Source organism: Mustela erminea, chromosome 5 (genome assembly GCF_009829155.1).
Source record: "Mustela erminea isolate mMusErm1 chromosome 5, mMusErm1.Pri, whole genome shotgun sequence".
NCBI lineage: Eukaryota > Metazoa > Chordata > Mammalia > Carnivora > Mustelidae > Mustela > Mustela erminea.
The window spans coordinates 98,966,016-99,023,001 of NC_045618.1; the positions used below are offsets into that span (position 1 = coordinate 98,966,016).

The 56,986-nt window shown below is 48.3% G+C and overlaps 2 long non-coding RNA genes and 1 pseudogene across 2 annotated transcripts; 1 reads left to right on the top strand and 2 right to left on the bottom strand.

Moving 5' to 3' along the window:
* Nucleotides 1-5,531: 5,531 nt before the first annotated feature.
* Nucleotides 5,532-9,423, bottom strand: LOC116590213 (annotated as a pseudogene).
* Nucleotides 9,424-19,806: 10,383 nt separating this feature from the next.
* Nucleotides 19,807-22,453, top strand: LOC116591357. The gene is made up of 3 exons (XR_004285972.1): nt 19,807-20,276; nt 20,393-20,502; nt 22,321-22,453. It is a non-coding gene; the product is annotated as an uncharacterized LOC116591357 (long non-coding RNA).
* A 3,520-nt stretch (nt 22,454-25,973) lies between these two features.
* On the bottom strand, nt 25,974-29,339 carry LOC116591356. Its single transcript, XR_004285971.1, has 2 exons — nt 28,852-29,339; nt 25,974-27,249 (listed from the first exon to the last, which is right to left on the bottom strand). It is a non-coding gene; the product is annotated as an uncharacterized LOC116591356 (long non-coding RNA).
* Between the last annotated feature and the right edge of the window lie 27,647 nt (nt 29,340-56,986).

Sequence of the window (56,986 nt, forward strand, 5' to 3'; positions counted from 1 at the left end):
TAGACCCCCAGGAATGCTTGCACACATAGTGGGTTGCCTTACAGAAGAGGAGCCCCCAGGGACCCCAAATCTTATATAATAGCAGTAGGCAGTCCTGTTCTTTACTCTGGAGTGAAACATTATTTCTGTCTTCCAGGTTCCAAACAAGCCTTCTCTTTATCCCGGAGAGACAGTATGTCTGTTTTCCAAGGTTGTAAGCCTTTCAGACATGTTTGAGAAGATATCTGAAAAGAAAAGACCGTCAGGGCCCCAGCTTGAAAGGTAAACAGAAATCTGAGACCATGGAGAATCTTCTCCCAACAATAGCCTCCTCGGGAGCTTCTGCCTATATGTTCCTGGCTGGAACTGTGTCGTATGGCCACCTCTACCTTCAAGGGAGGCTCTGAAATTGAGTCTTTGGGGTTGGGCACATTACCGCTCTAAATAAACTTGTGGTTCTGTCAGTAAGAAAAGGCAGGCGAGGGATGGAGCTTCACAAGAGCAAGGCAAAAACTGTGTCCAGGTGTTTTCCTCTGCATGGCCAATGTCTTTCCCCCGTTGCTTAACAGACCTTTTGACACTATGTTTATTGATCCTGCCAGAAATAATTTATACAACTGAGACATAAGAAACCCCCCTGGTCAACTACCATTTTACAAATCTCAAATAAGTTATCAGTCGTTTAGTGCAGAATTTTAATGTCACAATTGTGTAATATCTAAGTGTACAAGCCCATAATTCCTTAGAATTCTTCCCATTAAAAAAAAATCCTTATTAGTTATTTTGACAAGCCATTTTGTGGAGGGGGTGAATAAAAGAATTAAGTTTCAACTTAAGAAAATGTTTGTGTCATGAAATTTCCCCCATCTTTGAGTATCTATTGCTTAAAGAACACATCTTACTTTGTGAACAGATAGGTGTTTGGAAGAGGTTTATAAATATACTTTTTCTGGTTTCATTTATTTTAAGAGGCTTTTTTCACCTCATGACAGTCATTTGGGGCTGACAATGTTGCCATGGTAACCATGCTCCGAAATGCTGGTTGCCAGTGAATATTGATCCTTAGCACCTCAGCACCTTTTGCGACAGTGCTCGCTCCCTTATGCGAAGGAGGCTTCGCTCAGAGCGCATGTAGATCAAGGAATCTACACTCAGTGGTGGTTAGGTACTACCCCAGAAATCTACTGGATTTTTCTCCCAGGAACCAGTCTAAGGATACCAGTAAGAATCCAGGCCTGCCCCACATCACTGGGGCTTGTATTTTCACTCTAACAGATGGAGGGTGAAACTTCTTTGTTTCCTCTTCGGTTGTGTTGTTCCTGAGTTTAGCTCAGTCAGTGCAGCACAGGAGGCATTTGAGGGAAAATTTTGGATGTGAATGGACATGCCTTCCCCAGAGGCAAAGAAGTTTGTAAACTACTTTTCCAAAGCTCATACTATATGCTTTTCAAATAAAAATGCTTCTCTTCGGAAAGGGAGGGTGATGTTTTGACCTGGGCAGCATACCTAGGGCTTCAAGATTGAGCCAAATCTGAGTTCAGGGGCGTCGTGGAGGTGCAGGGATCTCAGGGCCGCGACAGGGCAAATTGCAGATGGAGTTTGCCCTTCTTCTCCATGAATGGGGGGCAGCCTCCCTTCAGCAAGGCTTCGTGCTTGAGAAAGGGGAGGCTTGTTAGAAAAGGGCAGCTTTGAAACTTAATTCTCTTTGCCAAGAGCTAATGGACTGTCTTCAACGTGCATGAAAATATTTTCAGCGTGGTGACCAGAGAAGCCAAAATGAGGCCTCCACAGACCTAATTTGGCATCAGTTTATCTCCACGTGAGAAGATCTGGATGCGCTTATTTTCCTCTTTGCTATAACTGAGAGAAAACCAAACAGAAACCCTGCAAAGGTTCACTGAGACAGGAGTCAGTCACAAAAAAGGAATTTGAACCAAGATAACGTGAGTTACATTTTATCCACATGTTCCTGAAGCCTGGGCCCTACCAGTCCAACAGACCTGATTCTGCCTTTCGCCATTGCCGTAAAACTTTACCACGTGGGCAGAGACTTTGTGTAACTCAGAGACCCTCACACACAGAGGCACACACACACGCAAACCTCCTTTGATACCTCGGGGATACCACCAGAATGGACAGATTCCAAGACCAGGTGAGACCTTTCACTTTCTGACCATCTTTGCTCAGTTTGGAGAGGCCACTGTCTGTTTTATTGAAGTAGAAATCCAGGAAGGAGACACAATGGAAGAGATTGCTCCCCTGCTTCTTGTAGCTATGGCTAGCCTGCATGGAGCTCTGATGGGGAACCAGGGAACGTTCTTTGAGAGGATTTCGGTGACTGCTTGCTAATAGTCTTAGCAGGTCAATGTGATTATAATATGCATTTTTACAGTTGTGGCAGCCGAGGCACAGAGAATTTAAGTGACTTATCCAACATCACACATTATATTGCTTGTGTCAAATTATAGACGCCTCCCCCCGCCCCCCGCCCAGCTTCCTGGCTCAGGGTCCTCTAAGCAAAATGCTATAGCAGGAAGGGAGAAGAGATCAGGCGGTGGGATAGCTGAGGAGAAAACAAAGGGAGGCTCTTAAAGTCAAGGCAAGCGTGGTGTCTCCAGGGACAGTGCCATTTCTCCCCGGTGAAGTACCAGTCAAGCTCCTCAGCCTCAGAGCCTCAGGGCTCCTCGCTGCCAGGGTCACATTGCTCAACTGCCTGTAGGGGTGCTGCAGTCCTGGAAGGAAGCCCAGGCTGCAGGGCTGCCAGGCCCCGCCAATCTTCTACTCAAAGACAGAGGTGAATGTCATCCCGGGGTAAACTCTCCTTCCAATGACCTTTCCAAGGTAAGCCTTGTCTGTTTCAGTGTCTGCCCTCCTTCGTGTATCTCGTCGGACTCCAAAAAGACATGTCCTCTGATAAACACATCAGGGGAACTGGTGGGCTGAGTACTGGTGGGTCATGTGGGGGTCCAGGTGGGGGACCAGGTAGGGGACCAGGTAGGGGGGTGGTAGGTTCATTCCCACTCTCTCGTTTTTCTGCAGTGATCCTGTCTTCACTACAGTCCGTGATGCCCAGGACTGGATGACTTATCAGCCAAAGGCACCTCTTTTTAGTTTATGCTGCCTGTTTTCCCTGAAGAATGAAGCTCTGTCTGACCCAAATAATATAGGGGAAATGTTTGTAACTATGAGGTCACTGTCTTTTGTTGGAAATTAAAAAGCAGAGAGGACATATGCCAATGCCCGCCTCTGGGATTTCTTCCCTTGTCTCTCAATAGAGTAGTAGAGCCTCTTAGACCTCAGACCATTCACCGGAATCATTGGTTGTCAAGACGATGAACACTTCTAGCCCTAAATCATGTACTATCACAGTCATTTGGTTTAAAAATATATGGACAGTTTCAATAAAAGGGATGACTAGATTAACTTAACTTTTTTTTTTAAAGGATTTATTTATTTGAGAGAGAGTGTGTGAGCAAGGGAGAGACAAAGGGAGAGGGAGAAAAGCAGACTCCCTGCTGAGTGCAGAGCCTGACCTGGGGCTCGACCTGGGGTTGGGGGGGAGCTTGACCCCATTATCCTGAGATCATAACCCCTAGATCATGACCTGAGCTGAAATCAAGAGTCCGGCACTCAACTGAACCACTCAGGTGCCCAGTTGACAAAGTTTCTGAATCCAGAGTCGAGCCTCCTTGGTGAAACCTGTAATATAATAAACTTCTAAGGTGTCAGGTTGGCTTGTTGGGTTTTTTTGGTTTGTTTTCTTCCCCAACAGGAAAATTCCTTTACAATGGTGAATTTGATAACAAACAGTGCTAGACTTCAGCCTCAGTCCCTGGTCCACAGGAGGCAGGAACAGAGCAATGAGAAGAACCAACACATTTCAAGGCTCACACTGACTGCCACACTAGGAATGACCGCTGCACATCTCCCTGGAACTCCGCCCACCTGCTAGTGCGGTAGAGAACTATGTTGCTTTTGATTTGTTGTTTTCACTCATTGAAGATAAAATCCACCACAGTGACAGGATTTCAGCACAACAGTCTCTTCTAGTCATGCTAGATATAGACATCCCAGCTCTTGAGAAACAAAAGCTCATTTGATGTCTCTTGCAAGGACCAGAGAGTTACAAATTTTTCTTAATGATCTGTTGAAATATTTGTATATACTTAAAAAAATAAAAAGAAAACTAACGGTCCATTCTGTGCTCTGTTTCCCTGGAAGATTTCTCATGATCTGGGAACCAAGAATTAACTCACTTCAAAATAAGCAATAACAGTTATAATACCATACTCCTAAGCAGATGGTGGGCTTGCCAGGGTTGGAGGGGGAGAAAAGCAGGTGCTCTGCTTGGGGGTAAGATGTGATCTTTGGGACCACTGAGTGGACAGGCAAACAGAAGCATCCACAAGCAGGACACACTACCAGTAAGGGCCTGTTTCCTTCCATGTTCTCCCTAGGTGCGGAGGCAGCAGTCACCTGCGTGATGACTTCTCAGGACTGAGGACCCTATCCCTCAATCTCCATCCACTCCAGTGACCTCCGTGGTACATTGGGTGGTCTCTTAATGAAACAGGCTGAAGCCAGGAATTGGGCTCTAACTCTGGAGGACGGCCGTAGGTTTCCTTCAGGCTATTCCAAGCAGGAAGTGCCTGGGACGCTCACTTCCCCCCAAGTAACTGTGAGGCATGAAGGGAGAAAGCAAGGAAAAGAGAGGTTTAGAAGACAGAAGTGACTAGAACCATGGTGGTTCTAGACGTGGCTCAGCTTTGTGGGTCAGACTTGCTGGCACAGCCACCTTATCCTTGTGCTGGGGACGGACTGGGAGAAGTCTTCACAGACAGTAGCTTCTGTCTGTGATACCAGTATAGATTATTTTTACTGGTTATAAATGCAACAGATTCAGGTTCATTCCCCTTTGCTAGAACTGTTCACTTCCCTGAGGAATTCATGGCTTCAAGTCTACCACTACACTAGGTGCACCCTGGCTTGTCATCTGTTCCCCCCACCCCCACCATGGGAAAGTGGCCCCAGGATGAGCAGAGAGGACACACAGCACAAGAGGTGACTAGAAGGAGGGCCTACCTCAATGAGAATTCTAACTCTGAGAACCTAAGTAATTGTGAAGGACTCAAAGAGGGAGCTGAGCTTCAAGGTCACTCACTGGGTTTTTGTTGTTGTTGTTGTTGTTGTTGTTATTTTAAAGATTTTATTTATTTATTTGAGAGAGACAGAGTCAGAGAGAAAGATCATGAGCAGGGGAGAAGGGTAGAGGGAAAAACAGGCTTCCCAGGGAGTCTGAGCAGAGAGCTTGACACAGGGCTTGATCCTAGGACCCATGATCATGACCTGAGTCTAAGGCAGATGCTTAGCTGATTGAGTCACCCAGGCGCCCTCAAGTCAGTGGGGTGGTTTTTTTTTTTTTTTTTAAGATTTTATTTAGTTTGACAAAGAGAGATCACAAGTAGGCAGAGAGGCAGGCAGAGAAAGAAGGAGAAGCAGGCTCCCCACTGAGCAAAGAGCCCGATAAGGGGCTTGAACCCAGGACCCTGAGACCATGACCTGAGCTGGGGGCAGAGGTTTAACCCACTGAGCCACCCAGGCGCCCCAAGTCAGTGGGTTTTAACTGAAGTTGAAACAGACTCAGAGGGGATGATTTTGTCTCCAGAAGAGACAGACTGGAGGTCACGAGAGAACTTGTCACAGAAGCTTTGTCCGCAGGAAAGCTTGCCCCTGAACTTCCAGCAGCAGAGTCTGTGCTGGAGCTCCTGCTCAGTGCCCAGCCAGGCCAGCTGGGCTGCATCCTTCACCAAACCTGGTGGTACATCTATGGTGGTCACCACAGCCCCCATCATATTCTGCATATCCTTGCCCATCTCTTGAGGGTCCTGCCCTCACTGTCCACCTGTGCCTCCAGAACATCTTAGTGGCTTCAAAGCCATTGTCACACACCGTCTCAGGCACTGACTGGGTCTTGAATGAATAGCTGTCATAGAAGCCCTCCCATGGCCCCTCTACGGTGCTGGGGGCATGATCTCTGAAGAATGGCTCTCCCTTGGAGCCATAGGCAGCGGTGAAGAGGCAGGGGCGAGCTGGTCCATCAGCCAGAAAGTCACAGCACCGGGGGGACCGTGGCTAAGCTTGGACACCATGAGCCATGAAGTTCATTCCACCCAAGAGGTGCTCGGAAGCACTGTTGCTGACCTTTAGAAACCCATTAGTTGCAGGCCACGCAGGCACAGTTTGTCTGCATGCAGGTTTGCCTGGAATGGGTTCCCAAACTAGGGTTGCTGGCTACGATAGACCACATCATGGTTAGGACATTCCATCACATACCCAGACCAGGCACATTTTTTTTTGAGACCCATCCGGGAAAATGGGTGAAAGCAGATGTCCTGGGCACTCAGCTGGCTTCCTTGCCCTTCTCACGGTGGGCCTCAAGGGTACGAACTCAGTAGTCAGGCGGGGCAGGGAGTATCTGCAATGGCCTTGACTTCACGAAGTACTCCTTTCCCATGATTCATGCAGTCCTTACTCTGCCCAGGGAGGAGGCTCCCAGGGGCTGGGGAGAATGAGGGCAGGTACAGAGCCTGCTGAAGCCCGGAAAAGTCTGTGGGAGGGGAACCGAAGGCTTCAGAGAAGCCACCCAGCTTCCAGAATGGGTCCTGGATGAGCTTTTCTGGCACCTTGAGGGCTGTTGAGCCCAGCAGATGAATGTGCTCAGTGTACTGGAAAATGATGACAGCAGAGCCTCGCGTGGACAAGGGGACACCCAGACCACAGCAGGCAAGGTAGCCGGGAGCTCTTTGGGGAAGTGCTTCAGATAAGCTTCAGAGGCACCCCCAGGCACTTACTTCAAGGGCTCTTGATGTAGCCCTTCCTCACAAGTTACAAGGATGGCGGGTCTGAGGTGGCCAGGCCCTTCAGCAGCCCCTGTGTTGTCTGGCGGGGACTCACCATAGCCCCTAGGAGCCGCTTGATATCTGCCACTCCTGCTCTGTGGCCTGGGACAGGCACTGCCCACACTCCCATGGTGCAGGGCTCCTGGGCAGGGAAGGTTTGGAAGGCCTCACAGCCGTAAAAGAAAGTATGGTTGAGGTGCGAGACTTTCCATCAGCAGTGTTTCCCAAAATGGAAACCATCTTCCAAGGGCGGACTAGGTTTGCGGTCCAGTTTTCTAATAGTTTCCTTTTCACTCCTTCACCAGAATGTGTCTTTGTTTCTCTTGGCTTGGAGGAAACACAACTTTCTTCCTCCGGGTCTCATCCTGCTCTTCTTCCTTCAGTAACCCCTGGACCTTAGGGATGTGGTACATAGCAACGGGGTGTCTCCCTTTGCTGCCCACCCCCCAAGGTGAGTCCTCTCTAGAGCCTTGGGCACAAGCTGATTTTACAAGTCTGGCTCTTCCCAACACCCTCTGCCTCACACCTGGCCCTGGCGAATGCCCCTCAGGGCCCTTGCTGGGGCAGCTCAGGGGTGTGGCCTTTTAGGAGTCCTATTGGCTCAGGGCTTCTCAAGTGCTCCTTCTCACAGAGGAAACACTGCAGACAGAGAATTCACCACACCAAAGAGCTTGGTCAGCCCCAGCCCACCCAACTTTCCTGGCACATCGGCCAGGAGTTCAGGCCCTTCTCTGCTGGGGGCCTCTGGGCTCTCATACCCAGAAGGGCAAGGAAATCACGCACCATACATCCATCTCTGGGCTTTCCCTAGGACTGAGGACAAAGGCTTGGAGTCTGAAGGCTGCATGGGATTGCCACAGGGTTCCAAACAACAAGGATTCCAAACAAGGGTTTAAAACAAAACCCTTTGTGATCTTATTAGAATACTCACAGATGTTCAAATTTTAGATTTTCTGCCTCCAGGACTCTTATATCAGCAGCAATGTTGATTTGGTTTGTTTTCTTCCTCCATAAGGTGTAGGCAAATAGGTGGTCAAAATGAACAAAATGGAAGGGTCTTTGATGGCTTCAATACATTGGATGGGTTCACTGACAGGCTTATCAGCTGGGCCTCAGCCACAAGCTTTCAGTAATGAAAGAGAGTAGTCGGGAGCTTTTCAATACAATCCAGCCTCAAGTCAGTATTTCAGGGGGTACAGAACAGCATGGCGAGGGCAAGGTGGGGTTGGGTGATAATGGGGCACTGGTGGGGTCAGGGGCACTTCCTTGGGGCACCAGTGGACCCGTTCCCTCTCTGCCCCCCAACCTTCACTGCCTCCCAGGCTCCTCCTCCCATTTCCAGTTGGGATCCACTTGTAGGTTGTTTTAAACCAGTCATTCAAAGCACAGTTTAGCTGTTCCCCCAAAGACTTTAACTTTAAAAAAAAAAAAAAAAAAATCCAACGGGGGATAATTGTTCACATCTGCCTAATGTTTCCACGTGAAAAGACATAATAGACTGTAAGATTTTGAGTTACAATAGCTTTCAGTTTATAATTAAAATCAAATGGGTAAAATTCAAGCGAAAGAACTAGATGCTTCTGATAGGTAGTCTTTATATGAGGACTCAACACAACACGTTCTGTTAGCAATAACAGACATTGATTTTTCTGATTTTTTTCTACTTTTGTGCAGGTGAGGTAGGAAGGAGCAGATGTTTTGTGTCTCACAAGACAATAACTCATTTCATTATGACTACTTGGCTTCACCTTGTTTGTGCTGTTCATTGTTAACAGAGGCCCACGGTGCTGTCACTGGGGCCTAAAATGTACCATATGGAGCCAGAGGGCCTTGGGAGAACTGAAAATCATTGTCTTGGCCTGACCCAGTCACCTGTCCCAAGAAAAATCATACCCCATCGTCCATGAAGTTTCAGAGAGACTCAGCTTTGACTCAGCTGCTGCTGTGGACCACAGCCCTTGCTGCTCTGGGCCCACAAGGCCCTCAGCCACAGGACTGAGAACACTAATGCCAGCAGACATTATAGACCAATGAACGAAGAGCAGGCTTGTGTTGGAAAGAACACAGCTCTAGGGCAAGACTAGTGAATAAATTAGCATAGGGGTGTGGGGTCTGACTGGAACTTGATGGAGAAGTCCAAGTGTGCTGTGAGTTCAGCTGAAGCTAAGATTCCAATGAAAGACTAATGTGGTCTAAAGGTAGACAGTAGGTGCTTAGTGAATGCTTAACTAGATAAATCAGAAGATGCTGGTCAGAGGGTCCTGCGTGGGGGTGGGCTAGGGAACCAGCTGGGGTTGCTGAGGATCTATGGAAAGAATTATTGCCACTTGAACCAGGGGATTTCATTGAGGGAACAGGCACCAGGCTGCAGAACTGAGCACAAGAGTCAGATTTGTTTAAGTAAGGTAGGACAGAAACTGCTCCTTGCTGACACGGTATCTACACTCACCTTTTCCCTTAGTAACACAACAGATTTTAACTTGGGTGGCAATGTGCCCAGCTCCATGGTACATTCATCTGTCACATTTAGAGTTGGGATGGCCATTGAGGTATAAGTTTAAGCTGTTGGGTGGGTCTTCTGTTCTTTAAGAGGTGCTACTGTACAAATGTACTCACTTTTTCCCCTTCTCCCTTCCCCCTGTGCCTCTCTGGAAAAGGAAGATCAGTGTGATGGCTGGTGCTCTAGCTGCCACACTAGACCATGAGGTGAATGTGAAGATGGAAATCATAGGCTAATAATGGCAGAACAGAAAGACAAGAGAACCTGGAATCTTGATGACATTGTAGCTCCCATACCAGCCAGACCCCAGCCTTCTTTTATGGGAGAGAGAAATAGGCTTCTACCTTATTGAAACCACTGTTATTTCTTCATTAACCTGGAATATCAAAAGTCTAGAAATCTTGAGAAGCCTTTAAGAGTGAAAAATCAGGGGTTTGGTTTATTTATTTGTTTGGTTTTTTATTTGTTTGGTTTTTTTTGGTATATTTAAGTAAGCTTTAAGACAAGGTGATTTAAAATGACAAAATACAGTCTTTCTCTCTGAGCTCAGGCATAAAAAGTAACCAAGGAGTTACATATTATTGGGTTAAGTATTTATTTGGCTTAAATAAAAATAGGTTTTATTGTCTCATGTAATTGAGAAGTCCAGAGGTCAGGTAGGCTTCAGATAAGGCCCAATATTGTAGCTAGACAACTCAATGAAGTTCCAATGTCTTTGGATGTCAGTGAAGACATCAATTTCACCTAACATTAGACCACAATGTCCCTGAAGCTCTTGGCAAAGTCTTCTTGTATCTGGACCGGGTCCCCAAACCAATCACTGTGACTAGGAAGGCTAGGACAATGAGACCCTCTAGATGGTCCACTCAGAGACTTGTAACAAGGTTTTTCCTCCCAATAGCACGGTTGGGGAAGTATGGGACCTTGTTGGGAGGGAGAGAAAAAAAGGGAATGCATGTAGGGAGGCCACCACGTGTCCTACACCTCTCCTGGCCATTGTCACCACCTAGTGTTGTTAAAGGAGTGTCATTTAAAGGACTTTTTGAAAAGGCAAAGTTTTCTTGCTCTCAATTGTGTTTCTATTCGCCTGGAAGCCAGTAATCGGCTTATTGGTTTGAGGAAAGGCATCTGATTTCCCGACAACTTTTGCTCTTTCATTCACTGATTCAATCGTAGATAATATCTTAGGTGCTATTTTTTTTATTTTTTTTCCAACCATAGATAATATCTTAGGTGCTAGTTGTGTGTCGTACAGCTGGCAGGTCATGCCGGAGAGGACAGGCACATATTAAGCCATTATGATTGGCGGCCCTAGCAGATGTGGGTACCCAGACGCTTTAGGAAACTCAGAAAACAAGCATGAGGGCCTGGGAAATAAGACAGGTAAGTCTCTCTAGTGACAAGGGAAAGGGACTAGCAGTTGGGCATAGGGTGATGCCCAGAAAGGGTGCACCAATGTAGGGCTCTTGGCAAGGCCCCTGGGTAGGTCAGGTTTCCTGAGCCCGAGGAAGGGAGAGTGGGGTGGGGGTGCCTCTGGGGATGTCACACTGTGCCTGTTTTGTGGTCTGGCCAGGACTGGCTTTGCAATTAGGGTTCTGAGTCTCCCTGGCTAGGAAGTCTCTGGGGGTAGGGGGAGGATGGGTGGAAGCAGTGGTTCCTAATGTGGGCTTGGGAGCATTTTGGGGGTAAAATGCTAGGAAGGGAGCATAGATCCCTGAAACGTCCAGGAAGGATTTTTCCCAGTCCAGATAGCTTGCTGCTCTCCTGACCCTGGACAAGCTCAGGAGTTTTCAGTTTATCATGACACAATTCTCCCCTCCCCGACCCACCCGCCTGCAATAGTCAGAGAATAAGGGCTTCATAACCCAAATAGTTCACAGTATGGTATTTGTCTCTATTTAAAATCATCTCCCATGGGGTTCAATTAACAATGTACATGTCAAATTATGTCACACCCATTACTTGCTCTAATTTGGTCAGGCTGGGTCAGGCAGTCCCCGATCTGATGGGAGCTGTGAGCCTCTCAGCTGAGAGCCAGGACGGTGGTGCCCGGGCTGTCCTTGGCCTGAGCTGCAGCAGGCTGTAATGTCACACTGGGAACTACCAGGCAGCAGGAGGTGACCGGTCAAGCTCATGAGGACAGTGCTCTGTGATAACAGCCCCCTTTATCAGAGCTTCACCCCTGGAGACAGTTGGATGTGGGTTTGAATCCTGGCTCCCGCATTCAGCAAGTTGGTGATCTTGGGCAAGTTCTTTAACCTTTCTGAGCCTCATTTTCCACATCTGTGAAAAGGGAATACTCGTCACACTTCATTCATAAGGGCTGTAGTTGAGGATTAAGTGAGATAATGTGTGTAAAATGTTCGGCAGAATGCCCGGCCTTTTATAAGGACTCTGTACTAGCTACTAGTCATAGTATTGAATTTTTTTATCTTGTTCAGTCCTTCAAAACTGGGGCTCCTCCTACAATTACCCACAGGAAATATTTCACCAGCCCTCCAGAAACCAAGAGAAGACAGACAGCCCTTCCTGGAGGTCATGCAGGGTAGTCAGAGAAGCCACAATGGTATTTTGACATCAGAATTATTAAATATGTGGCAAGACCAGCCTTGACTTTAAGAATAGTTCGGTGTGGGTATAGAAAGCTTCTATCTCTGCCTGATGGAGATCACAAAATGCCTTTCTGTGGCCATTCAACTGTCCTGCAGGGCTCCAAAGAAGCAGACATAAGGGTGCTGGGTCAGTCATTCTCTCCATTTTAAAGAGAGGTAAACGGAGGCAGAGAGCAGTCCACATACATATGAACAGTTCCTTTCCTCACCTCTCAAAGGACAAGTGAAACTGTGGTAACTACAGAGCTAGAAGCCGAAACTCCTGCCCAAATGACTTGAGACTGAGGCATGTGGGTCATCAACCACAACGGAAGCCAATATTGGGGAAATTATCTGGGGTTAAAGGCACGAAGGCCATGCTTCTTACCCTCTTCCACATTCAAAATCTCTGGCGGTAGTGTGCAGGTCTGTCTGTGGGCACGTCCAGGAGGTGATGTATTATATAAAAAGCCATGGATCATATTCAGGAGACCTGTACTCGCCCTCAGTCCTCCCAAACCAGCTGTGTGACCTTGGAAAAGTTACTGTACCTCAGATCTTACATCAGAAACGGAAGGGAAGGGGTTGGATGACATCAGTATTTCCCAAGCCTGACAGCTCATGACTTCACAGGGTCATGTCAGGGGAGGGGCAGTGGGTGGCGATCTGAAGCCCGCAAGCCTGTATTCTGAAGTGTTCTCGGTGATTCTAGAGCAGTCACATTGGGAAGCCTGGCCAGATGCTATCTGAAATGTCCCAGCTCCAATGTTGTCTGACTCTAAAGCCCCTCTGAGCACATTCCACACAATTCCACACAGTCCAGGCCAGAGATGGCAGCCCTTATCTATGAACCCCCATGAGAAAGTCAGTGTGAAATCCCAGAGAACAGCCAACATGGCAGAACGTCTGGCGGGGGTGATACAAGGAGGAGGGGCCATGTGTGCTGGGGCTCCAGGTCTCTACCTGCTTCAGGGCCAGCTGGGTGTTGGAGCCTGCAACTCAGGCTTGCCAGGGGCCGCAGTGCTTTCTCCCTGACCATGACCATTCTTTGCCGTGCTCCTGAGGGCCTGGGGCCTTCTCGCCATTGGGCTGTAGTCTCAAACACCCAACACACCTGTCCTGAGACTGAAAGACATCAAGCATCCCAGCAGGCCTGCCTTGTATCCTTGAGGCTGGGATCCTTCACGTGAGCTTTTGAAATCAGTCATGTGTCTCCAGCCGCCCTCGAGTTACAAAAATCCTTCTTTTAATGAGGAGCTGCGGAATGCTAAGCCTCAAGCTGCTTTTAGCTCTTTCAAAAGTTTCAATTATGGATTAATCCTGACATTCTTTGGCTTTAGTAAATGGGCAGGAGGTTTTTGTGTGTCTGTGTGGTGATGTGGGAGGAGTGGAGGCCGAGGCAAGAATAAATCATGGCTCTCGGGCCTGAATTTGATCCAGGAAATGTGTGTCTAGACACCCTCTGGGTGGCAGAGAGAATAGGGGAGGCAGGGGGTCCATGGCGGGAGCTTCTCTGTGGCCCCTCATGCCTCCAAGGTACCCAAGCAGGATGGGGGCTGCCCGGGTGTGTTTGTGGGGTGGGGGAGGGGTGCAGAGGGTGCATCTTGGCCAATGGGGCTGGCCTCCCCTTGTTCCTGATTCTTGAAAAAAGTCAAAGCTCTCCATTTTACCTGAATTCTACTAATTATAAAATGCTGAGACATTTAGTTTAGAAAATTCCTCAGACCAAGCCAATCCCACCATTTAACCACAGGTTGAGACTGAGGAGAGAGCCTGGCTTCAGGGACTGACCATTTGGGACTCTGGTCCCAAATGAGCTGAGCCATGCACCCCCCCCCCCCCACACACACCCAGAGCTTCTTAAGTCTTCAGAGCTAAATCCAACTCCTACTTGGCAATTTCCATTGTTGGAGGGAAAGAAGACCCTGGCTTTCTAAAGTTCTAGAAATCCCCTTTCTCTTTGGCAGTGTAACACCCCACTGCAGGGCTTTGGGGCTGTCATCCCCACCTCCCCTTCCCCTCCATCTGCCCTTGCTCCCAATAACAGAGAGCCCATTCCTTGGACAGTATGCAGGCTGTAGCATTGTCTCTGTTCCCATGCCAGAAAACAGACCCAAGGCACAGAGGAGTACCATATGACATGGACAACCTTGAGCCATCAACTTATTTTTTTTTAAGAGGTAAATCATTTGGGTACTTTGGTGCTCTATCAAAAACAACTTACTCATGACAACATGTCACAGAGGCTGAGCAATGGCTCTAGAATTTCTATATAGGGGAATCTTGGAGGTAGCATTTTGTTTGGAAACAAGGAATAGCTAAAGGACTCTTCCTAAAGCTACATGGCATATTAGACTCTCTTTTTACTTAAATGGCACATATATTTAAAAAACAAAGAAATCCCCTAGAAGCCCTGTGATTGGTCAGGATACATGCAAGGGCAACAAGATAAAGACATCTTCCCCCTACCCCCGCTGTCGCCCCCCACCCCGTCCCTGCTTCTGCACGGGGAGGGAAATGGGCAGAAGGTCCCCGAACAATCCAGGGGCAACATGAAGATGGATGAAGAGGGTACATTCTCACCACCAGGCTGAGCTGTTCTGGATAAAACCAAACATGCTCCTTGGCAAAGGTCAGGGGTCATGTCAGAATGCCCCAAGACACCTGCTCCCATGGGCTTCTCCCGGCCAGGCAGACAGATGGCTCATTATGACCAACAGGCAGCCTCGAGGCCTGGGGCCCTGGATTGTTGGCACCAGATGGCCTGGGGGACAGGGACTTTACCTCATTGCTCAGATTGTATCCCAGGGGATCCTGTCCCTGTTCCCTTCTTGGGATCACAAACTCAAGGAACACCAGGGAAGGTTTTCTTAGAGTTTACTTCAGAGTAATTTCTATACTCTAGAAGAGTGACATAAAATATAATGCTCCTGACTTGTCCGGAAGTGGTCGAATTCTGTCACCATAAGGCCACTGTTTGGTATTATTTCAAGTAAGTGATCCATGTATAACCTGAAGGGTTTCAATATTTAAAAATAAACAAGCCATTGACCCTTCACTAAATTGGTGGTTGTCATCACATGTAATAACTGCCTCACAAGTGTGTCAGTCCCTTCTGGAAAACTGGTCACCAGCAACTGGCGAGAAATCACACTGTTCTTATTGAAAAGTTCTGTTAATACAAGAACCAACCTTACATTTTCCCTTTGACTTTTTAAACAGCAATAATTCAATCCTGAAAGGAACAGTGATGTGTGTAGCTTCTGTTTCTCCCCGGGGAGCAAAGAACTCTGGTAGGACACACACACAGGTGAGGGCCTGCCTTCAGAGTTAGGCACAGTTGGTATTTAGTTGGAGAGCGTTTGGGAGATCAGGGGGACAAGAAAGCCCCTTCTGCAGCAGGGGAGGTCCACACCTCGGCTTCCTTTGTCCTCAGCCAGCTCCCAGCAGTGCGCCCCCAACCCCCACCCCCACCCTGTGGGTGTGCACCCTGCTCATGGCCCTCTGCCTCACTCAGCTCCCCACAGCACTTCCTCCACCGCCCTCAGGCCAGGCTGGCCAGGAAACCCAGCCCCAGCAGAGGCTCCCAGCTGAGCATCTTCAAGGCCCCTCAGGGAGGCCTGAGGCAGACAGTGACATCCAGGGCAGGACTGAGGTTTGGGGCCTGTTTCACAGAACGCCCATCTCTCTTACTTTGCATGTGGTTTGGAACTCTGTCAGATTTCTTGGGCCCCAATGCCTTCCTCATCAGTCTGCAGGTCTGCTGGTTGGCTCTGCGTTCATCTGCTAGACACAGATAAGAGGACAGATGAGACACGAATTTTGGTAGCATCAGTTCCCGGTGATTCGAGATGGAGAGGATATGCGTGCAATTTGTCAACACACAAGCAGCCTGTTAAAGAACCAAAGTTCATCTAAGGAAATTTAAAGATCTAAGCGGCTTTAGTCACCAATTCGTGAATCAGGCAGCATCCCTGTAACAAATACAAGGGTGCTCTGAGGAGTTGTGCGACCTAGAAGGGTTTTATAGGCAGGAAAGGGGCAGGACAAAGAAGTTATTAGTGAAAGAAAAGAAAGGATCAATTAAGGCAAGGTCACTTTCCCTTAGGGGTGAGGGCAGGGGTCTTGGCAGAGGTCCTCACTAGTGCTGATCAGGAAATTAGAGACTGACTGGTTTAAAGTCCACTCCTGGGAAAGGCTGGAACTGCAGTAAGATTAGGTGCTAAGTTTGGGGCTGGGCTTAACATAGGTGTCTCCATTTTGGGTCTGCGTTTTTTTTTTCCCTTTTTTTTTTTTTTTTTTTAAAGATTTGCTTATCTATTTTGGGGGGAGCAGGGGGAGGAGCAGAGGGAGAGGGAGAATCTCGAGCAGACTCCCTGCTCAGCACAGAGCCCAACCAGGGCTCTCACAACCCTGAGATTGTGACTTGAGCCAAAATCAAGTCGGACGCTTAGCCAACTGAGCCACCGAGGGGCCCCTCTGTTGTTGTTGTTGTTTTTCCTGTTGCTTCTTTTTAACAAGCCTAAACACACAGAGCATCTCGAAAACAGAGAGTGACTTTAATTTCTTCCTTTAGGTAGTGATAGTAATGCAACAAACACAAATTGCCTGAGAACACTTAACTATTTTCTAGGCACTATTGCAAGACCATGAAATTCAATGTCAGAAAGTCTCTGCCCTCACAAGTTTTAGAGTTTTGTGAAAGACATTCTTGCTAACAAGTACGAATCCAAATGACTCTTCCACTCCCATTAGGGTCCTTCTAAGCAGGGGTAAGAAACAGCCTACCAAAGCAGGGCAAGCAGCATAGAGCCATGGGCTGTACATGGTCTCTACTTTCTCAGAATCAAAAGTCCTCAAACACTTGGAGGAAGCATTACTATATTTTTAATTAAAATAACCACAAACCTCTACTGTGGAATAGCATACAAAAATCAGATCGCCCACCCCATCGCCCCACTTGCAGCCTTTCCTTCACCCGTGTCTCCTAGTGGCAGCTGGCTGCTGCTGAGGACAGGGATGAAGGACAGACTGGTGGAGAGATAGGAGGGTGCAGGGACAGCCAGAGCTGCAGGGGTCGGGGTGGGGTGGGGGGTAATGCAGAGGCACTAGAGTGTAAGCGCTTAGGTGTAAGCTAGGTGTAAGCGCCCCCACCCCCCAAGGGGAGGTCCACGGGCACTAGATTAGAGGAGAAGCACAGAAATGCTTTTGGGGACCTTGGAAACTTCAGTAGGGCTTCATGTTCCAGAAACGGAGGCAAGGCATTCACTAAGAACTTCAGACTTGGAGGAGACCGTCTTTGAAGCAACCCAGGGTGCTCTCCCTGCGGGCCTGCCTGCTTTGAAGGTGTCCTCCACCCTCCTAGGAAAGTGGGGAGAGGCTCTCAAGTGACTGAAGCGGAGAAGCTGCATGGAAGAGAAAGAACTGGGTGGGGGAGGGATCTGTGTCCTCTAGCACGTCAGCCCAGCCGGGCAGGAAGCTCTGCTGAGTAACTTTGGTTTTAGTTGGAAATCTTTTGTCATGTTCCTGTCCACGCAGCAGTGTGGGGGAGTGGGGTTCGATTTCCTCCTTCCTTGGGGTGGACAGGGACGGTGGCATGGGGGCATGAAGCAATGGATAAATGGAGAAGTGATTGCAAGAAGTGGTGGAGGTCACTCAGAGGGTTTTTAAATTCACAGAAGCTTTCCTGGTTGTGGGGAGGACGCCCTGCGAGCAGCGTCTGCCTGTGGAACAGGCCACTGGAGATTCTGGAGGAGGGATCCACCCAGGCCTCCTGACTTGTGGCTTTAATTATCCAGTTAGTCATTGGTTTACTGTCATCCAAGTTTAATAAGCTGGACTGTGACCCGTGAGCAAAAAAGCTGGCCAGGCTTGGGGGTGGGGAGGAACCACTCTGGGTTGTCCCGCAGGCTGAGGCAGGACCCACAGAGACCAGCAGCCCTGGGGAAGTGGGGACCACCTTCCTTTTCTTTTCTTCCTTTGCAGCTGGGATCTTGAACGCAGGGCCCCCAGGCACCCACCAGTCCAGTTAAACTGGAAAATTTTAAGAACTGACAGCTTATAACTAACTGCTCAGAGATAAGTTTCACTGGCGTGGAGCACCCTTAGGGAGCAAAACCTGATTTACAAGCCAGGGAGGGTGTGGGTGAGGTGCAGGGAGCTTGAGAGCCACGGGGCTGCTCACCCAGTTCCTCACAGGAAGCGGCTGATCCCCTTGGCCCTGGCCCCTTGCCCTGGCCCTGGGAGGACTGAGTGTGTTTGGGTGGCATCCTCCTGGAGGGGAAGAAGCAGGTTTTTGTCCCCCTGACCTTGGAGCAAAGCCTGAAGCTCAGTGTGCACAGGTCACGCTTCCATTCTGAGAAACCTAATCCTTCAGACCCGAACACACCGCTCTGTTTTTTGCACAACAGGATGGTCCTAGCTCAGCTCCAGGAACATTCTGGCTTCCAACTTCCCTCCTGAGCACCTGGTGGCTGTCGCTTTACCGTGCCATTCTATCTGCCTGGGCTTACATTTTCAGCCTCTCCCCAGAGCTGCCAGGAGCCATCTCCCAGGCAAGGCTTTCTACACAGAGGCTGCCAGGCCAGCAGGAAAGGAGACCTCCAATCCATCTGTCAGAATTTGAATAATTTCATCCACACATGCTTCTCTCCCAACCACCAGAGCTATTTTCACTTCCCCAAACCATGCAAGCCCAAGGCGCCTGTCAGCCTGCTCCCCCTCAGAAGCAGGGTGCTTCCCTGTGAGCCCTCCAGGAGCCCCACCACACTGGTTTCTTTGTGAGGTCATCTTCACTGTGGTTTCCGGGTCCTCTGGCCTCCTTCCTGCTAGCTTCACACACTCTGGTTTGCCAGAGTTCACTTCAGTAAAAACATGAGGGCCTTCTGAGGGCTCACCCCTCTGCTGCACATGGTAGAAGATACAGAGATCATCCCAGGCTGTTCTGGGGGTTACAGTGTAGCCAAGAGTTATCCGAGGTGGGCCCCTCAAGGTGAGTCCCAAAGAGAAAGAATTCCATTGTCAGTTAGATCGGGGAATTTTGATCATTCAGACCACTCATTTCTGTATTAAAAGGTTCTGAGAAGTCCCATCGTAAGGAAATTCTGTTCCCCCTTTTTAACCTACCATTTCCCCAACCCCGAATAATATTGACTATGAAACTCTTCACATCCCAACGGCTACATCTCAAGGAACTAGTTCATATTTTTGGTTATGTATTTTAGGAAAAGATCCAGCAGTGGCTTCAACCTAAAGAGACACCTGGATCTCAGGAGTATTTGGATATAGGTGGTGGCATTTGGAGCTTTCCCAAAGATGGGGAGGTGCTATGGACATTTGCTGCGTGGGGAGCTAAGACACCCCCCACCACCCCACCCCCTCCACTCTGGCACTGGGGCCCAGCCTGTCCTCAGTAGGCCTAGAAGAATCATTTTGCCCCCCAAAGCCCTCAGCACTCCCCTCCTCCACCGAGAAGCAGGGGTTGGACAAGTGCTCAGCAGTTTCTCTAAACTGTCTGCAGGTCCAAAACACCTCCTTGCTATCTCCTTGGTCTCCAGATTCCTAGCTTCCTCTCGCTGGGAGGCCTGCATGGTTCCTTCCGGGCCTTCAGGAAGTCTGGTCTGAGTTGACCCGGACAGAGGCTCCCAGAAGCCAGGGCTCCAGGGTTCCATCTACTCTGGAGATGACAAAAGGATTGTGTTCAGGATTGTGCCCTTGGAGGGCGAGGAGCAAGGTACTCAGCTACCTGGAAGTCCTCGCACCTGGAAAAGGATGCCTCCTGGCTCAAGCCTGGTGAACACACCTGGTGCTCAGCCAAGGTCAGGAGACCTAAGACCGTGAGAATGGCGGCACAGCCTCCCGCCCGGCCCCCATCCTTCTGGGGTAAAGCAGCGGAGACACCCACATCCACAGCCCACAGCTCCAAATCAAGGGATTCCGGAGCCCCTGCTTCTGTCAAAAGAGAAAACGCCCATGGCAACCGGCAAGTGTTGCCTGAAACTGCAGAGTGTGTGTTTACCAAAACAGGGGTGGCTCACTGACACCGTCGCCCAGCGAGAGTCTGGCGGGGCGCCCGCGAGGCGGCGGGTGGTCGCGGGGGCGGGGGACAGACGCGCCGAGTCCCTGCGGGGAGGAGCCGGCACCGGCCCGGCGGGACCCGCGGGCCATCGACCCCCCTTGCCTGCCGACCCAGAGGTGGAACCGCGGTCCGTCAGCCCGCGTCCCTCCCTGGGCTGAAGCCGGCCGGCTGCGCACGGTGAGGTTGGTGTTTCCTGGAGCAGTCAGAACGCGCCTCTCCCAGCCCCGAAGGTTTGCGCGCGAACGGCTTCTGTGCTGTTTCCCCTTCCTCTTTCTCTCTCAGGATTAGTATGGTAAGGGGGGAGGAGGGGAGTGGTGCAATTTTTTATTTGGAAAATGACTTTTAGGCCGACGTGGTGCCAGATGCGCAGTCCCGCAGCCCCATTTCATGGATGAGGACACTGAGGTCCAGGGAGATCAGATGTGAAGTCTCGCTGCTGGTGAGCAGCCAACCCAGGTAGAGAACCTTCCTGCCCCACTCCCTGGACGTTAGACTGCCCACATTTACTATCGTTTTCCCTTCTTTAACACACTGAAGCAAAATGTGGTTGATTTTTCTGTTAAGAAGAATTTTTAAAACTTGGCGGAAGGGGAGGAGGGTAAACAAAGCCCTTTCCATAGTAAAACAATGTCTTAAGCTTACCTGGGGGTCTTCTGGCTCTCCAGGGGAAGGTAATTTTGACTTAATATTTACTATTAATTGGAGTCCAGGCATGCATAACTCTGTAAAATTAGATGACACTGTGTAGAAATTTAAAATGTAAATGACTCTCCTGTTCAGTAGAGATGCAAATGATTTCTATCTGGTAGAAAAAAATAACCCCAAAGGTTATAGTTTTGTTGTCCTGTAGGACATGAACCAGTTCTGTATCCAACTTTGCAGCCTTCAGCACCCCTTTCAGCGCACAACATCTCTGTTCTCCTATTTTAAACCAGCTTTGTTACCCTGCAGATCCTCTCATGAATGGAGTAATTAAATCATAGGCACTTATTCATCACCTCTTGTCAAGTCTTCATGTTCCCCCTCCTCTATCGTCCCCCCAATCCCCTGGCAGTTGGAATTCATACTCAACACCCATTGCTGATTTTCAGACCCAAGTGGAGGATATGCATGACATCCAGGGGACCTGGGATGTGTGCTCACCAACTTGGCAGAGTCAAAGACCTCTCTGTGATTGTCAGAAACACACTAGGACAGTCAAGAGTGTACAAACAACACAGTACTCCAAGTAATGTGGTCCCTCCCGCCTCAGTTTAATCAGACATGTCTGTGATCAGAGGCTGCAAGACACCTGCTCTGCTTTCAGCCCCCACAGAAAACCTCTGCCCATGCCCAGAGCCATGCCTGGGACCTCACCACACTGGACTGGGCACCTGGTCCAAGCAGCAGCCTACTTACTGATTGGTGGGCCAGTGGGACCTCTGCCCATCTACACTCATGAGATCCTCTCTCTTGGCAAACTTGACAAGGAGATCCTAGAGGGAACCCTTGGTGGTAAAGGAACCAGATAAGGCAGGCATTTGGGGTCCTGAAGCATCAGCTTAAATAAGCAGCAAGAAGAGCAGTGGCAGAGCCTGAAGGCCAAAGGTGGATGGAGACTGTGCTCATCTGGCCAGGAGCTGAAGTGTCTGTGTTTGAAAGCAGTGTTTGATCTTGAAAGACTTCTTGGTTCCTGACCTACATCTAGGACACTGTCAGGCTCCATATAGGTTCTATTGTTCCTGTTCCTCCCAGGAAGTGAGCTTGTCCTGGGTTGCCATTAGACCTTTCTTTTGGTCAAGGGCCCTTACCTTCTTATCTGCATGTGGCCTTCAAATCAACCCCAAAATGCTGGAGGGAAACTAATCAGGCTCTGTTCCTTTCAGTTGAAAGACCTTGATTCATCCTCTCACCTTTTCTAATAACTTAAATAATAGCACAAGAATCTTTATTACCTTGTGTTCAGCCAGCTCCGCCCAGGGACGTCAAGAATTTTCTAGGAAAGAGCAAGTTTACTTACTTAAAGCTGTCCTTCCCTTCTGCCTCCCACCATTCATTTAGGTTTGAGCATTCATTCATTCTCTCCACAAGCACATCATTGACTCCAAAATGAGTAAGACAACACTCACACTTCGAAAATGATCACAGTCTTGCAAGGACAGGGTAAAGGGACTGGGGTTGATGCAGGAGTGAAGAGAGAGGGTGGGTGCTCCATGCACCCCCGAGGTGGGGGTGGGGAGGGGCACCCCCTTGCACCATGGTCTGCATTGGCAACTTTTCCTTTGGCTCTTGCAGGAATGCTGGCTTTCCTGCCTCTGGCCTGGAATCACATGTAACCAAAGCCATATGTTCAACTTGGATTAATTAAACCGAGGCCTCAGAACATTTCTGCTGCTGCTTCTGATGCTTTTGCATTATACTATTTTAACATTTGTTACTGTATGTCATTTGTTATGTTTAACCCTGCGGCCCAGATTCTATTAGTCTGTAAAGTTTAAATGGGGAGAGACTTCTGGTCTTGAATTTTCAAAATGAGGATTATTTTTGGTTTATTCCATGAAAAGCATCATGTCTGCTCCAGGTTGGACCAGATAAGTCCCCAGTCGTGATTTTTCTGGGAACTGAGTGTAATCTTTACAAATTTTAGGGAATGGTGTAAGAAAAGGTTGTGCTATAAACTCAAGGTCCTGATCCTCAGTTCTTAGCACCAGAGTGCAAAAAACAATTCCCAATCCAGTTTTGAACCACAGGGATCCAGGCACCCACGGTGGCAAAGGGAAGGGAAAAAGAGGTGCTCTTTCCGGGAGTGGGCACCCAAGGTTTGCCCTGGCCCTTGGCAGACAGCGGAGGCCATAGGACCTGCTCTCAGGGCTGCAGAATTTTGCAGGGACCTTGGTGCTGCTGCTCTGGCCGTTTCCCACTCTTCTACAAGGAACAACACAGTGCCGGGGATGTGACGGCATATTTGGGCATTTTTATTGGGGGAAGGGTGGTCCTGGTGATGAAGAGACCCCACACTGCAGGTCAGTGTCTCAGCTTCCTCCTCTGCAATACACTCACAAATGCCTGCTCTTTAGGGTGACAGTGACTGGGAATGGAGGGCGTGCAATGAGCCCATGAGCTCACTAGTTGGATCTCTGGGAATCATTGCAAGGAAGGGGACAGATATGGCCTTTCTGGTTCTCATATCTGTAAATGTGAGCTGGGGCAACTTGCAGACCCAGACAGGACACTCCCAGCTGTGAGGTCTGGGATCTTCCTTCAGTCCAGTCAGTCATCAAGGCGTTTCCTTGAGGCTTCTTGTCCTTTTTTTGGGGGGGGGGGGTTGAAAGCATACTCTCACCCCACTGAGTGCCGTGAGATCTACTGCACAGCTTACTGGGCTGGATCTGCAGGGAGCTGGGGTTCCCCTTGAGCCCACCCAGTGCAGGCTCCTAGTTCCCCTTCTCCCAGCTCTCTGCATCCAGCTCTTGTGTCTGGAGAGATTGAGTCGTGATTTCAAATAAGTGAATTACAATTTCAGAAGACATGCCTCTACACAGTTAGTGCCGAGGCTCCATGCCACGGTTCAGCTAATGGCCACTCCCTTAGTACTTCTCTTTCTTACCCCTTCTTGCTTTTAGCTTGGAGAACAAGAATTCCTATCTGTACAGGCTCCATCTTTCCCTTCCCCTTGTAGTTTCCCTTCCTGGGTCTCTCCCATGTGTTTGTCTAATGAAGAACACCGAAATTAGTAAGCCAGGCTTGCCTCCTGGGCAGGATTTATGAAAGCCACGTGCCCCTGGATGTAACAGATTTAAATGCTTTGTTTTGGTTGCTCTGCACTGTCCCGATTTTTCTCGGGGTGCTGGCCTTCGCCTGCTCACTGTGCAGGAGGCCCTGATGAGGCCCGCCCCCGCTCCCGCTGGCTCAGGACTGACACATGATCTGGTCCTGGCCAGGTTCCATCCATCCACCTGCCCATCAGCAGTGCATTCAGAGACAGACTCAGGCTTATGTCCCTCAAAGAGGAGTCAGTTTCAAGATTTTTGCTGAAACTCTTGGGAAGGCGGTTCTGGGTTTCGGCAGGGCTTGCTGAGCCTAAACGAGGGGTCCTAAGGCTGCTCGTGGCCATCTTGCTGTTGCTTGGGTGGAGAGAGCCCAGAAAGAAACCCACGGATTCTGTGGAGGCCCCTGGACTTCTTCAGCCCCAGCTCTATGAACTGATAAGTCATTTTTCCTCAAGTCCATTGATTCGGAATTTATATTGCTTTCAATTTCAAAAAAAGACTTGACTGCTAACTGGCCAAAGTGTATACTGATTTCTAGCCAACAAAGATGTGTTTCTCCAGGTAAAAGAGAAAAGAGAGGCGGGGGGAAGAGTGACAGGGAAGCTGGGTGGAGATGCTGGAGTCTGGAAAATGCTGCCTTCCTGTTTTCTTGTTACTTATTGAAACCTTTCCCCTCCCTCCCTCTTACCAGTCTCTACTGTGCTTCTGGGAACACCCTTGGAAAGGAGGCGGAGAGACGTGCTCTGGCCCTGCAGATATCTGTAGACCAGAGCGAGGTTTTCTCCCCAGGGATCCTTTCCTTGAGAATCCCTCCGGAAACTATTCTGAACCTATTCTGAACCCCCGTGCCCAGTCCAAGCAGATCTCCACCAGCCTCGTGACCTGGATCCCCCGTCCACGACTTGGAAAACAATTCTTGGGGCAAGTGTTCCACTTACAGAATCCTTCAGACCATCGGTGGGACAAGCAGCCCCATGGCCTAGCCAGGTGCCAGAGAAGGAGAGTCTGCTTTTTTTTTTTTTTAAAGATTTATTTATTTATTTGACAGACAGAGATCGCAAGGAGGCAGAGAGGCAGGCAGAGAAAGAGGAGGAAGCAGGCTCCCTGCTGAGCAGAGAGCCCAATGCGGGGCTCAATCCCAGGACCCTGGGATCATGACCTGAGCCGAAGGCAGAGGCTTTAACCCACTGAGCCACCCAGGCGCCCCGAGAGAGTCTGCTTTTGACAGCTGCACCATCCAACCCTAAATGGTTTCAACAAGACAGAAATCTGTCTCTTTCTCGTGTGAGTGAAATCTGGACACAGGCTTCATGAAGTTGTCCAAACCCAGTATCTCCCTCTCACCTTCTCCCCATCCCCAGCAGGGGCATCTGCATTCTGCTCCTCCCTTCCCCACTGTCCCTCCCCCTCCCATCCCCCACACCACTTCCACTTCCATCACTGCACAGGCGTAAAGATGGAACCAGCAAGGGAGGCTGGGAAGGCACCTTTTTGTCTGTATGCCAGCTCCATGTTGGAAGGGTCTGCTTTTTTTCTTTAAAAAGCAAGGTAAAATGGAGAATTGGGGGCCCTAAGAGAATGACCTAGGACCACCTGGGGAAACCTTCCCCATCATTACCAGTCTTTGATATTCAGGGGTCACTGCCCTCAGGGAGTGAGGCCTCCAATCCCATCTCAGTTCATCAGTGCTGGCCAGACTAACAATGGCATTAGAGCCCCAGGAAGCTGGAGAGCAGGCAAAGAGCCCTGTCCCTACTTGACCCTGTCTCAGCTGAGATCAGAAAGCAGCAGCTTTCTTAGGGAAAAAAAAAAAAATAGAAGTGGGGTGTATTTCTTGGTAGATTTTGCTACCATTTGATGGGAAGGGCCCACTTATGAATAAGTGAGCTGTGGGATTCTGTGCAAGGTGGTTTGATCCCAGAGCTCCTCTTACAGCTCCCGAGAACTAGAGACAATGGACATGCACAAGTCCATGCACATTTCAGGCCATTGGACATGCACAAGTCCATGCACAACCATGAGGCGAACTGTCTTCAGGGAAGGACCCCAACTTCCCCACTCACCGCTTAACATTTGCAGAGCTCTTAGAATGTCGGTTGGCACTTGGTAGGAGCTCAGTAAATATCAGTGGAATATAGGCCTGAGTATTCTGGGGGGAGAAAAAGCACTTATTATCACTTATTTTATGAAATATTTATTATGCATCTATGTATAAGGGATTGATCTAAGTGCAGTGGAAGGTCACAGAGATGAAAAAGGCACCATCCTTGCCCCCAAGGAGTTTACAAGTCAAAAGGCTGTTTATTTCATGTCAATTATCAAAACAAAGCAAAAAATGATCCAGCAAAGCTGGAGGTTCTGTTTCCTGTGCTCGTCCTTGTGTCTTTGAAGAGGTTGGTTTCTGAATTCCCAGGTCTGCTCCTGTAGGAGATGGTAAGGAGTCAGGGTAGGTCACCTGGGCTGGGGATTGAAGAATCACAGGCAGAACACTGGCCTTGGAAGCAGCAGCCTTCTATTTGTTCCCATCACCTCCCACATCCTAACTGAGCTTCTGCCTTAGTTTACCCTCTCCAAGGTAAAAGCTACTGCATTTGTTTCTTCCCAGCTCCCCCTCTCCCTTGCCCACTGTGCTGATGGGAGCAGTGATATCGGAATCACATGGAGTTTCCCGAGAACTGGTTTTAATTAAATCTTCCTTGGGACTACTGGGGAGTAAAAGGGCTGTCCTTTCAAACTGGCTGTTTGGTTTTGAATTCATCTTTACATGAGCTCCTCCCAGGAAAAACAACGGAGGAAGGGACAGAGGGCAGGGTTAAATACCCAGAGGAGAGTAAAACAAAACAGCAGAAGACCTGGGAGATCAAAAATTTGAGGGCAGCTGTGATCTCTGAACACCCTGTGCCTTGGGCAGCTGCTATCCCTACCCCAGGGGCCACTGCACCAAGTTTACGATGGCTTAGATCAATGGGGGCTTCAAAATCACCCACCTTTGTGTTACATTCATTCGGTGACTCCTCCATTTTCTATTCATTCAATGTATATTGAGTACCAACCGGTGCCATCTGGAAATCTTACCCTCATTTGCTATCAGGAAGGGTCCGCATCTGCATCAACCTTCTGTGCCCTTAGTTTCATTTCCCAGCAGTGATTTTGGACTTGACAGTAGATGTTGCTCAGAACCTTTTCTGAAAGTCGTGTCTCCAGTTCTCAGGGTGGGGCCTGCTTCTCCAAAGAAGTCCTATACATCTCTGGCCCAGGGTAGCACCCACCTTCCCTGTACGTTCTTGCAGGCATTCAAACCCGGGAGGCTCTCTGCGCAGCCACGGGCTGTCCCCAGGGTAGTCAGAGACGCCTGGCTGGAAGCAACAAAGACTCTTTGTGTGGATGGCGCTGTCACCTGACAGGTCTGAAATGTAACTTCCTCCTCTGAGGCAGGGGAACTGAATCTGAAAGTCTAGAAGGATGGGTCACAATGAAGATAAAACTTAAAGGAATAAAAGGAGAGTTTTGTACTTTGTGATTAAAAGAAAAAAGATTTTAAAAAGGAACAAGAGGGAAGCCCTCCTTGACGGTCTTGTATGTGAAATTGACGTAAAGGTTTCCATTGACTACAAGGTCAGAGTGAACCAAGAGCTGAATTCGCAGCTGGAAACCCAAACAACTTTTGCCTGTGTTGGCAGAGTCACAAGTGTCTAGAGAGGGAGGTGGGAACCCCCTGGGCTTGTCCGGGGGCAGGCCATATCTGAAATATTGAGGCTTAGCTCTGGGTCCAACTTCAACATCCTGGCAGGATCCCTTAGGAGGATGGGAGTGTAGAAACCACACCACATGAGAAGCCACTGACATTCAGTCTATAAAAACAATTTATGGACATAACTTTCTTCAAATAGTTAATTGGTCTGATGGCAGAGGGAGCCCGGAGAACTGAAGGTTGAGAAGGGCAACATCATTCTCAGATCACAGTAGACCCTTTCTGACGCGGACCTCTGGGGCTTCCGGCCCCCTTCGCCTCAACATATAGGATTTGCAACTTCCTGCATCCTTTCATTTCCTCCTGCCTCAGAAGAATAGTGCCCCCTCCCTTAGGAGGTTCCCTTCATCCTCTCCTGTCTCCCACCTCTAGGACCCACCCCACCAATTACCACCCTTCCAGAATCTTTAACTTTCCCTTCTCCACTGGCTTCTTCCCACCAGCCTGCCACTATGAGGAAGACAGGGATTTGGGTACGTATTATGCATCAGGGGCACAGAGATTTCCACGCCATTGACTCATCCAAAGAAGCAGGTGATGCCTCCTCCATTTAGAGAGCAGGAAATAGAGGCTTCAGTTTGTTCAGTGACATTCCCAAGCTCACACCATCCAGGTACATAGGTCTCTAACACTCTCAGTTGCGCTTGCATTCCCACTGTTAAGGATTGCCCTCCCTTTCCAGCCCAATTCCCTTACAGGAACCTCTGGTGTCTACAGCTTCATCTCCCAGATGAAGCTCTGAGGCTCTCAGCTCCCCCAGGGTCATCAGTGACCTGACGGTTCATCCAACAGCCTTTCCTCAGAGGTCACTGTCTGACCCTTCTGTAGCACGGTCATTGCTGGCCACAGTCCCCACCCCCCACCCCCTGCAACCCCAATATATGGCTGAGCTCACCCACTCCCACTACTCCACCTCTCATCTTTTCGTCCCCATCCAGGTCCCACCTTCCATGTGTCACCAGTCATCTTAAAGGATCTGAGGACTCAGTTGAAGCTGGCAACCAGGGATCTGAGAGTGAGGTTCCCTGGTATGTGTGGGGGGCAAGAGATGGGTGCATAGAACTGAGCGTGCTGCAGGGCACTGTTCCCGTGACCCGGCTGTCCTCTCACTCATGCTGGGTGGAGTTAAAGGGGAGAAACAAAAGGACCAGGAATGGGGGTCGGTACCGTCTCAAAAAGCAGGGAGAGCTGGGAGAGCAGAAGGCAGCGCTGAGGGAAGAAGGTGTGAAGTTCAAGGAGAAAGCAGGCTGAGCCCCTGCGGAAGGAGGACCATGACGAAGAACAGAGGAATATTGCCCGAATTACCGATGTCAAGGAATGGAGATTCTAGATCGCTGGCCAGCTCATCAGAAGCCTTAAACTCATGGCAGGAGATGGGTTTGACTTTCCTGACTCGTGCCTGCATCCCACGTGAAGCCAGGTCCTCAGCAGCAACAAGATGTTGTAGCCCCTGGGCTGGTCTTCAGTTTTCTAGCTTGCCAGCGTTCAGTAGTCCTGCCCCAGTTAAACAGGACCACAGATCCAGGGCTGTGCGGAGTGGCATCGCTCCAGGAGCCCCACCACCGCCACCAGAAAACCACTCTGACAGCACCTGGGCATGGAAGCACTTATTGAATGAACAGATGACGAATACATTCGTCTCCCGTGCGTCTTACTCCAGTTCAGTGCAGCAGTGTTCTTCGAGCAGCCGCAGAGGTCAGGCTGTCCACGAGGGACTGAGACAATCAAGCTGGGAAAAGGGAGCAGGAAACCACGCTGCAGCCCAGGCAGTCCTCATGGATTCTAAATTAGGGCAAAATCTTAAGAGGCTTCCAGACAAAGCCTTAAGCTCCCTCTTCTGGGCTTGGCATTTGCAAATTTCCTTTAGAACCCCAGAAACTCTTTAGCTTGATAAAAAGACCGTCCCAGATATTTGGCCTTTCTCTGGTGAATTGAGTCCAAATGTGTGTGCCTGGGATAGAGCTGCTGCTGGGCCCTGAAGGGAAGTCTCTGTAGGCTGTCCCCAAGACAGCCCCTCTGGACTCCCTCTTCTTGCTCCCCAGATTGGAAAGGGAGCATTTACTGCCAATCCTCTCTGCTTCATCGCTCATCTCATTTTATTCAGAAAGGGATCAGAAGATCTCTTTTCATTCACATAGAAACAACGCTTATCTCCCAAACTCCTGGAGTTATTTCTGAGACCGATCTCTAGACTGTTTCCATGTGCACTAAGAACTAGAGCGTACAAGAGACTTCTCCTACTTTCCAGAAGAGAGCAGGATGAAAGCCTTCCAAGGAGAGCCCCAGACCCCTACTTGCTGTTCCCCCAGGCAGGTAGCTGGTTCCCCTTGCCCTCTGAAGCACCGAGCCTTCCTCAGAAAAGGACTGGGAATTTAGCTAGACAGAAGCATAGACTTGGACAGCTGCCACCACAGTTCTGCCCTCAGAGACTTCCAGAAAACTTCCCACTCTGTTATTTGCCTGGGTGGCCATTAATGTTCCCACGGTAGGCCCTAGAAACCCAAGCGAAACTGGAACATCCAAGTGCTGTGGGTTCAGTTGGGACTGCAGGCCCCCTCTGTCAGCACTCCGCCCCTCCCCCCTCAAATACAAATGCAAATCTAGCCTGCAGGGAAGAAGCCTAAGAAAGAAGCTTGGGACACTGGGGGGGAGGGGGGGCATCCCTCTGCATAGAGGCCAGCTCTGATATGAGGCTAGAGCAAGGGAATCCAGAAAGACTTCTGTCAGAGTCCCAGGACTCTGATTCTATCTAGACTCCCCGGGTCATCCACCCCAGGGGGAAACCCTGGCATGGGACCAGCTAGGGGAAGGAACTGGAATCCTGGGGGCACATTTATCTACAAATAGTTCACACGATATTGTTAGAAATTCAATCCAATCCAGGATTTACAGATTGGAAGCGTTATAGATTTATGGCTTCTTTTGGAGGATCAAATAATTGGAAAATATGGTTCACCAGGACTCTCAAGGCAGAACAAACTGCGTAGACACCCCCCCACTCTCCGTGACAGCCCTCACACCAGGCCAGGTGCTGTTGACCTTGCACTGCTGTTTTGTGTGTGTGTGTGTGTGTGTGTGTGTAATAGCAGAACAGACTTCTCTATACACAATTAGCCATCGGAAGGGATTTTCTGCACTGGACCTACTGGTTCCTACTGGCATTTGAATTTGAGGGCTCCAATCCCAGGCAGCTGAAGAGCCAAGACTGTTCTAGTCTCGAGGGACAGAAAATAAACCCGAATGACTTAGACAAAAGTGAAGAGAAGCGTTGGCCGTCTCCTGCAGCTGGAGGAGTATCTGGGCAGCTACAGAGGTGAGGGAGAGAGTAGTGCAGGACTCACAGAAAAGGCCATGCAATCTGCCAGGTGCTCTCTCAGCTCTCCCATCTGCTGGTCTCGGCTGGTCTTTGCGTGTTGCCCTCATTCTCTTTCAGCAGAGATGCCTTGGTCATGTGGGGAGGACTGTGGCCATTAGAAGCCCCGATTTAGAAATCCCCATAGGAGAAAAAAAAAAAAAAAAAAAAAAAGAGCACAAAAGAGAGAAAGAGAGCTTCCTTTCTCCATTTCTGAAAATCAATCCCAGGAAAGGATGCCAGCTTCACTTGGGTCATAGGCCTTAGATCGGCAGGATGTTTTCTTTTTCAATCCAATATGTGAGTAGCTTGTCACGGTTTTCAGTAGGTCACAAATATTACCTTATTTAATCTTTATTTTTCAACAAAGCCTATGGATTAATTCAATTACTCTCTCCATCGCAAAGGGACCACAGATAAGTGGTCTTCCTAAGGCCATGGAGATACCACTTGGCAGAAGTGGAATTTGAACCCTGGCAGTCTGGCTCCAGAGTCCATATTTATGCCCCCATGTGATGGTTGTACAGGTTTGCATGGCCCAACTCTCAGGGAGCCAACACTGGACCGAAACAGAGCATGACCTCACAGGTGACGTGGAGGACAGCAACAATCACTAGCTGTTAGAGTGAATGGGAAACCCACAGGGGCTCATATCTGGTGGGCATGGGGAGTGGGTACTGTGACTGACAGCCCCACTGGTCCACATTTGCCGGGGGAGGAGCAGTTCCCCAGCAAAAGAAGCCTAGGAAGGCAGTGAGAACATGTGACCATCTCAGGAGCAGCCCGCGACAGTCATGACTACAGCATCTGTCTAGCTTCCTGCTCCCTAAAGAGGTCTAGATGTCTAGATGTCCTCTGGGAAGGATATTCTGGCCCATGGACTCTTTAAAAAAAAAAAAAGAGGAGAAAAGATTTAATCAACCAAACCATAAAAGACAAACAGAAATAGCTTAATGTCAACCACACAAAAAAGGCTTTAAAAGGAAACTCAATCACTATTCACATGCTCTCAACATCTTCTAACTCCTTTTTGAGAGACCCCACACAACTTACCTAAACTTTCCGAATCTGTTTAAGATTTTATTTGAGAGAGAGAGACAAAGCCAAAGCAGGGACAGCAGCAGGCAGAGGAAGAAGCAGACTCCCCGCTGAGCAGGGAGCCCGATGTAGGACTCAATCCCAAGACCCTGAGATCATAACCTGAGCCAAAGGCAGACACTTAACCGACTGAACTTCCCAGGTGCCCCTGAATCTGTTTTTTCCAACTGTAAAGTGGGAGCAAAGGCCTATCCAGGTTGTTAGGAGTTGGAGAGATAAGATGCCACGGCTCATGGCACACAGAAGGCTCTGGAAAATGGTTGCCATTAAAGAGCTAATTTTCACCCTGCCTCTCGTGGGCAAGTGTCATTTAGAACTCTCTGCTCTCACTTGCAGCCATTTCTAGTCTCCCTCTGAGAATTGGGCAGATTCTGCCATTCTCTCCTAATTTAGCCTTGGTTTCTCAGGATAAAACACAAGCTCCCTTCTCCCACCCCAGTTAAGAAGCCTCAACAAGGGCAGGGAGGGTAGTGTGCTGGATATGGAGTAGGGTATGGGGAGGGTCTGAGGGAATACCAGGAGCTCTCATGATGACATGTGGTGGCAATAAATAAGATGACACAAGAAGGGAAAGGAACAGGAAGCGGGTGGGGGGCACAACTTTGAAATAGTTAAAACTCTGATGGCCACATTTTGGAATTAAAGGAAACTTCGAGAGGATCCAATTGAATGGTTATTCAGTCTTTAATAAAATCTTGCCCAGAATCAAGATCTGCAAAATAGATAAAGGCAAGCCGTCCTGGATAAAATGAGGGCTTGGGGAGCAGTTCCTTTGGCCTCCATGCAGGGCTCCTACGAACAAAGTTTGAAAACCAAATCTGGGTCAGTTCAAGAATCCAACACCACCACAAACATCCACTCTACTTGCACTCCCCAAATGAATGACCTCTTTCATCGTCTACCCCCAAACTCAGGGTCTTAAAACAATTTTATTTGCTCCTGAGTCTGCTGGTCCATCATTTGGGCTGAGCTCAGCAGGGGGTCTCCAGGGGTGACCTCTGCAGTTGATCTGGAGGCACGAGGGGGTCTGTACAGGCTAAGATGGCTCACTCACACTTCCGGTAGTTGGTGCTGGTTCCCTGTAGGGCCGCTTCTCTCCTAGGAGAGCTACCTGGAGACTTCATATGTAGCACTGAGTTCTAAGAGGACAGGATTAGAAGCTGAACGTTCTCTAGAGGTAAGAGGTAGGAAGTCCCATAATATCACTTTCGCCACAACCTACTGGCCAAAGCAAGTCACAAGAGCGGCTCAGATTCAAAGCCAAGGTGTGGAGAAATAGACTCTTGATGGGAGGAACGTCAGTCACATCGAAAAGAGGTGCTTGGACAGGAATGGGAGGAATTTTTTTTTTTTTTTTTTTTTTTTGCAAACTACCACATCTCATTTTCTGCAACCTTTTTTCACTAAGCTTGGCATATCTCTGGTATACGAAGATGACAACGTGTAGTTTACGTGGGTGAGTGTGGCAAACTCTTATTATATAAACCCTCTCATTATTCATTTTCCACTTCTTTCTTATCTGCAGAACCTTAGTTCTTTTTTTCAGGGTGGCCTTGTGTCCAGTTACAAATATTCACCCTCCCAGATTTCCTAATAGCTGGAGCGACCACGTAACCCAGTTCTGGCCAATGACGGTAACTGGAGGTCTCCTGGGCGGGGTCTCCAGGAGAGCAGTTGTTTCCTTAATCAAAGGGAGCAAGCTCTCTGGCACGTGTCTTGCGTTTTTCCCTGCTCCCTTCTTGTCCCACTCCGGCCTGGTCCCCATATGCAACACTTAGGGGTGGAGCAGCCATTTTGAAACCATCCAGTGAGACTGGATGACTAGAAATGCAAGAAGCCTGATCTCCAGTGGCATCATGGGACCTCTTCTCTGGTCATAGACTCCCTACTTCTGAGCTTCTTGTCTGAAAAAAATAAACCCCACTTGGTTAACTCAGAGCTGTGGTTCTGAAACAGGAAGTGATGGTGAGAGGAGACTGGGAGGGAGGGCAGAAGGCTCACCACCATGGGCAGTGACTGTTAGGGAGACACCCCAGCTGCTATTTACTCCAAAAGGAGTTTCTGCCTCTTGCTGTGGCTCATGTGTATTTTGTGTATTTGGATGGGCCTGGGTCTAGACATAAGTGGTTTGGGTATAGGTATATAAGGAAATGTGGTATTTTTTTTGCAAAAATTAAAATTAAATTGGAATCCAGAGTTCAAAAGGCTGAAATAAGTTGAAAGTGAAAAAAATAAGTTCAATGGTAAGGACTATAAACTCTTGTACTTAGATTTTTTTTTTTTTTTTTTAAGAGGTCAGCATCGGAGAGCTTAGTTTCACAGCCTGAGGGTTGGAGTTGACTGCAAAGGCTTCAAATGAGCTCAGAGTGAGCTGTGAGTGCCAAAACTTCTGGCTTACCCTCTGACTGCGATGATTATCAAGGATCCAGAACGCAGAGAGCAGACGTCCCTCAGCGTTGGACCACCTCGGACCACCCTCCGAGGACCAGGGGTGAGCGCTGTGTCCACCCTATGACTGACAAATGGAGCCCAGCCAGAGAAAGACCAGGATGCCGTCCGGGATCTGGGAGAGTTTAGCTTGGACCAGAGAAGACATGGAGGAGCCCGAAATGAGAATTACTTTAATAAGCCATCTATTGCTGTATACAAACCACACCTAAAACTAAGTGGCTTAAACCAACAATAACCATTCATTTGCTCAGGATTCTGCAGTCTGGGCTGGAGAGATTTTCTCTGCCCCACGTGGTGCAGTGGGGTGGGTTGGGCTCAGTAACACGTTTGCAGCCAGCAAGCGGGTTGGCTGGGGCTGGAGGAGCCATGATTGCTTCCCTGGCAGTTCTGTCACCATGGCTGGGGTGACTGGAAGGGCTGCGGACTGGCTATGCCTCTCTGCTTGTTGGGCCCTGTCAACCTGCTTCTCCACCTGGCTCTCATCCTCAAGGAGGCTAGCCCAGGCTTCACGGCATCTCAGGAAGTAAGACAGTGAAAGGGGAGGTTACAAGGTTTTTGAGGTTTGAGAATAGAATTTTTGTCACATTCTATTGGACCCAGCAAGCCATAAGACCCGTCCAAATATAATGTGAAAAGGGACCACATTAAAGTGTGAATTCAGGAGTGTGATTCACTGGGGGCGATTTCATAGCAGGCTTTCGAAAGAACTAATATCTAGTTTTTCTGTAGTCTTTATGGTTTACAAAGGACGTTTTCTTGCACTCTTATGTGATCATTACAACTATGTTGATTATGGAAAGTAGTATGCAGGTAAAACAAAAAAAAAATCATTAAAAAGTTCTGCTTTAGGGCATTTGCCACTTATTTTCCTTGGTGTCAATACTCCCACCACGGCTCATTTCAAGCGACCAACTTGAGATCACTGCAAGCAGAGGGGAGAGGAAGAACACTTGGGAGCAGACCACACACCACTGTAGACAGTGAGGAGTTGTTACTACCTGCAAATGAGGCGGTGGGACGCTCTCAAAATTACCCACAATGGATAGTGGCAGATCAGGGACCCAACCCAGATGCAAACTGTATGCTTTGGGTAGAACGTCACCCTATCTCGCAGCAGTTTTCTTCAAACACCTGAAGGGTTGCTATGGAGAAGGAGGAGCAATAGTCTAGGTGGCCTCAGAAGGCAAAAATAAATCCATGTGAGTAGATTTCAAAGAGAACTTCAGTGTAAGAAGGTCAGTACGAATATGAATTATGCAGTCAGTCATCCAAAGAGAAGGAGTGGCTTAGTGCCGTAGTGTTGTCCCTATCGAAAGTGTCTCTCAGAAGCCGGACCTTTGAAGATTTCTGATCAGGGGAGAGGTTTAAGGTTGAACTAGAGAGCCTCCAAGATCCCATCTACATCTTAGATTCTGAGTGTAAGAATGTTCTGAACTCCCCAATCTAGAATCATTCAAGGTCCTGTTAAGACCAAAGAGGGTGAGGGAGGAGGAGAGGAGAGAAGCGAAAGAAGGTGAGTGTTACGTCCTCGGGAGGAGCTTGGTCAAAAGAGACATGGCAACCCTGGAGAGATAGGTCTCCTGAATGTATTCAGGTTGGAAAATGGGTCTTCAGTAGGGTGGCCCTGGTCCAAGGGACAGAGCCGTAGGACTCATAACATGGAAGCACAACTTATTTTATTCAAGTCAACGCAAATGACAGAGACCGCCCCCAGACTGGAGTCTGAAATGGAAGGTGTTCTCAGGGTAGCAGAATGAACTATTGATATTGCCTGGCTCTGGAAATAATGCTCACTAACTGGGCTTCTTTAATTTTTGCTGAGGATTCAGCATTTAGTCTCCAGCTCAAGCAGAACCCACTGATCCTGCCCCTGGCCCCCATTTTTGCTTGTGGGTCTGGCAGTCTTGGGCACTTCCCCCTCAGCGCTGGGGCTTCCTAAAGCAGTTCAAGATTCTAGCTTTATAATGAGAACCACAGAACTGGAAGCTTTCCCAAAGAAACAGCTCAAAACGTGAGGAATAAATCTCCCCATTTGGGAATAAACACCTGGGATGTTTCCTGGGATGACTCAGGCGTCACCAGCCATGCCAAGAAATTACATGGGTAATCATAAAGCCTGGGAGCTTCCAGGGAATGCCCCAGACCGTTACTGAAGTAGATAAGTCATCTCAGAGCGAGTCCTTTGGCTCAAAAACTGTACAAGTCCATGCATCTCTGATTTTGAGGAGCTGCTATTTCCCAGAGCTAAACCCAAAGAGAGGAAGGCAAGTTGACAGAGCCAAGCCTGGGCCTGCTCCTTCAGCTGGCAGCTCCCCCCTAGTGGGACCAGCCCCATCAGAGACTTTCAAAGATGCTTGCACATCAAGGTTCCCAGGTTTCCACTGAGTGACATGCTCCTTGAAGTCCAGTGGGTCCATCACCCATGTGTAGAAAGGTCTGGAATGGTTGGGCAGGATGTGGAATAAGAAAGGGGGAGGCAGGGGCACTTGAGTGGCTCAGCTGGTTAAGCATCTGCCTTTGGCTCAGGTTATGATCCCAGAATCGAGTCCCATATTGGCTCCCTGCTCAGTGGGGAGTCTACTTCTCCCTCTGACCCTACCCCTTTCGTGCTCTAATAAATCTTAAAAAAAGAAAGGGAGACGTAGGGAAGCAATGATGGTCCCCAAAACCACTTCCCTGCAGACACCCTGAAAAACTTTTAGAGAGGAAGGACCCACCATCAAATGTATCAAGCACATACATTTGTACTTGTATCAAAGTACACACAAACCAGCACCAGCTCTCAAAACCAGGGCAACCCTCTCCTCATTCTGAGTGCCCCCAGTTATCTTTGTTTTGTTTTTACACAGAATCCGGTCTGAAAACCTTGGTGAAACAGAGCATCGGCTATTAAATTAGAGCTTCCCATTCCCTCACTCAGCAAGTGATAAGACTTGGGCATCCATCCTGATTGTGGTAGAACTGGGCCTGAAGCCATCTCTGGGGTCCCATGCAGAGGCTGCTTCATGAGACCCAAGTTCCTTCTGTCCACTCCTTCCCTTCTCCACGCTTCCCCTCACCAACCTTGAACCAGGAGAATCACAGACCACGGTGCCCTTAGGGATCATGCTCATTTGAACACCTGACGTTACAGGAAAGAAAGACCCAGAGACAAGGAACAGAAATGCTGAACTTGCAAGGACACTCAGCTAGGTAATAAAAGAGTCGTTCGTTAGCCAGTTCATACCACTGACCTTTTCAGTACAAGACCCTCTGCCCTACTTCTCTTTCCCAAACAAGGTGTGGTAGCCAGCCTCCAAGATGGCAGCCCCACCCAGGCATAGCCTTTCTCCACAAGGGTGGTTTGTGTGAATAATGGAATACAGCAGGTGGGATGGGACTCCTGAGATTAAGTTATAAAAACTGTGGCATTTGCCTTGGGCGCGCTCTCTCTCTTCCCCGCTCGCTTATTCTTCCATCACTTAATCTGGGGGAAGCCAACTGCCAGGGGCAGGCAGGCTTGGACAAGCTCCCACAGTGGGGACTGCAGTCGCTGGCCCACAGCTCGTGAGGAGCTCAGGCCTGCTGACAACCACGTGACTGAGCTCCCCAGCAGACCTTCCCCACCTGAGCCTTCAGGTGACGACCAAGCTGCCACCAACAACAGCACAACAGCAACCTCAGAGTGGCCGTGAATCGAAGACACCGGCCAAGCCACGCCTGGATTCCCACTTCACAGAAACTGAGAGGATCCGTGGCTCTTGTTTTAACCTGCTAGTTTGTTTGTACGGAGTAGATAAAAAACACCGGGGTTTTTTCTTGGCCCGCTCCCCCACCTTGGAAAGAGTGAGAACAGGAGAGAAAGATGAAGGCAAATCCCAGTTTACCAGTCAACAAGACCCTGTCCTACACTATTTTAGGAGATGAAACTGTGGCAAGTCAGGGGAAAAAAGGGAGCTTTAGTGCAGGATTTGGGGTCTTTCTAGGCCTGGGTGAAAGGGTAGCAGTCGCTAGGCCGCTAGAACGCACAGGTTCCCTCCCTTCACAGAGCCGAGAGCCTATGGCACACGCCGGTGCTAACCGGCAAGAGGCATCACGTGTAAACCTTATGAAGCTTTAGCACTGGAAATACTCTTTGGTGGCTGTTCTGTGACTTAAGGGCACCCCCTCCCCCCCTTAAGGGAAAGGAGATTTCCTGGGCTTCTGGCTTCCTCTCTTGGGGATGGGGTAGGGCGGGCTGGAGTTTCTGCGTGCAGTTTGGAAAGGCCGGGTCCTCCCCACCCCTCTTCACTCCCGCTGTGGAGCAGCCCAGCCCTGTCTGCCCAACAGACACATCCAAGGGAAGCTCTTTGAGAGGTGCCTGAGCAAAAAGTCTCCCACAAGCGCACACATGCCGCAGAATATTGTCGCAAGCGCTCCTTCTGACAGGCTTTCTCATTGGACGGTCCAAAACTGGAGGGTACTTATGCAACAGTCTATCCTACGCACTCTACCCTATATGCTCAGAAGTGAGCTCGGTCTTGTTTTCTCTCCAGAAAACCTATAGCTGGAAGCATAACGGGCTTTCCTGTGCCCAGAATTTGTTTCCTAAAATACAGCTAAACTAGGTTAATGCCTTTTTTACTTTTTTCTCTTCTCTTTTTTCTTCTTCTTCTTTTTTTTTTTTTTTTTTTTTTTTGCCCTTGAAGTGTAGATTCAGAGCCCCCTAGGAAACTTCCTAGCTTATTTTAAAGCTACAACAAGAATACAGCTCTACCTTTGCTTCAGGAGGTATTTCAAGCTGACAAGCCAGAGCTGGGCCTGACTGATATGAGAGAGAGAGAGAGAGAGAGAGAGAGACCGACCAGGAGCATAGGAGCATGCTAGCAGCTAGGGTTCCGCTCAGGGAGGCCAAGATGGCTCCCGGTACTTAACAATGCCAAGTTCATTTGCTGCAGCTGGGGGTGGGCTGGAGGCACTTTCAGAACTATTGTTTGTGAGCCAACAACCTCATCTCTCCAGCTGTTCCTTAGTCTCTTAAAGGGACAGGAAGTAGAAGAAAATGAAGTTGGGGCCAAAAGTCAGTTTCTGCCAACAGGAACAATGGATGCAATTGTGTTTCTCACGTAGCAGCAACTGCTCTCAAGGAGGATTAAATGAAAGTATGTGCATGCTGTCACCATCATGAGAATCTCACCACGGGAACTTCCGGATGTACTTTTTGGGAATCTTAGGGTACTGGGAAGACCATTCTGGTAGAAGAGAGATTCTATAGGAAACTCAGAGAGGGACCGGTTCTTGGGTGATCTAGGCAAGAGAAAATGCAAATATGTGCTTTCTTCAAAACCAAGGCAGGGAATTATGCTGTTAGAAGGTCTTCATTTTAGTCCCTCCTTTCTTCCATCTAGTATTGCTTTCTCTCTTCAATATATGGTGTCTGTGTTCCATTTCTCACAACCTGCTACATTTACAGATCAAAAGACAAGGTTCTAAAAACTGACCCAACTCTCTCACCTCCGCTGATGACTCTCAGGTGTCTATCTCTAGTCCTGACCCCATTCCCAAGTGCCTGCTGGAAATCACTAGCTAGATGTCCGCCCTACCTTAAGTTCCACATTTATTTATTTATTTATTTGACACAGAGAGAGAGCGCAAGCATGGGCAGGTGGAGTGACAGGCAGAGGGAGATGGAGAGGGAAAAACAGACTCCCCATTGAGCAGAGAGCCCCATATGGGGCTCGATCCCAAGACCCTGGGATCATGACCTGAGTCAAAGGCAGATGCTTAACTGACTCAGCCACCCAGCACCCCTTAAGTTCCATTTTTAAAAAGGATATCCTTCTCTCAAAATGGCTCCAACTCCCAGCTACGATAAGCTAGTAAATAAGGGATACATTTTTTATTAAAAAAAAAAATTATTTTTGACCCTTACTCTCTTTCATTCCCTATTCCAACCTGCTCCCAAAACCTGGTACATCCTCCTTCAAAATGGCTCTTGAAGTCTTCTCGTTCTTTCCAGGCCTTCTCTTGCTATCCTGCTTTAAGTCCTCCTTCTCTGACATCTGGTTCCTGTCCCTACCTGTCATCACCTCTTTGCCTCCAGCACTCTCTCTCCCGTTTATTTGAACAGAGTGTGATCTTCCTATCAGGCAGACTAGGCTAGGCTGTGCTGAATCACACATGACTCCAAAATCTCAAGCTTAATGCAGTAAAGGCTGACTTCTTATTTACATTATAGATTCATCATGGATTTGCTCTGGCTCTGCTCCAAGCTGTTGTCGTTCTGGGACCTAAGTGAAGGAATGGGACATTCTCTGTTTAGGACAGTGTTGTTCTCAGTGCATAGGGAAAAGAGAGCAGATCATCAAAACTTTTTTTTCCTTAGATTTTTAAAAATTATTTATTTATTTGACAGAGATCACAAGTAGGCAGAAAGGCAGGCAGAGAGAGAGGAGGAAGCAGGCTCCCCAGTGAGCAGAGAGCCTGATGTGGGGCTCAATCCCAGGACCCTGGGATCATGACCTGAGCCAAAGGCAGAGGCTTTAACCCACTGAGCCACCCAGGCGCCTGTGATCATCAAAACTTTTGCCTAGAAATGGCACAGATCCCTTTTACCTTCCATTGACAGAAGTGTCAAGTCTGATATTTGAAGAACATTGAAGAAGCACAAGTCTGATGTTCCCTGGGTAGGGATGTGTAAGCCTTTCACAGGGAAAGGAAACGAATGATTGTGATGAGGTCGACCCATCAGCCACAGGACTCGTTTCTGAATCTCAGCTTTCCCCTTCTCCCCATGACTCAAATGCTGTATGTTGAAACCCCAGTCATCTCACTGTTCTGCTTACTCTCTCTGGCTCAAACTGATTTCTCTTTTCCGTGATCTTTAGTTAATTTTATAATCAATAGCCCCTATACTGACTTTTAGGGGTCTACCTGCCCATGGCCCTTAAGGTGGTCTTATGATCCACTCTCCTGGCCACAGCTCACTGGATCTTCAGGACTAGCAAGTGACCCCAGGATAGCCAAAAGGCAGGCTCACCGAAGCCTAGGGGCTGGGCCAATCACAATAGAAAGACCTACACAGTAACTAGCAAAGGAAGGAATATACCACCTGGGTGGTCGTTAGGGCTGAAAGGAGGCCTAGAGGTAGAGTCAGGGCAGGTGGGTGCTCTGGTTGAGTAAGCTGAGAATGGGAGAGAACAGAAGCCACAGGAACAGCAGAGGTGGCCTTAGAGAGAGGAGCAGGGACCCCAGGAGAGGGGGCGGGGCCTTCCCTGAGAGTGACAGGGGGCTCGCCTGTCCTCTTGTCTTCTCACTTCCAATGCTGAGCACGTGGGGTCTTACAATAAATCCTTCTTTTCTTGAAACAATTCGAGGGACCTCTGTTTTTAGTAACAGCAAATCCTAATTAAAACCACCTTGAGTTTAGAGAAACCTCACTTGACAACTTGTTTCACATGGATTTAGTCTGACCCGCCCATTTAGACTTTCTGCCCCCCAAAGCAAGGCGCACATGTGTGTTCTTCAGGAGCCTGCCTTCGTGCAGCATAGGCTTCCGTACATGTTCTACGAATGGCTTGCAATCCATGTCCCATAATTATCATCATCATCATCATCTTCTTTGTAGCCAACTCTAAAAAATCAACCCAAAGCATTGCTGCTGAACAAATGAGAAAAAAAATACACATTTCCTTGCCCAGGAAACCGTTTCTATGTCCCCTGAACACAAGTTTCTGGGGCCTTCATAGCTGATGTGCTGTGGACAGTGGGCACAGAGTGGACATTTCAGAACATTGCAGCCTGTCTCCAAGCCTCTCATTCAGCACCATCCCCCCAGAGCAAAATGCTGGGTGCCAGATTCAGCCTCTTAAAAATGGGGTTAACATCGGTTATGGTGAGAGGAAAATAGTAAAAGTGATGAACTATCAGCTGAAAAAGAAAAGACACAGATGATTCCTAGCAGCAAGCCCTCACTCTGCTTAACAAAATGCCCTGTGTGCTCAGATCAGCCTGATGAGATGCATAAAGTGAGTGATGTGGGGAGCCACAGGGCCACTTTTGCAGAGCCTTCAGATAGCCTTTGTCCTCTTTCCCCATCCCTTCTGTCTTCCAAGCTCCCAAGTGGAAGGCAAAGTTGGGGGAACAGAAGGAGAGTTCACATACAGCTTTCTCATGGGAGTGTCTGTGCACACACAAGAGTTGTTCAACATAGAAAGCCTTTCGTTAGGGTCTGACAGGATCGTGCACCACTTTTCCCCGCTCTAGACATCGGTTTTCTTCTTCTTTTCTTCAGATTTTATCTATTTATTTGAGAGAGAGAGTGAGAGAGAGCACACAAGCAGAGGCAGACAGAGAGGGAAAAAGAGACTCCCCTGCTGAGCAGGGAACCTGATGCGGTACTCGATCCCAGGACCCTGGGATCATGACCTGAGCCGAAGGTAGATGCTTAACTGACTGGGCCACCTGGTGCCCCTAACATTGATTTTCTGCCAAGAAAAGGAAAGAAAAAAAAAGGATGATAGAGATAAGTAGACGATAGATGATAAAGAGAGACAGACTCACAGCCGGCTCTCTCCCAGTAACATCGGCACATCCCTCCTGGGAAGGGCCCTTACTTCTCACGATTCCTAGCAGGCGAGCAGAAAAGGCCCTTCTTCTGACCTCAGTATGGCACTGGCTGTCTGCAGGGAGAGAGAGGACCACCTGAGTTTTCTCGTTAAGTGGAACGACCAAGAGAGACTCCAGCTGTTCTCAAGGTCTTCATATCCCGACATGAGGCACCAGGGAAATCAGCTGAGACCAGAGGCTGTTCCCAAACTCCTCTGTTAGTTGGCACTTCAGGACCACGTGTCCGTTTTCTTGGGCCATCCTAACAAAGTACCACAGACTGGGTGGATTAAACAACAGAAATATATTGCCTCATGGTTCTGGAAGCTACAAGTCCCATGAAGGGTTGTCGGTGGGATGGTTCCTACTGAGGGCTGTGAGAGCTAGTCTCTCCCTTGTCCCTCCCCCAGCTTCAGGAGCTTTGCTGGTGATTTTTGGCATTCTCTACTTGGAGAAACATCAACCTGTCTCCTCCTTCACGTTCACCTGGTGTTCTCCCTGTGTGTCTGTCTCCAAATTTCCCCTTCTAGGACTTACCTTAATAACTTCATTTGTACTTGATACCCTCTGTAAGACCCTATCTCCAAATAAGGTCACAATCTGAGACAGTGGGGTTTAGGACTTCCAGGTGTTTGTGTGTGTTTGTGTGTTGGGTTCACCATTGAACTCACCCCAGGTCTCCCCTCAACTGACCCAGCATGCAAGGTCTGCTCTCACTCCACTGGTCTTGAGTTTTTAAACCAGACACAATGACCTTCTCCCTGAGTCTTGACCTCTTGGACTCAGCCAGAGACTGGGGAAACAGCCTGATTAAAGCCAGCACTGCTTGAAAAGCTCAGAGCAGGGAGGTTGACTAGAGCCCCTCTAATAATTTTTGTGGTTTTTCCAAATTGGTGCACGTTCTCAGCTTTACCCACTTATCTTATCTCTCTAAGCCTCTTTGGGAAGGGTGGGAGGGAGCGTGGATAGGCTGGCTGCATCCCTGAGTTCTGTGTGACTCTCTGTGGCAGACCTCCTGTTAGGCAGCTGCTAAGGGAAGGTAGCTGGAGCTCAAGAACCGTTGACTGTGAGCCTGTCATTCATGGAGCTGGAAACACTGAGGTCAGGCCTACGTCTGGTGTGGGAGTTAAGAAAGAGGGGGGTACAGGGGCGAGTGGGGGACCAGGGAGGGGATAAAGGGGATCAGGAAAAGAGATCTGTTATTATTACAGGCTTTTCTGTAAACTAGGTAATTTGTGGGTTGTACAGATAAATGTTCTCTTCCTTAGGCTGAATTGGGATTATATTTGGCTTTGTGTAATAGAAAATGTGAAAATAATAGAGGCTTTATAAAGATTAACCTTTATTTCATCAAAGAAGCCTGGGGACAAGCAATCCAGGGCTGCTATGGCTGTCTTACCATCTTCAGGGAACAAGGCTCCACTTATATACTATTCCCCCAACCTGAGCATGTCTCCTCACGGTCCCTGATGGCTGCTCAGCTGCCAGCCATCACAACCAGATACCAAGTAGCAGAAAAAAGGCACCCCATACATTACTTCTATCTACAGCTCATTGGCCAGGTGGCCCTGTAATCTTTTCTCTGGGTCGCTATGTACTTAGCAAAACCCAGGGATTGGTTATTAGGAAAGGAAGAAAGAATGTTGAGGGGCAAATAGTGGTCTCCACCACCACAGTATACATGAAGGGTATAGTTACTATCTAAATTCCAAAGTTCATCCTTGAAAAGAAAATATTTCTGAAGCATAAATTCTTTGTCCTGGAGGATCTCATATCCCACTGGATGTGAACCATCCCTCAGGTCTCAGTTTCAGCTTCCATTCCCCTGGGAACCTTCTGGGTCCCTGACCCTGGACAGCCTCCCCTGTCTTACACTCTCATTGACCTCGTGCTTCTCCTTCAAAGCACTTGGCACCCACGTCATTATTGGATTATCTCAAATTATTTGTGTAAAGACTGCGTTCCCTGAAAACTGGACGGTAAGGATTGGGAGGGCGGGGACTCTGCCTTGCTCACCATTATGCTCATAGTTGATGCAAGAGAGGAAAAACTTGCCTCTACCCTTTTAGGTTTTGTTACTGGACCTAAGAATCAAACTGACATAAGAAGATAGATTAGCAGGAGAAAATCATACACATTTTGTTTCATATTTTTACATGTATGCATGAGTTTTCAGAGGGAAAACAGGGCCTGAAAAGCTGTTAGACCCAAATTCACCATAGGGAGAAGATAAAGGGGGTTTTGGGAGAGGGACAGTAAACTGTGGGTCAATGACTAGGAAATGTATGGGGGAAACCAGTAAAATATAAGTGTTATCTTGGTAGGTTTGTTTGTACAGAACATTTTGGCATCTTCTTCTGGTCCCTGGTGAGAGACAGGTGGAGGGCACCTTTCTCTGGGGAAATTTTATCATCAGCTTTTAGGCAAAAAAGTGAACCCTTTCCAGATCTGTTGTTTCTCAAGTGACTTCAGCTCAAAATAATCACTAAAAGTGGCATATTTGGGGGTGGCATGTTCCAACCCCCTTCATAGACCTTCAATAAATATTCATTAGCTGATTGACTTTGAGTGATTAGAATCCTAGAGAAGCCCCAGATTCAAGGCTATTTCCAATGAACTTTCTCTTAAACTGATTTGTCCTGACTGAGACAGAGCCAACCCAGATTCTCCTGTGCTGTGCACCTGCCACGATTTGGGTGGCCCACGTGCCCACACCAATGTCCAGGAGGGATGTGGGATGGGGGTGTCCGACCAGCCTCTTTGAGACAGAATCCCATGATAAGTGCCATTTTACAAAACCAGCTCCAGCCAGAAGCACATCCAGGAGGGCAGGGGAACAGAGACTAGAGCAGTGTGGGAGCATTTTTAGATCAGAAAATGCAACTAGCTGCCCCATGTTTGGAGAAGAAAAGTAGGTCACCATCCTACACTTGGTCCAATGGCATCCCCAGGCCCTAAAGCGGAAGGAAGGGTTGTGTGATCTCTGGCGTCACAGGCTGTAGGAAGATTTGGTCATGCTCAGCTTTATGAGAATTCCCTGCCCCTCCTCCTGGTCATTCTCAAGACTCCCTGAAAATGCAGCAAAGATCAGTCCAGGCTTTTAGGTCCTGGATACAGAATCTTCCTGAAGCCAGCTTTTAAAGAAAGAGTTCATTTCAGCACCACCTAAACCAAAAGGCAGAACCCAGAATCCAGAATGGCTCCCAAACCCTCCATTTTAAACTTGACCAATTAAAAAAGAAGCATTCTGTGTTCTGGCTGAGGATCATGGGGTTTTAAAGGAGAGAGCTCATCTGTGGGAACCCTGGGAGGGAGCCCTGAGAGGCTTCTGGTGGGGTCGATGGGCAGCTCTGCAGACAGGGCCCCTGCCAATTCCCCAGCCCAGGGAGAGATGAGGCGAGATTGAGAAACAAAGACTCATCTCCAATTTGGCAAAAAAACATCACTCCCAGCATCCCGTCCTTGCACACATGGCAGCCCTGCGACATTCGTCATAACAATCCCATCACACTTCAACCACTTCTCCTTCTGACTGAGAAGCTGAAAGTCATATTCTCCCTCAGTGTGATTCGGGGTTTTTCTGGGGCAGGACTGATGATGGGGTGCAGGAGTCATCCCTTCCTGGTTTGCAAGAACCAATTATTAAATGATCAAAAATGTTGTGAGCCTGTGGTTAAGCCATTGGTGACTTGAAGTCTGCTATGGTGGGAATGCTTACACTGTGGAAATTGGCAGAGGCTACAAATGAGGGTTTCATTTTTCTGTTTTTCAGAGAGCTCCTTTAGCAGCACACGTTGCATTAGCCATGAAGCGGAGGCACCCTGAGAGGGCTGGGGGAGACAGCAGGAGAGGGCCATGGAGTGAGCAGGGCTGAGAGCGTTCACATCTTTGTGACGTCACTTCTCTCCACTTGTCATACATTTCTTTGGGGTCAGTGTTTTCTCCATGAAAACACCAAGGGAGTCCACTCCTGCTTCACTGGGGAATGGAAAGAAGTTTACCTTCACTCACCCCTCTGCTGAAGGGATCCAAGAGCACAACATCAAAGAGCAGCAGGCTCATTTTCTTGCAGAAAGGGGAGACAAGGAAGAGCTGAGAAGATGCCTTTAGTGGTGACGAGTCAACAGAAAAGCATATATGGGCAGCCTGATGGTCAAAGGTGGGCTTCCTTCACATCCTCTGATAAAACTGGCGAGCCAAGTGTGCCAACGAAAACCACAGTTGACGCTTCTTGTGTAAGCAGATCCCTCTGCTTCAGGTTTTATTTTCAGAAGTCACAGAAGATTGAAAAGAAAACAAATCGTGTTCATGAGAAGGAAAATAAATGAGAACAGGATTGGTACAGAGAAAGGTTCTTAAATTTTACTGCACTGGCCAGCCTGGGGAGAGGGTGCTTGTGGAAACAGATTTCCAGAATTTTCTCTGAGAAATTTAGACTCTGGAGGTCTAGAAAGAAGACCAAAAATCAAACTTTTCTTTTCTTTTTAAGATTTATTTATTTGAGAGAGAGAGAGTGCAAGAGTGAGCACGTGCAAATGGGTGAGGGCAGAGGGAGAGAAAGGGGGAGAGAACCTTAAGAGGGCTCCCTGCAGAGCATGAAGCCTGCCACAGGGCTTGATCCCAGGACCCTGAGATCATGACCTGAGCTGAAATCGAGTCAGACCCTTAACCGACTGAGCCACCCAGGCGCCCCCCAATATCAGTCTTTTTAAGAGCTCTACTCCCACCCATTGTCCCGCTGCTGGTAGCCTCAGGACTTCACTCAGAGAAACCGGTCTAGACAGGGTCCTCAGGGGCCCTATGTCAATGGCGGTGGATCCTTGAGTGGGACACTCCTCAGTGCCCAGGTACTGCTTGGCCTCGGGTCTTCCAGATTCATCCACTGACATATGTGGGCCCAGCATGGTGCTGGGAATTATGGGGACAGCATAAAAACACAAAAGAGCCTTCTTTTTTCACCCCTGTGAGCAGGAAAATGGGGTGGGGCCTGGGAAAATTAGTTCTGAGGCTCTGAGAGGAATATCTGCGCTGCTGTGATGGAACTTACCTCTAAGAGAAGTAGGAACCTTTAAGAGTTTAGTCATCCTGATTTATTGTGGAAGGATTATTCCAGTGGAACACAGACTACTAAGGACAAAGCATTGGATGTTTGGTTAAAGTTGGTATGCCAGGCCTCGGCCTCCAAGCCCTGACCCTTGTTGCTCTCCAGCCCTGGGAGGAGAAAGCGGAGCAAGAGGAAGCTCTGGGAGGTGCCCTTCATCTATAGGGCGGTCAGCCTTCCAAACCTCTCCACCCACATTGGCCATCCCACCTGTAGCCGCCATGTCCCAAGGCCCTGCCCAGTGCAGGACACTTCCCCATCCAGCTGCCTCCCCACCAGGGAGCTAGGGATGATGATGAATTTTTGTATCTTGGCATAAGTGCAAGGGCGCCATTCCCCCCATACGCTCAGGGAACCTTCTGGGAACTAGTAAAAGGTGCCAGAAGTCTGTTTTTCTTGCTGGAAGCACCTCTTGAGTTTACATTTACAAAGCCTGGCAAAACTCACTCCAGGAACCCAAATTCACTGGCAAAGATGAGGTGAAAAAGGGGCCCTGGAGTTCCACAGATGGGCTCACTCTGGAGAGGAGCTACCAATCCACAGCGGCCCCTCCTCTGCTGCCCCCAGGAAGAAATCCCTCTCCCCATTCAGAGGGCCCAGCCTGGCCAAAGGACATCACAGGAAAAAAAGAAAGAAAGAAAAGATGTCAATCTTCACCTCTGCCTATTGTACATCACATTATCTGAGAAGAATTCTCCTGCAGCCCTTCCCTGACTGGGCTCTTTATATTTCTGTGTATGCCGCTTCCTGTTTCCACTTCTAGGTCATAAACCAAGCTTACAGATTCATCCAGCCAGGAGGCCCAGCTATGATCACTCCTCAGAGACAACGGCTATCTCTCAGGGAGGGATCAGAGGATACAACTTGCAAGGACAAGTTATCAGTTCATTCTTAGGAAAACATAGGAACTTTCCAAGGCTTTTTGGAATGCTTTCTGCCTAGGACCAAAAGGCTGGCATACCTGAAAAATCTGTGACTTGCATGGTTTGCGTTTCTGTGCTCTGCTGATGCCCAGCTTCTCGGCTCCTTGGACAGACTGTAAAGGGCACTTTGGGAGGACTTTTTGCAAAGACCTCACTGGAAACCTTGCTTTGGCAAGGGCCATGCCTGCCAGACAATCATCAGACAACAGCTGGTAGTCCCTGAAGAAGACATGAACAAGAAGCCGTTTGAAAGCATTATCTTTTTAGAAACTAAATTTCAAACCAAGGAAGAAACCACAGCTCGGACGTGAGTGGATGTTCAGTAACCTGGGTTCACGTGAAGACCTTCAAGAATAGGTTTTGCACAATTCTGTTGTCTTCCCTTTATGATCGTTAAGCAGTTTACTCATCCTGATTTCACTGGGAAGGATTATTTTGATGGAACATTGAGTGCGAAGGACATGGTCCTAGATGGTTTGGCCAAGGTCAAGGTGCCAAGTTAGTATGGGCTGCTATTTTGGCTTCTCGATTCCATTCCCTGAACTTTTTTTCTGTGAAAATGTATTGTAAGCTGGAACCCAACTGATCTGGCCCAGAAACTGGTGAGCGCCCATCTTTAACCCATGGCTCTCAATGAGTCATGTATTCAGGGATGTGTGGGGCCAGGGGCTTGGGGGAGAGACCCTGTAAATGATGTAGACTCCCACACATTATATCTTCCTCCACAGCAGGGAAGGAAAGGAGAAAGGGAAGGACAGGCCCAGAAAAGCCCAGAAACTCAGGCCAGCCTAGGACATAGGGATGAGGGCTGCTCCTTAAAGCAGCCAGGAATGCAGGGTCCTGGCTTTCCAGAGAGTACTGTCCTGAGCTCAGGGAGCATGTCCCAAGACAGAAACAGATATTCTGAGTCCAGTTGTACAGAGAGGCCACAATGTCATATGCAGATCTACAGAAAACAGAACACGAAAAATGTCTTCCTTTCAATCACTGAGGGTATAGGGAAATAGGAATCCTCATACTCTGCTGGTGGGGATATAAACTGGAAAAATTTGGCTGGCAACTTAGGAATGTATGTTTGAGGCAGAGACAATGCTTTGCATTCATCAAACCCTGTATTTGCTTCCTGGACACACAGGAATACTGCATTTCCCGCCCACGGCTGCAGTTAGGAGCGGTCATGTGACTGAGTTCCCGGCAATTGGAAACTGAGCAGGAGTGATGTGAGTCGATTTTAAGCCTGGCCCTAAAACCACCCATGTAATTCTCCATTCTCTCCTCCTCTCTCTCCCCACCCCTCCCTCCCTCTCTCCAACCCCCACCCCCCTACCCCTGCCATTTTCTCCTCTCCTTTTGCCTATCAGCTACAATCAGAAGATCCATTGAAGAACTCCAAGACTCTGGCAAATGGAAAGCCATCTTAGGAACAAATCTAGGACTAGCTGACTGCATAGAGCTCCTTCCACTGTGCAACCAGATGACCTACACTGAACTGTACTATTAGAAATAACTCTTAACTGTGTTAAGTCAATGAGCTTTGGGGGTGTCTGTTACATCATTTTAGCCTATTCTGATTGATGTAATATCAAAATCCTTAAAAATGTCCAAAAGCTTTGACCTAGCAAGTACATTTTGTGGAAATAGCCAGAAGAAATAATTAAGGGCGCCTGGGTGGCTCAGTCGATTAAGCATCTGCCTTTGGCTCAGGTCATGAACCCGGTATCCTGAGATCCAGCCCCAGTCCAGGTCCCTTTGGGGTCCCTGATCAGTGGAGAGCCTGCTTCTCCCTCTGCCCACACCCCCCCCAAATAAATAAATAAAATCTTAAAAAAAAAAAGGCAAAGGAAATAATTAAGAATAGTCACTATAGTATTGATTATAATAGCAAAAAACAGTTGTACACAACATTAACTTCAATAACCAGATTCATTAAATAATAATACAACTCTCTGGGACGCCTGGGTGGCTCAGTTGGTTAAGCGGCTGCCTTCGGCTCAGGTCATGATCCCAGCGTCCTGGGATCGAGTCCCACATCGGGCTCCTTGCTCGGCAGGGAGCCTGCTTCTCCCTCTGCCTCTAGCCTACCACTCTGTCTGCCTGTGCTTGCGCTCTGTATCTCTCTCTAACAAATAAATAAAAATCTTTAATAAATAAATAAATAAATAATACAACTCTGAAAACAAACTTTAGACACTTAATATAATTGAAATGTATTTACTGACATGAGACTTTCATGCTATGTACATGAGAAAGAACAAGTAACAAAAACATGGCAGGCAAGCACCTATAACCATTTATGCACAAATATATGCAAAGAAGGAAGTTTGGAAATATACCACAATAACAGTGATTATTTCTGGTAATAAGACTGCAGACAGCTTTTTAAAAATTTTGCCTCTTTTTTGCCTTTTATGCTCTTTCTACAATGAGCATATATTTCTTGAGTTTAAAAAAGTTGTTTCTTTTTTTAAGTAACCTGCTGCAAATGGATAGATCTTCTTCAACCTTGAAGGCTGGCCTTGCTCTGAGTATAATCGTACTATGTGCAAGGGGAGTCCAGGTTCCTTGGATGCTCCACTGGTCAGGGACTGAAGCCCCACCATTCATGAAGTTAAACATCCATTTCATCTCCATCAGTGAAAGCTCTCAGGCCCTTTGTATAGCCCTAGGCTCTGTCCCACTCCCCAAATGCCCTGGCTTTAAGGAAGGAATCACCAAGGTTTTCCGAAATTTCCTCAGAGAGTGGATGGGCTTCCAAACTCTCTTCTTTTTAGGTCTTAGTTGGAATTATTTGGGAAAACTGCAGCCACAGATCTCCCTCCCCCGAGACAAGCTGGGTGATGCAGACTGTGCCCGTACTGTGGGGAGCAGGGCAGGAAATTACACTCTAACTATAGGTCTTCAGTCAGAAACCCAGCATCCTCACCGCAAAATAAATTCAAGAGCCCTGAAGCCTTGGTGCCCTGACCTATGAGATCAAAGAGTCTCATGCAATCTCTCCAAGTGAACTTTGAACAAACAGCAATGTGGCAGGTTTTTGTTTTGACCTTCCAACCACATGATCATGCCAGAATTAAGTTGTAACTCCGACTTTTTTCTTCTGCCAAATTATTCCCTGCTCTTGTCAGCCGACCCGCACACAGAGAGAATAAGCCACCGAGGTTTCCTGTTGAAGAAGGTTCTTTGTGTCCTGTGAGGGGACCATATATTAACACAGCCCATGCATAAGTTTTGTGTGTAGTAAGACCAGGCTATTTTAGTTGAACTTAATAGCTTTTGGCAAACCACATGTCCCCAAAATGCAGACATGTGAGGAAGGGAAGACTTCTCTCTGACCTGAAATCTTGATGCCCTGTGTAGGGAGAGGGGTTTCCCCCAGAGCAAACAAAGAGCCAAGCCTAAGGACCTAAGAACACCTACAAGAAAACCTTAGCATTTCTTTCCCATTCCTCTCCATGACTCAGATTCTACCTGTCCTTCGAGACCCAGCTGGACAGAGGGCTCACAAAGGCCTTTGTGGGCAAGTTAGCTCACGCCGATGCCTTTCCTCTCTCAGCTCCCTTTCTAGCGAGAAGGCTGTCTTGAGCATTATGGCCTGAGTGCTATGGGCTCTGAGAGAATGCTTTCCTGCCCAATGCAGTAGTGCCCAGTTTAGGGATGGCTCGGGGTTCCCACCCACTTCAAGGTCTCAGCCCCTTGAAGATCCTTTTCCCCAGGTGTTGGGAAGCTAAGCACATAGATGCATTGGAGCTGGAATGCTGTGTGATCTTGAGCAAGTCACTAGCTTTCTCTGAATTTTAATTTCCTCTGTGCCTGATTTCTTTGTAAAACACTTTAAGAGCTGTGAGAGTTAAATGAGGCAATTTGTGGAAGGCACGTCACACTCAAAACACATAGTGTTTCTGATTTTAAATGTGGCCTCCAAATTCTTGGACAAACCTCCCGACCAGAGGTGGGGCCCTAAGTCACCTCTCCTTGAATCTGGTCTCTGAAACTGCCTGACCAATAGAATATTGGTAAGAAAGGCCACACCGACTTTGGGCCCCAAGACTTCAGAACCTGGCAGCCTCCGTGTCCTGTCTCCCTTGGAACCCAGATACCAAACTGGGAGGCGTCTGGCCACACAGAGAGGCATCTTCTGGCAGGAAGCCCCAGCTGAGGGATAAGCCAACAGCCGGCACTAAAGTAAAGAAGATTTTAAGATGACTACCGCTGCAGCCACCATCTGACTGTAACCATGGGAATTGGAGGGCCGAAGCCCTGATCAGGAACTCCCTCGCTAATCCCCGCCAGCCCCAGAAGCACAAGCCAGGAGAATAAAATGATTGTAGTGGTTTTAAGTCACTAAGTTTTCTAGTGATTTGATACTCAGCCACAGATCTCAGAAGCCTTTACTTGTTGCTTTAAGGAAGACTCACATGGGTCCCAGCGATCCTGGCCCTTGCTGGCTATCCTCCTTGGCAGCGAGACGTCTGTCATGCTTCTGCTTCTGTCCCAGCTTCAGTCAGTAAGGTGTGCCCTCCCCTGCCAACATGCTCACGGGTATCTGAAGCCAACTGTGGACGATCTCGAGTTTTTCCCCAGAGGAAATGTCTTAGCTCCCATATAAATCAGTGTGTTCAAAGAATTGCTCTGGAGAAAGGGTCTTGCCCAACACTGTGGCTAAACAGCCTCTTAAAATCATGAGCTGCCTTGTTCTGGTCACTATATTTTCCATGGATGTTAAGTCTCTTTTTTCCAAAAAGAATGTAAGTTTCTTAAGGGCAGCGACCCTGTTTACATTTTATTTTCTGAGCAGATTCTGATTTTTGAGAAAACAGTGATCACAACTAATTGGAACATTTGAGTCTGTGAAAAGTCTAAGTCTGTGATGATACTCAAAAGGGACAAATGGTCAAAAGTGGGCTAGAGAAAAGTCACACTGCCAATAGGAGTTGATTGGTGCCCAAACTCTATTAAAGGAAAAAAAAAATGTATGGGGATAAATCATTCTTTTGTTAAAACAGGGAGAAGGTGGTGCATTTAAATGAAGAGTCCAAGGGTTGCAGGGTTTCCATTGTTTCAGATTATTTCAATGTTGTCTTCTTATTGGGTCATTCAAGTAGTTACTGTAGTCTGCCCACGATGTAAGAACTATTTTACCTGCTGAGGAGGTAATTGCAAAAATCTTGACACTTAGGTCTGGGGCTGGATTGCATAAATCTTGAGGCCTAAAGGATATTCAGTGGCCAGTTTGGGGGTGTGGGGGACAATGATGCTGCCGCGGAGTGTCATGCTTGCCACACAATGGCTTATCCACCAGCCACTATCTGGAAGGATGTGACATGATGGCTCCTGCTCTGTGGAACCATCCCCATACCTTTCCTTATCACCTGCCAGCCAAGAGGCTTAGCGTGCTCTGGCCCTATTCGCTTCCATTGGTCAATCACATGCCTCCCCCTTGGGATAACACGGCACTGTACCAACCTCCAGGCTGGGTGGTGGCAACTTCCCTGTGCCCCAGTGGCTGTCGGTACTGATTTGTATCCCAGTCATTACTCTGCTCTGTGTGTGTGTGTGTGTGTGTGTGTGTGTGTGTGTGTGGCTCTCTTTGCAACTGACTATGAGCTATCTGATGGTCCTGGCAGTCATTTGTTTTTCTCTTCCTATTCCCTGGAAGTAGCAGGACCATCCCCAACACTTAATAAAGTTTTGTGTTTTTTTAAGATTTATTTATTTTAGTGGGGGAGGGAGGGACAGAGAGAGAAGGAGAGGAGGAGAGAGAATCCCAGGAAGACTCCCTGCTGAGCAGGGAACCAGATGTGGGGCTCTATCCCACATCTCTGAGATCATGACCTGAGCCAAAATCGAGAGTCAGACCCTGAACTGACTGAGCCACCCAGGTGCCCCTAATAAAATTTTAAATAAATAAGTGAATGGACGAAGTTTCTCAACCAGCACAGAGTACCTGCTTTTTTTCCAAATGCGCCCTATGTTTCCTTGTCCCTGAGAGAACTGTGTTTGCTGTGTTTTACGAAGCTTTCCTGGCACACACAACAGTGTGGCAGCAAGATCAGCTGCAAAATTCATCAGAGTCAGTGAAAAAATGAAAATACCTTGTCACAGTCTCTGTGGAGAGCCTACTTCAGAAATCATTAAGGATTTCAAGCAGGTGACAGTAGGGCATGAAACCAAGCATAGAGTCCTTCTAAGTCCCGGGCCCCCTGTGGCTGCAGAGGTTGCGTATCCACGGATGTAAGGAAACTACCTTTTCCTTTCCACGTGGCTTGGCTGGGACCGATGCCACCGCTGCCACCTCAGGGGCGGGTGATCCTGGTCTGGTCAATGAGAGCATCACATCACCCTGGTCTCGGCTGGCTCAGGGATGGGCATGTGACTCAAGGACAACCAATAAGAGCCATAACTCAGGGGCTCAGTGAGTTAAAGCCTCTGCCTTTGGCTCAGATCATGATCTCAGGGTCCTGGGAGTGAGCCCCGCATCAGGCTCTATGCTCAGCAGGGAGCCTGCTTCCCCAGCTCTCTCTGCCTGCCTCTGCCTACTTGTGATCTCTCTCTCTGTGTCAAATAAATAAATAAAATCTTTAAAAAAAAAATACCTCAGCATTTTGCTACAGGAAAAAAGGTACCTTTTGCTGGTGCTACTAAGTTGACAGGAAGTAAGCATAGAGTCCCTGGGAGTCACCCACTGGGGAAATTCTGCCTGAGACAAAGCTGATACTGAAAATCAGAGCTGAGAAGATGGAGCAGGTCGGGGAGAGATTCTTGCCAGCATCATTTAAGTAGCTGATTGAGTCCACTCTCTGGACTTCTCATTTTTTAAAAAATCTGTACAAACCAATACATTTCCTTGGCTGAAGCTATTTGGCCTTGGGTTTCAGTCACTTATAATCAAAACAGACCTAAAGGGTTGGGGCTTAATAAATACCTTTCAGTTTGAATAGACCAGCAGAGCAGGGCTTGAAGGAATCCATTGTTTCCCTCTATCACTTGTCCTTCTCTTGGTTCCATTTGACTTGAGAATCAGGACAAGAAACAGAATAGTCCAGAGAGACTGTAACTGTGTTATTAAAATGAGAATTTAATAGTCTGTTAAGGACTTACCACTTATTTGTGTTCATTGTTTTGTGTGTGGAGGGAGACAGGGATAAGGAATATGGGTTTGAAGGCTATTTTGCCTTGAAAACAAAGTTTTTACATTAACATGTTTTACTTTTAAAATACAAAAAAATGTAGTTTACTATTTAAAGGACTTGAAAAGGGGTGCCTGTGTGGCTCAGTGGGTTAAGCATCTGCCTTTGGCTCAGGTTGTGATCCCAGGGTACTAGGATCACATTCAGTGTGCTTCATATTCAGTGTGGGGTCTGCTTCTCCCTCTGCCTCTCCCTCTGGTTTGTGCTCTTTCTTACTCTCTCTCTCAAATAAACAATAAAATCTTTTAAAAAAATTAAAGGATTTGAAAAGATGTAATTTAAGCCAGTTTACCTTTCCACAGCCTGGTAGGGCACCAGTCCCATATAGTTCATGCTGACTCGCCCTGCCAACCTTTCACCTAAAGCCAAGCACTGTGAAGCATACAAGCCTAGGTGAGCCCTGCTCTCCCCCAGCCCAGCCGCTCTTCCTCTCCTCTCTGCTTGAAAGAGCTGGGCCAGGCCAACAGGCCTACTGGATATCTACCAGCTTGGGCCTAACCATGCCCCAGCTACATCCTTTCACATTTCTTTTGGAATCCTGAGCAAAGTTCTCAGGTTGCTGGCCCTCCTGCCAAAAGCAAACACAATCTATCCTTTGGCTATGTTGGCAGGAAAATGAAAATTTTATACCTCCAGGCTGGTCAAAATCTGAAGACCAGTCACCTTCCCTCATGAACTCATCCAAGCCATCCCTCACTTCTGCCCACAGAGAGAGCCTCCTTGGAGCTCAGCTGGATTCTGAGAGAGCCCGGCATTGTTCTTT